General features: G+C 37.5%; 2 protein-coding genes, 1 long non-coding RNA gene and 1 pseudogene across 5 annotated transcripts; 3 read left to right on the top strand and 1 right to left on the bottom strand.

Annotated features, from left to right (window-relative positions):
- Positions 1 to 29,482: 29,482 nt before the first annotated feature.
- On the top strand, positions 29,483 to 30,642 carry LOC113049999 (uncharacterized). The gene is made up of 2 exons (XM_026212723.1): positions 29,483 to 29,764; positions 29,860 to 30,642. The coding sequence occupies exons 1-2, from the start codon at positions 29,504 to 29,506 to the stop codon at positions 30,640 to 30,642; spliced, it is 1,044 nt and encodes a 347-aa protein (XP_026068508.1). The 5' UTR covers positions 29,483 to 29,503.
- A 3,128-nt stretch (positions 30,643 to 33,770) lies between these two features.
- LOC113049934 (uncharacterized) lies at positions 33,771 to 44,882 on the top strand (annotated as a pseudogene).
- Positions 44,883 to 48,093: 3,211 nt separating this feature from the next.
- On the top strand, positions 48,094 to 58,563 carry LOC113049998 (uncharacterized). The gene is made up of 3 exons (XM_026212721.1): positions 48,094 to 48,261; positions 51,199 to 51,252; positions 57,152 to 58,563. Exon 3 carries the CDS (start codon positions 57,221 to 57,223, stop codon positions 58,133 to 58,135), a length of 915 nt encoding a protein of 304 aa, XP_026068506.1. The 5' UTR covers positions 48,094 to 48,261; positions 51,199 to 51,252; positions 57,152 to 57,220; the 3' UTR covers positions 58,136 to 58,563.
- Positions 58,564 to 60,161: 1,598 nt separating this feature from the next.
- On the bottom strand, positions 60,162 to 68,571 carry LOC113048956 (uncharacterized). 3 transcript variants are annotated; one of them, XR_003276557.1, is made up of 5 exons: positions 68,419 to 68,571; positions 66,704 to 66,865; positions 66,456 to 66,541; positions 64,433 to 65,194; positions 63,173 to 64,340 (listed from the first exon to the last, which is right to left on the bottom strand). It is a non-coding gene; the product is annotated as an uncharacterized LOC113048956 (long non-coding RNA). The 3 variants fall into 3 exon arrangements; XR_003276555.1 differs by lacking the exons at positions 63,173 to 64,340; positions 64,433 to 65,194 and adding an exon at positions 60,162 to 60,831 and having other exon boundaries at positions 68,419 to 68,568; XR_003276556.1 differs by lacking the exons at positions 63,173 to 64,340; positions 64,433 to 65,194 and adding an exon at positions 60,162 to 60,831 and having other exon boundaries at positions 66,704 to 66,833; positions 68,419 to 68,567.
- Positions 68,572 to 72,089: the final 3,518 nt, after the last annotated feature.

Below are 72,089 nucleotides of genomic sequence, written 5' to 3'. Positions count from 1 at the left end.
GCAGATTGCTGTACTTCCTACAGTTCCTCTCTTAAATGATGCTCAAGGCCTATCAAGCATCTGCTCAACTTCACTACCATCTCACATATAACACCTCCCTTCAGGGCAGGTGCCCAGTGGCGGTGACCCCCTGCCTTAGGTTGTCCCCTATTGGCCAGAAGAGGATCTTACCCGTTATTGAGAAATCACCTCATGCACACTGGTTACCACTCTTTCCCATTGCAACATCCTCGACAGTCTTCTTCCAGAATCCAGTATTTCCTGCAGCTTAGGAAAGGTGCACTCAAGAACCATGAGAGCCATTGACAGCACCTACTAGTGTTAAAACATTGAAAAGGGTTAATCAAACTAATATTTAATTGCTAAAATCAATTGGATACCTCCAAACTATCATGCTGAGATTACTCAGTGAATTTATTTTTCACACCCGTCCATTCATTGTAATTTTCTGTTGCTTCTGTAGCTGCAGCCATCAGGCCCTGTATGATGGTGGAGACTAAAAATAAGACAGATAAGTTACTGGTCATAGAAAAAATAGCAATACAACTGTTTAACTATTCAAAATTATTACATCTATAGCTCAGGGTCTGTATTATGATTTTAAAGACCTCATGTCTCTTCAACAATTGCTCCTAAATTGTTATTCATTATTTTATAATCTCTTATTTCTTACATGCATTGGGCAGTTGAACATTTAACTACCAATTTCCCTCTTAATGCATTAAATCTGAACTCTTTTATCATGTCCTTTAGCATCTCAGTGCCTATGATTTGACTGAAACACTGTGCTGTACTATAAATATCTTATCACTTAAACACAAGCTCAGATAACAGCATTTTAGCTTTCTTTGAATGAGAGAGAGAGAACTCTGAGGGATTCAGGACTCGTAACAATGCATTTTCATTCATTTTTAACATAATTTCATTGTACTATCATTTTACTCTAGCCCAGTTTAAAACTTGTCAGAAATTATATGCATTTTAAAAATAAACATCTTTATATTTGTATTTTTACTTTATTTTCGCAACTCAAATGTTTCTCAAAGTTCTTTGCAGTCATTGTCATTACTTTTACATCAACTTGTATTTATCCATTCACTTAATTCTGGCCATGGCTTCTGAATTTCAACATTGGTTTTAAATCTGTCAGAGGTTATCTGACCCAGGTATATTACTTTGGGTCTTGCTAGCATGCTGTCTTCAAAGTTACTTTGAAACCCCCGTTTATGTTACTTGTTTACAACTTTATCATCTCATAAACAAAAAATAATTTTCTTTTCTCTTCTTTTTTCTTTTTTTATGATGCTGCGTGACTACAATTTTGCAATCCAACAATAAAATTACTCTTTTGGCCAAACATTAGTAAATATAGGAATTACATTTTTTTTTTTTTTTTTTACTCAGAACATGTCTCTGGTACTTTCAAAGCTTAAGCCAGAGTCATGGTGGGGGCCAGCATGAGATAAAACAACGGCTTCATTGTAGTCAAGTAATTTTATCTTTTTTAACAAAACATAAGCTTCTAAGTTTTTCCAAAATGCCACTGCCAATTTGTGTGCCTACAGTTTTTTTTTTTTTCACTAACCCAGAATTCTGTTCAGTATTCCTTGTCAGGACTTTCAACAATTATATAGGAACTGGAACAGGTCTTATGATATCATTCTTTGTCATTTAAACCTTCTATGCACAGAGAATCAGATTAAATCATCACTCAGTTACTTATGGGATTATTTTTAATAAATCGGCACATACATTTATAAATGTTTATTTCTCAGGTTCTTTCTAAGTTTAAAGCCAATCAAGTTTTTGTTTTAACATTACAATCAGAATTAAAGCTCAGACTGATCATTCTTTAAATGAATTCAGAGAATATATATATATTTTTAAAGTCAGAGCTTCAGAGCCAAACTGTTTACAGCATTTGCTCTCTTCTGTTTCATTATTTCTATCAGGGCTGACCAGGTTACCTAATTTGTCAGTCATATTTCTATCATAAACCAAAAACATATTGAGGCGGCGATCTTACCAACAGCACTTGACTAACTGCGTGATGAAATTGCAAAGTATATTCCAGAATTTCCATATACTGGTCCAATCCAATCAGGGTCATGAAAACTACATTTTAGCTCTTTTGGGGTTGTTCCTGAGGCATCCCAGATCAATCAATACTTTCCCTTTGCATATATCCCTATATTTTTATAGGTGCACATATGAATTATCACTATTTATTTTTAAACACTAATTTTGGATACTCTTTTCCCTAACCACTGACCTGGCCTATTTCTAAGCTCGGGGCGCCCCTGTCTGTAATGGTGGGTGATCGAGAGTTGGAAGAGCGAGATACGACTAGAACCCCCGTCTAGCGTCTTACATTCTTCTCGTGATTTCCCATACCCCTACTTTGGCTTACCCGGCCGTAAATGCACTGCCCTTTATGGCCTCTCGTGCTTTTTGGCTCTCTGTGCTTGACCCAGCACTGCCTATTTACGGCCCTATGTGTCCCTTGTCCCTCGGTGCTTGACCCAGCACTGCCCTTTACGGGTTCACATGCCTGTTAAGAATGCGTTTTTGTCCCCCCCTGGACTGTGCACACCTAGAAACAAATTTTTACGTCTCACTCTAAGACCTATAGGTGTGCACCTGTTCCCTCTGTAACTGTACACATCTCTAAATATCTTATATCAAGACCTACCGATGTGTACTTGTACCCCTTATACTCACAAGGTTACTTATTTACAGGTATATTGTGACACCAATTTACCTACTCCACCCTGGAGCTGGTGTCTACCCCCTCACGTCTGAGTGAGTCTATCGTTCCTCCTTCTCTCGACCCCCTCCACTTACAGACAGTTCCTAACCAATAATATTAAATCTAAAATCTTTCCTACCTTGGTTTGATGATTGATCAGGGATGTCAACAAAGAACTATTGCCCGCCGATCCTCCACCATTAACTGTAGGGGAATATACAGTTAAAACCCAAGGACCAGATATGTCGCAATGAAGACCAGGACTCAGAGATGAGTTCAATTAATAATAATAATTTTACTTGAAGAAAATAGTTTGCAATTTCATCAGCAGAAGTCAGCTTCAACACTCTCGAAGGAGTTCGCAGGCCGCCCCCCAGTACAATACAAAATCAACCACAGTTATACCCTGACAGAGGATACTAATTGCGTCAATACATAGTCAACAAAATTCTGATTGGTTCCAAAACCTAGATAAACTCTCCAAAGACGTAGATCTGATATGCTGGACACTGGCAGTTGATTGTTTGTCCTGGGACTGTCTGAGCTTCTCCCTGTACAGACAGATACTAACACACGTACACAGAGAACTTATCTAGAATTCAAGGCTTTCTAGCACTGGCAAGTGTCTTATCATTACGATTGGATACACACACATAATATGTGGACATTAATCTTGAGGAAAAGAAATACAGCAGACATAAGGTTACACATTTCACTCTTGCTATAACTTGATTAATAGTCAAACAAGAAATCATGTAATAATATAATATAATATCAGTATGAAGGATATGGCAACTCGGCATCCACTCCTTCAGTACTTATGGGTCAAAATTCATACAGAGTACGAAAAATGCGTACATGTTGGCAGGTCTGTAATTTCCAACTGGATTCGTCTGAAAGAAGAAAGTCATATACACCTAGGATGACTTCAGGGTGAGTAATTTATGTGCTCATTTTCATTTTTGGGTGAACTAACCCTTTAAATGGTAAAACTTGTTTCTGTAATCAGGCTCTCAAAGTGTATTAATATTTGGATTTAGATTTATCAAGCCAATTTATTATCGGCTTCCAAATGTAAAGAATTAACGGCTATCAGTATCGGCCAAAATTTTCATTTTTGTGCTTCCCTTAGATTTTATGAATACATAGTCCATCGTGGTGGTTTTGTTTTGAACTACATTTTACTGGGAGGTGGTTTTAACACCAAGTCTAAATCTAAACTTTAAATCTTACCCTCATCGGCCTCTCTACTTCTCTTCGCTCGTCCTTTTTTTGTTTGTCTCTGTAAACCAGAAGCTGATGTGGGACTTTCACCTATAAAATCAAATATTATTGCTTGATTGCCCTAAAGTCATAAGTACATTCTTTTGATTAAAAGAGCTATAAATGTAAATGTACTGACAAAATAAAGTCAATGGTGTTCTCTTAAAAATGAGTCCAGTAGCTAAAGCCAATACTTAAAATATACACAATACAACTGCATTGGTGATAAAACATACATAACATACCGCATACTGATGGATGAATCGTGTTAAGGTTCTTTCCTCGAAAGCTCTCAGTGCCTTGCTCCATTCCGAACAGAAGCTTCCTTATCTTGGCAATTTGAAATGTTTTGTCAGTCTGTCTGTAAAAGTCCCGGTGTACTCTGATGTCATGACCCATGAACCGTGCAACTTGCTCCAGCTCTTGTTCAGTAAGGTCCAAGAGTTGGCAGAGTGTGACAACCTGTTTTCTTAATTTAGTTGACCTTAGGAGTTCGGGGTTTTCTGCTTTGTCTGCGTAAATATATTCAGAAGAAAGCAATCACATCCACGTATGTTTGTCATCACACCAGGTCTTGAAAAGAGATAGGGATTTTGAGCAAGTACACCAGCTTCTTCTCTCCTTTTGGCCAACAAATCGATTGACTCTTTCATTCTCTCTGTCAAGAAAACTGGAACCTTCTTTCCTCTTTTCCCCCAAATTTCGATGCGAGTTAATATCTTACTCAGCTCCTTTTCTAACGGTGACAAGGTTTCATAGATGTCCTCATTAATGGCACTTGTGCTTGCTTTCTTGTAGATCTCAAGAGTCAAGCGTGATGCTTCCCCTTCCCGCCGCTTGTTGAAAATAATGACCTGCACCAGAACAGTCTCATTTAATGCCTTGTATGCTCTTAAACTCATTTGCGGAGTCAGTTCCTCTCTTGCTTTGTCTTCTACCAGCCTGAGATGATCTCTTAGAGCAATCACATTTCTGGTGAGGGGGATGTCATCTTCTTTATTCCATTTGTTTTCTTGTATGTTTTGGTGAGCCGAGATAGAAACACTGTTCCTCCAATTTTTTTCCAAGAGTTCATATAATTTTTTTGTTTTCTTCTCTGCCAGATCGTCATCATTCATAAGAGCCTGTCCAATCATGACCTCCACAGCCCCTTTAAGGCAGAATCCAATTTTGACTGCTGTTGAAGGTTTTCCATATTCATTTTTGCCTGGACTGAACTGTGTAAGACGCTTAGCAATATTGACAACAAGCTGAAATCTGGATGGTACACACAAATCTTCTAGAGCGTTGACAGTCTTGTCCATATCTTTAGCAACTAACATGAACCGGCCAAGCTCATGCATTCTTTGAGCAATGTACTGGTGCCTGGACTTCACGCGGCCATGTTTTGCATATAACGATTCACCATACTTGCAAATCAGGGAATCCCTTCTGATGTGAAATGACACATCGTCCTGTCGCATGTTGTTGATGATCGACTGACATCCATCGGGGGAGGCTGATATTGGAAGCAGGCATGCAGCACGACTCTGTACTCTCCCTCGTGTACTTTTTGTCTCACTTTTCATGCATGACTTCTTGGTTTTGCATGAGGACTGATGTCTCCACAGGTCCTTTTTCCTGAACATGCCGAAACAATATGGGCAAGGCAAGTAATCCTTTACAGAAGCTTTTTCAGAGGGCTGCTTCCATGTAACTATTTGTCCTCTGCCTTTCTCCAGAACTTCTGTGTTATGTTTAAAGTCTCCTTTATTGCGCAGCTGTTCTAGAAGTGTCTTTCTTTCTTTCGATCTTAATGGAACGCTGAAGGCAAATGCCACATCTTTGACTTCTATATGCTTTCTCTCCAAATGCCTTGAAATCTTTGATTGTGCCTGGCTACATTAAAGGCAATAATGTTTTTTGTCCCATGCTCGTTTACAGTTTTCCCTTTTAGTACACGCTTTTAGAGTCACAGCTGATTTGTCTTTATTTGCTTTGATTTTCTTGTGTCTTTTCACATAAGTTATGGGTTTGTTTTGTTCTTTAATGGTGCATTTACCTCTTATCTGATCTTCCTCACTCAGACTTCTGTCTGGTCCTTCAAGTTCCTCTTCACTGGACAGACTCTTATATGATGCATCTTTGACTGGACTCGAATCTTCACTGCATGATGATGCAATCTTGGAATCTGGATCTAATCCAGAACAGCTGGACACTTCAGATTCAAAGGAATCACTCTCTGGCTCCTCATCTTCCATATCTTTTGACTGCAAGTAAAAAAAAAAAAAAACATAAATCATTATGAGATACAGTTTAACTTTATAGAGACAGTTTACCATAACTAATATACAATAATTTTGAAGATGGACTATATGAATTACTGACACTAAATGATGTCAACTGTAAATGTGTATTATAACAGTACATAACCAAATTGACAAAAGGGTTAGCAGGCATATGACATTTTTGTTTCTTTCTTTTGCTGAAATATTTCAGTTGCAAACTCAGCTACAAACTTGCAAAATTGCAAAGTCTGTAAAACGACACTCCAGTCTAAAGGAATTCGCTTGTTAAGTCTGACGTCACGTAGCAGCGCTTCCGTGTCCAAACGCTCTATCAGTTACCACGAGAAAACAACAAAAGGTGCTAATATAAACTCACAATGTGATTGAATACTAGCGAAAAAGTTATAATCTCAACCTTTAACTCCATACCGAAGTCCCAGATAGCCAGACAATGAAAACATAAAAAATACAAATAAAAAGTATTTGTGTTTGGGATGCTGTGAGCACGGAGACTGTAGTGTATAACGTAAGTTTGAAAGTGTTTAGCTTAAATGATTAATATGAATAAACAGTGCTCATAAACTGCTGCTGAGGTCATATTCTCAAGTGAAGCCTGGACCCGGAAACAGCACTTCTTACGTCATCACTTAACAACCGAATAGTTTTAATGAACTGTGAAATAAAATACTTAAGGTCAGGAATTTGATACTTGTTATACACTTCCAATTTTGATTCCTCTTATTGATTCCTTTGTCTGCATTTTAATGTGAATTTAAATCATTCCCGTGCAAAAAGACTCACGCTGCGCACAGATCCAAGGCCACTTCTCAAACCGTATAATGTGCAATACGTTCTCTATACTAACCCTAACCATTGCTTGACATTTATATTAGTTACATCCCTCTACAGACACCTTGGCAATTGAATTGCCATTGGCTTGTTAATATTTTAGTTTACTCACCAGACTGATTGATATATATATATATATATATATATATATATATATTAGTGCTGTCAATCGATTAAAAAAAATTAACTAATTAATCGCACAATTTTTAAAAATTAATCGCAATTAAAAGACTGAAACTTTTTGGATATGTAAATGTAAAATGTAAATAATTAATGTAAACTCAAGACATTTAAATTTAAATTCAAAATATTTAAATTCAAAATATGATTGTTTATTGGAATTTTTGTTTAACTTGTAACACAGATTTTCTCATGTAAACAACATACCTGCAATAAACCATCAATATCCTCCAAATTAACTGTTGGCTTGAAAGCCATATTTATTACAGAAATAAAAACACAGGCATGTAAGTACCATTTGAATTTCAAAACAATCAATGCCAATGAAAAACAAAAATGATTTCCATGTTGAATTCTAAGTGGACTGCAAAAAAATTCCAAAGTATAGTCATTGCCAGTGCTTTAAGTGGGCCAGTACGCACCAGTACTCAGTACCGCCACCTCTCAGTGCGCCCAGAACGTGCTTGTAGCGTACCGGTACGCTCATTTGGACATCTGTTTTAATAGAGGTTTTAATCTTTTACCTGCACCGCCGATTTTCAGAGCGCCCTTCACAATGCAAGCTTCCTAATTCATCCCACCCAGAGCAGAAACTACATTACCCATTCACCCTTAAGTTATACAAGTGAAGCATCTTATTTCTAAGTTCTAAAAAAATACCGTAGACGGCAAGGCACAAATTTAGATATTTATTTATCTAATTAATCTATAGCCTATGCACAAAGACAATATGATCTTTTTGTCCCCTTTTTGTTTTAAAGCTTGATGAAGAGAGAGAGCGCAAGTTGCTGCAGCTGCGAGGAGGACAGTGATGCACGCGCACAGGAGTGATTGACAGTTCGCGGCACTGTGTACAAAAAATACTCCGCTACAAAATTATTTCGTTTAAGCTTATTAACGTTAGCGTTACAGAAAGGTCTGATTTACGCACTGTTACAGTCATTGTTTTTTTTTTTTTTTTTTTAAACAATGACATTTGAGTTCATGATTTTAATGTTGCTGTTTCTTGTGGCAGACTAAATGAAGAGTAATGTTTCTTGTGGCAGACTGAAGAGTAATCCGGCAGAGTTTTATACTGAAACTTTCCATCTAAAAGTCCTTCCTTGGTCTTATCCATATTTCTTTGCACGTTGAACACACATAGGCCACAACTGGAAATAAAAAAAACTGCAACCGCGTTAATTGCGTTATTTTTTTTTAACGCGTTAAATATTTCAAATTAATCAAATGCGTTAACGCGCTAATTTTGACAGCACTAATATATATATATATATATATATATATATATATATATATATATATATATATATATATATATATATATATATATATATATATATTTGTAAAATGGCATACACTTCTAACATCAGTCAGTCAAGCTTTATAATAATCAAGTATTATTTACAGGGTTCCTACAGGTTTCTTCAAGTTAAATTAAAGTCTTTTTAAGACCCTTTTAAGACCATTTGTATAAAAAATTATACCTATTTCACATCCCCACCAGCAAAGGAAAACAAAATCATTGAACTTGTTTTCATTTATTTTTCAAATTTGGAATGGGTTAAAAATAAGCCAAGCAGGTGTGAAAAATAAAAACATTTCAGTAGGCCACAAGACAGTTTGCCGAACAATGTTAAGTTGTTTTTTTTAACATTAGCTATCTACTTAATTCCATGTTGGGATTATGGGGAACTGAGAGACCCCTGAACAATAAACATAGAAAACTAGAACTCAACAATACATTAAATTAAGAAACACAGTCAACTCCTTAGCTCTTCACTCAGGGCAGCAATCTCTTTATCAGGAACAGCCAGTTCCATCAACTTCTCCTTAAACGTGACCGCAAGTAAACATTTTAGCGACGTCGGAGTCAGGGAACATGCATTTGAAAACCTCTGAGATACCCTCATTTCCATTGTAGGACTGATGTTTAGCGATTGTGTTAAGAGCCCACAACACCTTGGCTTTCATTGTTGGTGTGGACCCAAAAGCTGTGTGCAGATCCACTCTAGTTGCGGTCATAGCTGAAGGGTCTGCAGCGCTAGCAGCAAGCTGGCTATAAGGGGCCGTTCACATATCGCTTTTTTTACGCGCTCAAGTTCGTTATTTCCAATGTAAGCGCGCGGTATGCACGCTCATAATGGAAAGATACAAAGGCTCTTCAGTGACTTGTCAGTTATTACTGCAGTTCAAGTTTACTCATCCTTAGTAATGATGCAATTCATTACTTTTCCATTCGATTTTAATTTGTTCTTAAAACTTACTATAGCCAAGCTATTCTTTTGCTGGCAAATTATATGTACAAGGCAAGCAGCGCGATGTCTAACACCCCCCTCCCCCACCACTAACCTTCACGAGGCCTGAGTTCAGAAACTCATACCTGTGCTCTAAACCCCTCCCCCTCCCCCCACCAGTGCGATCTCTAACACCCCCCCCTCCCCCACCACTAACCTTCACGAGGCCTGAGATCAGAAACTCATACCTGTGCTCTAAACCTCTCACCCCTCCCCCCACCAAAGTTCTGAAGACAATCAATGCCAGGGATCATAAAATCATACCTGTGAGGTAAAAGTGTGTGATAATTTTATATATATATATATATATATATATATATATATACGCAATTCGTCGCTCCCCATCAGATCAATCTCTACCAACCCCCACCCTCACCCCAATCATAAAAAGTTTAAAAAAATGCTAGAGACCTTAAAGATGATAAAGTGTTACCTGCACTGTAAAGGCTGCGCATCGATTATGATGAGCTCTCAGTCGCTCCAGTCTTCTCTTGGAGCGCTCCAGGACACTGCTCCGCTCACTCATCTTGAACACAATCACGCGCTGAGTGCAGCTGGAGGTCAGGGGGCGGGGCCATCAATTAAGAACGATACTTTTGAGCCTGAGGGCTGCTCAGAGATGTTGCTGTTGTAGTTTTTCATTTATTGATTTATAAGGCAGCTCAAAGGGTAACACAATATTCCCCAATATATATATTTTTATATTAATAATTAAATAATTCATTGAATTAAATATGAACAATATTAAATTTATATTTATTACTGCAGTTATCTGTAAATGAATGAACATACTACGATTCATCTTAAAAGTACAATAACAATGCACCTAAATTTCATTGTATGTACGTCAGTATAGCACAATTCAGAATAAGGAAATTGTTGGATTATATTTTTTGATGCATTAATGAAAATCCTTTTTCAAGTGTGGATTGTAAAGGTGTAGCTCATTTGAATTATGCTTTATTGATATACTATTACTTTCTGCAACTAATGTATATATTATGTAAATATCACATGAGAGGCCAAATATTTGTATCCATGGTAGTACACTTACCATGAATAAAACATGTGTCCATGGTGAGGATAGAAAGGTTCATAATATACGCTCACTGAGTTACTAGTTTGTAGCCTTATATAAAACCAGCAGAAATACAAAGTAATATGGATGTACACTTAGGCGTTACAAGTACTGTGTATCCCTGCCAGCACCGAGACTCAAACTGCGAGTCCGGCTCTCTTACCATTAGGCCATGACTTACCCTTCCCCTTTAAACTGCTATATATTAGTTTCAGATAAAAATGTTCAGCGTGCCAGAAAAGGGGGTATAGTTAATCCAATTACAGCAGTATTTAAAATAAAAATGTCATCATGTACCATGTATTTAGGCCGCACATAATAAATTACAAATGGACAAAAGGACTAACCCTAACACTAAACCCTAAACCCTAATTTGACTTGGTTCATTAAAGTGTGTGTGTGTGTAAGGCACAGAGGCCTATGTGAGGGATTCACCTCCACTGTCTCACACAAACTCAGATCCACTGGCACAACTTTACTCAAGTTACTCTAGTAAACCCTGCACAATGGTATTGCTGTTCACAACATAAAGATAATTGATCTTTAATATGATTATCCTTTCACTTGACTACGTTATCAAACAGCCAATGTGTTCACAATTTCAGTCTGCCTTCTAAAAATCAGCTTCCTCAGAAATGCATTGCACATCATAGACGTTAGTGGAGAAAGGTGTATAGTCCATCATAACATGATAATATACATCAATAACATAATTCATCTGATATATTGCTAAAAGTACACAACTGTTTTATATCAACAGAACAATATCCTGGGATAACCTCGCTTATCTGAGACTCTCTCACTTCAGAGCGCTCAAGTTAATGATATGCAAACATCAGTGATTTCAGACTGTCTTTAGATCACTGAAGTTTTAATAAGGAGAAAATACTCAGCAATGGTGTTGTCTTATGAATTTGCACATGGTTTGTGTTTAAAACACCACATAGACATATAAATAAGATTAAAAACGTGATTTTCCCCAGACTTTAAGAGTGAGTCAGGTAACAGAGACATGTCTAAATGCTGATCAGCGAGCTGTTGCAGTGCTGTGCTCACACAGACTTGAGGAGGCATGTTCATGAACAAAGAAAACTCACAGTGAAGTTAATGAAGTGGGCTTCTAATTTAGAACAGCACATCTCTTTATTCTGTCTCTATTTGTTATTTGGTTCTTTCTATGAACAAGAGAGACGGAATTAATTACATTTATGTGATATTCCAATGGTATCTGTAATTGTGTGATGTACTCTGTTTATGTGAAAAAAAAATCAAAATAAAGTGAAAAAAAAAGAACAGCACATATTTTGTATTGTGTGTAAAAGTGCATTATAAGCTTGTAAAAGTGCATTATAATAAGCTTGTATGACACTTTTTAGATGTCTGTTTAAAATCAGAGTTGTTAAGACATTGATAATGATCTGTAGGCTAATCCTTATTAATAAATTATAAATTTTTGAAAAATTACCATGCATTTACTGTAGTAATATTGTAATTAGTAACCATGACTATCGTAAACACAACTATACTAATCATATTAGTGCCCTATTAAGCAGAAACCAAGTTTTTACAATTAACCAATGTTTTACTACATCATTACTGTAGTATCCAGTATAACTTGGTTTTAGTTGTAGTAACCATTAAATATTGTATATTGTATGGGCAAGCATATTTGGGAATAAAGCTCTTTCTGATTCTAATATTATCTAAATAATATCGTCTCGGTTACGTACGTAACCCTCGTTCCCTGATGGAGGGAACGGAGACGTTATGTCGACCGACAAATGGGGTCTCACTTGGGAGGCCAATCATCTCTGATTTTAAGAGAAAACGCCAATGAAATTGGCAAGTGGATTAACACACCTGAGCCACTCCGCGTGCCAACGGGTATAAATAGGGCGACAGGTGCATCCACTCATTAGGTTTTACGCTGAGGAGCCGAGAACGTGTCCCGGCAACATCAAATGGTTCAAGGTTGTGGCATGGGGACATAAAGTCTCCGTTCCCTCCATCAGGGAACGAGGGTTACGTACGTAACCGAGACGTTCCCTATCTGTCGGTCACTACGAGTTATGTCGACCGACAAATGGGGTCCTATGGAAAACGCCATAACCTGAACCTCGTCACAACCCTGAGGCGCTGCAATTGTTGACAAGCCTTGGCGTGCCACAAAAGCTACGCTTAAGGTTGTAACCTTCCCAAAGCCCCAGCGCAAATTCACTGACCTTGGTACCGAAGGGGCCAAAGGGTGAGTACATCGCTGCTGGAGAAGGCCATGCTTCTGTTCCGCCCACATAAAGTAAATGGAAGGGATTTCAACCTTCAGTGAAAGATTGCTTCAAACCTTCCCTATTTGTTCTTTCAGCTGGCAAGACAATGGGGAAGCGAACCTTTAGGAAAGGTCGCTAGGTAGACCACATCCTACCCGTAGGGAGGTGACATGTGGATATACCGATATGGACTGACCCAGGGGGCAGTACTACATATGGAAGGGGTCTCTGAGGCAGGTCCTACCTTGGAGTAGGGATGGAACGGCTGCCAGAAGAGACTGACAGAGCGATCTGTCAAGGGAAGACATGGGTTTGCCAAGAGGGAAACCTTACCGTGGAAGAATACACATATGGGATTACCCGTAGGGAACCCAGCCATATGGACACCTAGCCCAGTACAGGGGCTGACCGGCTCCGGGCATGCTAACGCCAGTACTGGGCCTGGCGACAGACTGCTCCGCCAAGTCTGACGCCGAGGGTGCTGGAGGATGCTCGACCAGGGTACGCCAACCGGGGAACTCTACTGGGAGAAGAAGGCGCTCACATCCCCGTGCTAGGGGGAATGGCGCAGCAAGCGAGACACCCAGCCAGCCCTTCCCGCCAATTACCTGTTACCCAACACACGGGAAGAAACTGGCTCTACACGGAGGTTGTAAAACCTCGCAAAGGTGTTAGGTGTCGCCCAGCCCGCAGCTCGACAGATGTCTGCCAGAGAGGCGCCGTGCGCCAACGCACAGGAGGAGGCCACACTCAGTGTGGAGTGGGCCATCACCCCCAGGGGGCACGGCTCGCCTTGGGAATGGTAAGCCAAGGCGATGGCGTCCACTATCCAGTGGGCCAACCTCTGCTTAGAGACAGCCTTCCCCTTCTGCTGACCTCCAAAGCAGACCAGGAGCTGCTCAGAGCTTCTGAAGCTCTGGGTGCGGTCCACGTATATGCAAAGCGCTCTTACGGGACACAGCAACGACAAGGCTGGATCTGCCTCCTCCAGGGGCAGCGCTTGCAGGTTCACCACCTGGTCTCGGAAGGGAGTGGTGGGAACCTTGGGCACGTATCCAGGCCGGGGTCTCAGGACAACGTGAGAGTAGGCCGGCCCGAACACAAGGCACTCTTCACTTACCGAAAATGCTTGGAGGTCCCCGACCCTCTTGATGGAAGTGAGCGCGATCAGGAGCGCTGTCTTGAGAGACAGGAACCTCAGCTCAACCGAATCCAGCGGCTCAAAGGGACCCCTCTGAAGTCCCGCCAGGACAATAGAGGTCCCAGGAGGGAATCAGGGGTGTCCTAGGAGGATGTAACCTTCTGGCACCCCTCAGGAACCTAACGATCAGGTCATGCCTCCCCAGGGACCGGCCGTCCACTGCATCGTGATGGGCTGCAATGGCAGCCACGTACACCTTCAGGGTGGAGGGTGACAGCCCACGCTCCAGCCTTTCTTGCAGGAAAGAAAGCACGACTCTGACCGGGCATCTCCGGGGGTCTTCTCGGTGAGAAGAACACCAATTCGTGAACAGACTCCACTTCAGAGCATAGGCCTGCCTCGTAGAAGGGGCTCTAGCCTGAGTGATAGTGTCCACCACCGCTGGGGGCAGATCACTTAGGTCTGCCGCGTCCCGTCTAGAAGCCACACGTGGAGGTTCCAGAGATCTGGACGCAGGTGCCAAATGGTGCCAAGCCCCTGAGAGAGAAGGTCTCTCCTCAGGGGGATGCGCCAGGGAGGGGCTGTCACGAGGAGCATGAGTTCCGAAAACCAGGTCCGGGTGGGCCAGTAAGGCGCAACCAACAGGACCTGTTCCTCGTCCTCCCTGACCTTGCACAGAGTCTGTGTGAGCAGGCTCACTGGGGGAAACGCATACTTGCGTAAAGCCCGAGGCCAGCTGTGTGCCAGTGCATCTGTGCCCAGGGGGGCCTGGGACAGGGAATAGTACAGCTGGCAGTGGGAGGACTCGTGGGAAGCAAACAGGTCTACCTGGGCTTCCCCGAATCAACTCCAGATCAGCTGGACCGTCTGGGGATGGAGTCGCCATTCCCCGGGGAAAGTGAGCTGTCATGAGAGTGCGTCGGCTGCACGATTGAGCTCCCCCGGGATGTGGACAGCGCGCAGCGACTTGAGCCACGTCTGACTCCAGAGGAGGAGATGGCGGGCGAGTTGAGACATGCGACGTGATCGTAGACCGCCCTGTCGGTTGATGTACAAAACAGCCGCAGTGTTGTCCGTGCGGACCAACACGTGCTTGTCCAGCACTAGCAGACGAAACCGTCGCAAAGCTAGATGCACTGTCAGCAACTCCAGGCAGTTGATGTGCCAAAGCAGTCGAGGTCCTGTCCAGGACCCTGAATCTGCCTGCCCGTTGCATGTCGCGCCCCAGCCCGAGTTGGAGGCATCTGTTGTGACAACAGCGTGCCGGGACACTTGTTCTAAGGGCACGCCGGCCCGTAGAAAAGCAAGGTCCGACCAGGGGCTGAATAGGCGGCGACACATCAGTGTGATGGTGACACGATGTGTACCGCGGCGCCATGCCCATCTCGGGACTCGGGAGTGTAACCAGTGCTGAAGTGGTCTCATATGAAGCAACCCGAGCGGCGTGACTGCGGCTGCGGATGCCATATGCCCCAGGAGCCTCTGAAAGTGTTTCAGTGGTACCACTGTCCTGCCTAGGAAGGAACTCAGGCAGTTCAGCACTGACTGGGCACGCTCGCTGGTGAGACGTGCCGTCATACTCACCGAGTCTAACTCCATACCGAGATAAGAGATTCTCTGCACAGGGGAGAGCTTGCTCTTCTCCCGGTTGACCTGAAGCCCCAACTGACTGAGGTGCCGAAGCACGAAGTCCCTGTGATTGCACAACTCTTCTCGGGACCGGGCCATAATGAGCCAGTCGTCAAGATAGTTGAGGATCCTGATGCCCACTTCCCAGAGTGGGGCAAGGGCGCCCTCCGCGACCTCCGTGAAGACACGGGGGGACAGGGAGAGCCCGAAGGGGAGGACCTTGTACTGCCATGCCTGACCCTCGAAAGCAAAGCGCAGGAACGGTCTGTGATGAGGGAGGATAGAGACATGAAAGTACGCGTCTTTCAGGTCGATCGCTGCAAACCAGTCCTGGGGCTGGACGCATTTGATAATGCGTTTCTGCGTCAACATCCTGAACGGGAGCTTGTGTAGGGCCTGATTCAAGACTCGCAGATCCAGGATAGGTCGAAGGCCACCGCTTTTCTTGGGCACGATGAATTAAGGGCTGTAAAACCCCGTCCTCATCTCGGCTGGAGGGACCGGCTCGATTGCATCCTTCGCCAGCAGGACAGCAATCTCCTCGCGCAAGACAGGGGCGTCCTGGACTGCCACCGAAGTCTCGAGCACGCCATTGAACTTGGGGGGTCTTCGCCATCTCCTGAAGAGCAGTTCTCCGCATCTCCGAGTTGCCCGTGTCAGGGCCGCTTGGTCGACTTCCTCGAGGACTTCACAGCCGGGAGTGACATGGGGGGCGCCGCTCTCCTGCGTGGGGCTCGACGCGCCGGCCTCGAAAAAAGACGAGCAGGCTGAGGCGCTACCCGCGACGGAACGGTGGCAGCCGGAGAGACACGTCTGGGCAGGATGTGCTGGATGGCCTCAGTCTGCTTCTGTACTGCCGAGAACTGCTGGGCAAAGTCCTCGACAGTGTCGCCGAACAGGCCTGCCTGGGAGATGGGAGCGTCGAGAAAGCGAGCTTTGTCGATGTCCCTCATCTCAGCCAGGTTCAGCCAGAGATGCCGCTCCTGGACCACCAGCGTGGACATCGCCTTCCCGAGGGACCGCGCCGTGACTTTCGTCGCCCGTAAGGTGAAGTCAGTCGCCGTGCGCAGCTCCTGCATCAACCCCGGGTTGGTACCACCCTCGTGCATTGCTTTGAGTGCCTTGGCCTGGTGTACCTGCAGGATGGCCATGGCATGCAGGGCAGAGGCAGCTTGGCCCGCAGCACTGTAAGCCTTGGCAGCGAGTGCGGCCGACAGCTTACAGGCCTTGGACGGGAGACGCGGACGATTCCTCCAAGTTGCGCCGTTTTGCGGGCACAGGTGCACCGCAACCTCCCTCTCCACCTGGGGAACCTCTACGGACCCCCTGGCTGCCCCGCCGTCGAGGGTGGTGAGGATGGAAGAGGGAGAGGAGCGGCTTCTGGCCGTGAAAGGGGCCGTCCACGACTTCGTCACCTCTTCATGCACCTCCGGGAAGAAAAGCACCGGAGCAGAACGAGGTTGTGAGCCGCGTCCCGCGCCGAGAAACCAATCATCCAGCCGCGAGGGCTCGGGACTGGGCGGTGTAGACACCTCCAGCCCCGATACTCACGGCTGCCCGGGCAAGCATGGCCGACAACTCCAAGTCCGATTCGGCAGCAGCGACAACACCCGAGGGGGGCAGCCCCACCGAACCTTAATCCTCAGAGGTCGATAACCCATCCCCCGATGCAGCAATCGACATCTGGTCTTTGGGCGGTGCACCGAAAGACACGCTGGGACCGCTGTGAGACGGCCCAGCAGAATCAATCAGCAGCTGCACGGGACAGTCGCTGCGTGAGGAGTGAGAGGTCCGTGGGGCGTGGCCCGGCGGAGAAGCTCTCACTGTGATCCTCAGATCTCCCAGAGCGCCAGCCGGCGGCCCTCTGCTCGAGCCAGAGAGACCGGGACTGGTGGCGACAGAGGGGTCTGCTGCACTCCCCTTGAGGAGTGAGAGACACGATCGCAGCGCTGCCATGTTCCTACGCCCACAGTAGACACATGAATCATCCACGAGCGCAGCCTCAGCGTGTTGGATGCCCAGACACTGCAGACAACGCTCGTGACCGTCAACCGAAGACAGGAAACGACCGCATCCAGAAGGACACGGACGAAACGGCATCTTGAAAAAGACGCGAATCGTCCGTGATTTGATCTTTTAGAAACTGTCTCTTTTAGCCGAAGCGCCCAGGGGAATCGCCGTCTCGCAGGGACAGCGCTGTAATGCGCCATCACCGACCAGGAACAGCTTCAAACAAAACAAAGATGATGGCTTTGTAGCGGCTTCTTGTCATCAACTACTCTGCTCCGAAGCAAAAATCTAATGAGTGGATGCACCTGTCGCCCTATTTATACCCGTTGGCACGGGGAGTGGCTCAGGTGTGTTAATCCACTTGCCAATTTCATTGGCGTTTTCTCTTAAAATCAGAGATGATTGGCCTCCCAAGTGAGACCCCATTTGTCGGTCGACATAACTCGTAGTGACCGACAGATAGGGAACCATGGTTAACTCATAACATATAGTTTTTTATGTGGTTTATGTAATCATTTCTAAAGGGCAATCAAAGAAAATGCTTAATATGTTTTTGCAGATCATTGCAATGTCACTTCATAGATAATACATTTTTGTAAAATTTTGCCATAATTATCAAATAAAAAGAATTTTGTGACGTCACCTTTGACATTTGACCACAAATTCTAATCCTTTCATGCCAATTGGACATTGGTCTAAATTAAATAAAATTCCCTCCAGGTATTCCTGATATAATACATTCACAAAATGGGAAGAATGTGAGCAGTGCTTCCCACACATAGACTTTACTGGGGTGGGCGCCTTGTATATTAATGGCAGCCCAAGTATATGGAGAAACATTTCGCTTTTATTATTGTATTTTTATAATGAAACCATCTGCGATCGATTAACTATAGTGTTAAATCTCCCCTCGTTCTGTGTGCGCGGGAACAGTTTCTCCCGCTGCACGCACGCGCAGATATTACACACAGATAAAGACAGCACACGCGCGCTCCTGTGGCTGATAAAAACAGATGTGCGCAAAATGTAAAATGTATTTATGGAGCACATGTGCAAATAAAGCAATATCCCCCCGGATGAGTTTTCTTAAATGTACTGTCATGAAAAGTCTTCAATACATGAAATGGGTTTTACGTCTTAATGATAATTTTAAGTCGTCTTATATTTTGGTAATGGAAAAACATAAATCGTGATACAGCCTATAGATTATTAAACGTAAAAATGATTTAATTAATGATTTAATGTGCTTCAGACTACGTCAAAGTGATTTTCAATCAATTAATAGTGCACATTTATGCCAAACGATTGCTTATGAACCCGAGTTGATGAATTATGACAATGTCTACTTTATGACCTTTATATAATATGTTTTAGACGGTTGCAAGAATGCATATTTTGTCTGACATCTGAAGGATCGGTCCGCATTAGTATAGATATTTCAAAATAATAGTCCTTGGGTATTTCGGGCTTGTTTATGATTAAAAGTTAAGGTTAAGTTGTTGTTGTTGTTGGGGAATTATAGAGCTTGGCAACCGACGTCACTGCGCAGTGTATTTTGGGATGTAAACAATAGGGCGCTGCCATACTGTGAGGCCACCACACAAGCCGGTAACCAAAGAAACCATACACAATAGCGCAGTACACAATGTAAGTATATATAAGAATGCTTAAAACTAGTTTAAAACAAGGTGGATTGTACAGAGACAAACTCCTACCGGACGCCAAGAAGCGCTATATTGAAAAAATCAACTTTATTGGAAATGTCGATCCTTATGAAGTCCCAACAGACCAGTGGATCCGCGACCCTGACGCCTTACCTCCCATCACGTTTCCTGATATTTTTACGTATTTTGTTTGTGGTGTCAGTGCTTATACTGCTGAGCAATTTCATAACTATAAGTCTCTGGAAGCCCACGTTCAGTTTACTAATGGTTGGGTACATGACCTGGAGAGTTTTAAGCCTGTCAGCGGTGAAAACACTGTCGTCCGAACGAAGGTAAGTTACCAGCTTTCTTTGAGCATTTTTCTATTACAGTGTTTTTTGTTTTTTTTTGCGTACAATGTAGTTTATGTGTCATTTGTACAGCGCAAACTTGTATAACGATAAAAATTAATAAATATAGCCTTAAACAACAGACAAAGTGTAACGTTAGCGAAGTTTGAAGGAGCTAGCGGCTGCTGCTTGTACATGCGCATACACACAAACACAGGGTTCAGTCAGTCTCTCTCTCTCTCTCTCTCTCTCTCTCTCAAATAGCTTTATTGACATGGCGAAATAAATATTTACATTGCCAAAGCATTAATAACCCTATACAATATATACAATAAAAAATATATATATATAACTAAAGACATACATGAAAATAAACAGCAATAAAATCCTCTATTCTTTCTATCTCACACACACACAGTTGCAAAAGCAAACATAGAAGGTTTACGTAGAAAATACATAAACATTACAATATTCATTACAGTATTAACTTTTTTTGTCTCTGTTAAGGTCATGCACTCTCAGCGACTGAATGAACCACCTTTAAAGCCATGGGTGATCATCAGCAACAGTGGGAAGGTGGAGTGTGCACACTGCACGTGTATGGCAGGAGTAGCGGAGACATGTACCCATGTAGGGGGGCTGTTATTTAAAGTTGAGGCTACTTTTCGGATTCGTGGGAAAAAAACTGTCACAGATGTACCGGCATACTGGGTTTTGCCCAGCAATTTGAGCAAGATTACAGCTGAAGTGGGATACAAAATTGACTACACCTCATCTGCTAGGCAAAAAAAAATGCTTGACCAGCGCATAACTGCACCCTCCACTGCGCCAGGCATAAGGAGTCGTGCCAAAAAAAGAAAAATTCCCCAAGCTAAACTTGCTTGACACACTGCTGCAGCATAGCAAGGCTGTTGGTTTGTCAGGGATGAATAAGTATTACACAATGTACACAGACACCGTACAGCCCTCTGCAGTGCCCGAATGCCTTGCCACATCTCTGTGTGATAAAATAATAGATTCAAATTCCCTTTCAGCTCTTCATCTAAATTGTGAGAAATACAGAGATGCTGCAAATGTGACTGATGAGCAGGCATCATCTATTGAGATGTGCACAAGACAACAGCATCAATCTTCTGCTTGGTATGCAAGTCGGACTGGAAGAATTACTGCCTCAAACATGCATGCAGTCTTTGCCACCAGTATAGAAAAGCCAGCCCTGACTGTTATTAAAAAGGTGTGCAACCCACAACACACAGTGTCAACTGTACAAACCAGATGGGGTATAGAGCATGAGATGGATGCTCAAAAGACCTACCTTCACACCAGAGCCCCACATCACACTAACCTAAAAGTCGAAAAGTGTGGTTTTATAATTAACCCCAGGTTTCCTGAAGTTGGAGCCTCTCCTGATGGACTTACAATGTGCGATTGCTGTGGGAAAGGCTGCCTTGAAGTTAAGTGTCCCTTCAAATATAGATCAAGCACCATCCAACAGGCCTTAGAAACAAAGGACAAAAACTTCTGTCTTGAGTTGTCCTATGAAAAGCTTCAGCTTAAGAAAACACACAGTTATTACACACAGATGCAGATGCAAATCTTTGTCACTGGATCCAACCACTGTGACCTTGCTGTTTGGACTCTGAAGGACTTTGTAGTCGTACGGGTCTTTCCGGACCAGGAATTCTGGGATCTACGTCTACAGAAAGCACAAAAATTCTTTGAGAAAGTTTGCCTTCCAGAGCTTATAGCAAAATATTACTCAAAGAATACACCAAAGGTACTATAAGCTCACTTGCACAGCCAATGTAGTCTGGGTTTTACACTGTATATATTTATATATGAAATTTGTTCTCAACATGATTGCACTATATAATATATATATATTTGCCGTTTCTGAAGATGTTTACAGAGACATGTTTACATTTATCGCTGGAAAAATTAATCAGTTTGTTCTCAACATGATTGCACTGTATACGAGATATGTGTTAAGTTTGTTCTCAACATGATTGCACTATATAATATATATATGTATATATATATATATATATATATATATATATATATATATATATATATATATATTTGCCAATTCTGAAGATGTTTACAGACATGTTTACATTTATCGCTGGAAAATTTAATCAGTTTGTTCTCAACATGATTGCACTGTATACAAGATATATATGAAGTTTGTTCTCAACATGATTGCACTGTATACGAGATATGAAGTTTGTTCTCAACATGATTGCACTGTATACAAGATATATATGAAGTTTGTTCTCAACATGATTGCACTGTATACGAGATATGAAGTTTGTTCTCAACATGATTGCACTGTATATGATATAAGTTTGATCTCAACATGATTGCACTTTATATAATAGATATATATTTCCAGTTTCTGAAGATGTTTACATTTATTGCTGAAAAAATTCAAGTTGTTTTTGTACTTGCAAATTTCATTTTTATTAAACCAGTTTATTTCTAAAATTCATATTGCGTCATCTGTTTTTAATAGTAGAATTTAAGTATACACATGTCATCAAAACTAATATGTCTACAACAGTATTAAACATATTTACAACATTAGAATTAAACACTTTTAACATGCAAATTTTTCTAGAAATTCTTATTGTGTCATCTGTTTTCAATAGAACTATTTAAGTATACAAACATGTCATCAAAATGAATATATGTCTACAACAGTAATATACATATTTACAACATTACAATGAAACTGTTTTAACATGCACATCTTTCATTTTCATCTGGTTTCGCAACCACACTGGGACACATGTTAAGAAGTATACAGCAAACATTCACTATCTTGTCAAGAAGTGTCATCTCCTCCCCCTCACATGGCAGTAACAAACTAATTGGTATTCTCTTATGTAACATTGTGTACTTGTTGCGCAAACTGCCAATCACCCTTTCAACGTGAATCCTCAGGTGTGCTATTGCACGTGTATTTTCCACATCCTTAGCGTCAAGTTGACATCTTCCTTTAGTGAACGCAGGAACTTTGACCTCTGCACACATCATCCCCACACTATCCTTGATATCAAAGCCCCGATCAGCTAGCACTAAGTCACCAGGTAACAGTTTGTTGAGAAGGCCACAGTTCTCAGTCATGTGCTTGTCAGAGGCACGCCCACCCCATCCCTTGGAAATAAATGATATGGCACCTTGTGGTGTAATACCAATGAGGTATTTCATGGTGTGTGTACCTTTGTAATGAGAAAAGGCCTGTGCCCGTGCTTTTAGATTTGATGGCCTTTCTGTGCGTATTTCAAAGCAGTCGACTATAATAGCAACACGTTTCCCAAAAGCTTCCAAAAATTGATGCGGCATTGTAGCTTGTAAGCAATGCCTCTCTGGCCAGCACACCAATGGATTAAGCCGTGCATTTAAAACATCTATGGTGTCAGTAAAGGCAGTAGAAAGAGTATTACGTGACACATGGAAGAGATGGGCAAGGTGCTGTACAGGAAGATCAAGCCTCAGACGTATGAGTGTCAACAAAAGCATTTGAAAGGATGACAACTTTTTGGTAACTGGCAGGAAAGCCTTAACAGTGGTGAACAAAGACAATAAAATTGCAAAGCATGGAATTCCTGTGTAGTACCTGACCTTATTTGTGTCACCCTTTAAGAAGTCCTCATCCATCTTTCTCTTGTTCAGCTCACACCTAAGCTCCCTGTTCTCCTGCAACAGACGGTTAACTTCTGCACTGTTGCGCTCACAGAACTGACATTCTCTTCTTTGTCTCTTAACTGGCATGTCAACTTCTGCCTGGTTTCCACCTTCCTCATCCTCTGCGGCTTCCACATCTGCCCATTCTCCACACTCATCTTATACAGCTCCCACCTCTGCCTGGTCACCACCTGCAGCATCTGCTGCCACTTCTGCCTCTGCCTGGTCACCACCTTCCTTTTCATGTGCTGATCCCACCGGTTCTGCAGTGGTTTCTCTCTGCATTTGGGATTCACCGTCGTCTCCTGCTACTGGCACGGTCATTTGTTGTCGTTGTAATTGACGAGAATACCGGTCTGACTCGGTAGCACGCACTTCAGAGTGTCCCAGGTGCATTGTGGTGGTATATACACACCATTATGTGTTTTTAAAATATCTTATGTTAAAGTAGTTTCACAGCTATATAAGTGCCTGGTAGTTATTCTGGACTTTTCATTTACTACATTTCACCTAAACATTGTTTATATTTCTCATAGAAATTATAATACCATGTTGGATAAAAAGTGTCTTCCATACCACTCAATGCTCAGATTAAAGAATAAGATCTATTTTTCTGCAAGATATTTAGAAGTGTCTCTAATTCTTTGACACTCACCTGAATAAAAATGTCTGGAACACACTTTTAACAATCTTGGGATGCTTGAAAAGTTGATGTCTTTTCGTCTTACGGCTGAAATCCACGACAGCCGGCGTCTTTTTGTAACATCCGACACATAGCTTCCTTGATTCTTCCTCCAGACAGGAAAGCTAAAGAAAGACAATGCGTTGTCTAATTTTGTACCTTGTCGGTCGTGTGAACGGACACTGCAACCGACTACACAGCATGTTCGCCCCATAACTTAAAAATTAATGGAAAAATATATCATTTATATATTAGCGGACCCCTGGCCTGACAGATTTGCGGAACGGCGACGGCCTCACAATATGGCGGCGCTACCCATAAGCCACCGCGACGCTAGAGGCGTTACGTCACGCTGCCAAGCTCTACTGAGCTGAAGTGAAATCGTAACGTTACCTCAGAGCCACAGATGTCGCTGGGATTATCCTCTTCTCTCTCTTTGGGTGGCTAAGAGACGAATACTGGGCACGCGCACACAGAGAAGCGCGGCATCGGCCCGCGGTCGTGAACCAACTCAGGGCCGACGATTGATGAGCTGGAGAACAGAGCACTGACCAAATTATATCGGCCTCCGCCAGGCCGATGTTTTATAGATGTTTTAGGTATAGAGGGCGACGTTTCGATATTGGGCCGACGTCGGCCAGACGTACATGTGCTGTCTGGGTACACAGAGCCGTTGTTAATAGAGATTCTGTGTAGTAACAGCTGCTCTATGTGAAACCACGCACCTGATGCAATTAACCGCTGATTAGAAAACCAGCTTTACTGACGAGATGCGCATTAACGATCGGCCGATCGTGATCGGAGCACCCCTAAACATAAACAAACGTTACTGCGCATGCGCGCTTTTGTGGACCTAACCTAACCGGTAGACTTCCAAATAGAATCAATAACAACAGCCAAGTCCCTCTAGAGTAGATATTTTTTGATAACAAACAAAATATGTTTGCTGCGTGGATCAGGCAGACTTAATGAAAATGCAAATTCATTCTTTGCCAGCAGGAGATGTTTTAAAGCATAGACATAAAGTGCGAGAAATAGAGGTTTCCCCAGTAACAGCTGTAAACAAAGCAGAGCTACGCTCACGCTGCTTTATCAGGCATATAACATGCAAGTCTTTCTTCAGAAATACAGCGATATAAAAACACCTGTGCCTCGTTTTGATATTTAAACATATAAATGTTAGGAATTATTAAACGTGCAGTACGTAACGTTACTCATGTTTATTCAACGAAGCCTTTTTGAAAATCGATCAGTTTTAAAATTGTGGCGAGTCTCCAAAAATAAATAAATGTATGGGAAACACATCCCACAGCACTACCACCTGAGCCCAACTTCAGTTTACTCATCACCTTGCCTTTAACTGCGTTTGTAGAAGGCACCGCAGCCAGACAGATATACACCACATTGACCGGAAGTTAACTTAGGTCCAGGTGCGTGCGCCCGATGAAACTGTCTAATATATATTTATATGTATATATATATATATATATATATATATAATCAGTTTGAGACCAAAGGTTTGGACACACCTTCTCATTCAAAGAGTTTTCTTTATTTTCATGACTATGAAAATTGTAGATTCACACTGAAGGCATCAAAACTATGAATTAACACATGTGGAATTATATATGGAATTATATACATAACAAAAAAGTGTGAAACAACTGAAAATATGTCATATTCTAGGTTTTTCAAAGTAGCCACCTTTTGCTTTGATTACTGCTTTGCACACTCTTGGCTTTCTCTTGATGAGCTTCAAGAGGTAGTCACCTGAAATGGTCTTCCAACAGTCTTGAAGGAGTTCCCTGAGAGATGCTTAGCACTTGTTGGCCCTTTTGCCTTCTGTCTGCGGTCAAGCTCACCCCTAAACCATCTGGATTGGGTTCAGGTCCGGTGACTGTGGAGGCCAGGTCATCTGGCGCAGCACCCCATCACTCTCCTTCTTGGTCAAATAGCCCTTGATGCCTTCAGTGTGACTCTACAATTTTCATAATCATGAAAATAAAGAAAACTCTTTGAATGAGAAGGTGTGTCCAAACTTTTGGTCCTTACTGTAAAATATATATTTTACAGTTTTTTATATATATATATATATATATATATATATATATATATATATATATATATATATATACACACACACACACACACACACACACACACACACACACACACACACACACACTTTTGCACATCCTGTCATACCAGTGACTGGATGTTACTGCAATAGATTTTGCCGCATTAAGGTTAACGATTAATCGATTATTTGATCATTAATTTAAACGACGATCAATCATGGAAATGATTGAAAATTGACATCCCTACACAGAAGTATAGAAAAATCTACATTGATTTAAAAATTTTTTTGCAAAATACGACACTTGATATCGGATCAGAATTACTGTCTCTTCTCATAGTGACAGCCAATCACATTAGTTTTCTGGTATTGCATGCACTTGATTGGCTTGCGTCTGCGCTTGGGTATTTGCATAAGATGTTCTGACTGGAGGACGGCTGCATTGGCGCTTGAGAAGTCTTCAACTTCTATTTAGAATTAATTTCACCATCCTTGACGTCACTTCATTTAAAAGTAAACGAGAGGCGTTGACGCCCTGTGTGATGGGGCGTTATATGTCTGGATACCGCTGCACAAATCTTTCAACAACGAGAAATGTAGTTCCTGCACGGACTTACATCCAGGACAGCAGAATGGTCAGGATGACCTGAAACACATAACCAACTGAAATCAATTTAAAAGTATTTAGTCTTGCCTGAGTGATGCTGAAACAACCAGGTTTAGTTTTTCACCCAGGAGAAACTGCTTCCTGTGGAACAGTCTCCATGAAGAATGATCTCTTGATCCTTGCTGCCATCCACGCAGAGATGATTTGGAGGAAATGTGGTTGTGTCTAAAGGGTAATGAATCAATGTTACAAGAATACTGATAGCAGCACTATTGATCCTGTACCTTATGTAAATGTTTTCAGTACCGAACAAGTCAGGAACCAAATTAGTACCAGTTCTTGAAACCCATCTCTACTTGTAATAGTTGTCTTGTTGATGCTGCCCAGACTGTCTCTTCCCCTGATGATAAATATATGTGTTCATTTTACAGCAATAAATAATACATTTAAATTACTAGGTGGTAACAAATATATTTCCTTATAAGGAACTCACTGAATCATGGACTCAACTGGTGGTTGTCAGGGACTAAGAAAGTGAACAATTTGTTTACTTTTTGTGAAACGAAAGTATCAGATCAATTTGAGAATTAAACTAGCATTAAAAAGCATGCATGTGAAAAACACCATCAACACCAATAATGAACAGATGACAGAATTTACAAGCCTGCCACTTGAGGGAGAAAAGGGAAAATTATTAATCCCACATAACGTTACACTGAACATGATTTCGGCAGCCTCGGTCTAATTAACGTTAAACTTTATATTTAACGTTATATCGGATTATATTCAAGTTCACAGCATGGCTAGCATGAGCATCATCAAGCTCGAGCAGCAGGCATTCAAACAAACTAATTAACGTTACTACGGTTAAAAATTTAATTATTAGAAAGTTAATACTGTATAGTTTATAGTGATAAATTTCAAATAATTTAAAACAGGTAAGGTTATATTCGATTTTAACAGTTACCGTTACCTTAGACCACCTCTGAGACTGCTTTTGAGCTAATTAACCAAACAGAGCATTTATTTATTAAATTGAAAGAGAAAACCTACAAAAATACAAAACACTACTCCTCTTTGATGGATTTTAACGTTATATCAGTTAAAATCTATGAATAAAAGTAGATTTATAGGACTTACCTTTCCTCCGTGTCCGTCTGCTGGAAGTTGACCATTACAAAATGACGGGCACGCGCACGTCGCGCACTTCACTCAGAAAGTGACGTGCGCTGCTAGTTTAAGGTTTAAATGTTAATTTGTCCCGTACTCTCTTTCATTAACAAACATTATCACCATTTGCTAAGTAAATTGTTTATTTTATTGTTCTTAAACTGATGGCATATATATATATATATATATATATATAATTATTTTAACATGCTTGATTAATTTTTTTGTATATTTCCCAAAGAATATGCTGTTCAAATGGTATCTTAATAATAATAATAATACATCTAGTGCAATAATATTAAAAGTTATCTGAAGACCAGCTGACCACGTTGCTACAACGTCCCCAATGGGACTAACTAGCGACGTCTTTTGAGTACGTGCCCACGAAGTTTCTGGGAAGTTAGCCAAGATTTAAAAAATTAAAAAATTTAAAAAAACTTTACCACGACGTCCTCACAACGTTGCCATAAAGTAATGTCGCGCTGACCAAATGACGACTAACTGGCAACGTCCTCACAACGTTCTGTGTTTGCTGGGGGCACGTTTTGATGTTCGGTAGATCAATCAGCGGAAACACTTGTCATTCGGCGCAGACACGGAGGCTATGATTATCGAATAATGTTAATTTTATACCCCTAAATGTATTTTTATTATTATTATTATTATTATTATTATTATTAAATTTGATTTTCTATTACTTTAGCAGCCATTTTGAGAATGATTTTAGCATGTCGCCTAAATAGACATTTGACAAAGCAATTTAAGCTATTTATTTTGTACGTAGCCTATTACACATTTAAGCATTAGATTTGTAATTGCAATTTATTAGACACTTAGCCTATAAAAGTTTGCAATTTTGAAAGGGCAGATTATTTCTTTAACACAGGCCTCAAATCTAACTTTAGGCTATATAGGTTTAAAATCTGACATCAAAGCGACTGGAACTAGACATAACAAGTCTGCACGTTCTGCAATAAGAGCCTACATTTAATGCCAAATACTTCAACATTCACAGGTGTCAGAGCTAAGACGATGTTTGGGTCTTGGTCGGAGCTTTGTTATTTAGGTAAAATAAAAACATTGCTTTGATATCATGCAAGTTCAAAGTAATTTAGTAATAATACATGGTCATATACACGTCATCGGCTCTGGATTTCTTACCATTGCTGCACGGACGCCGGAGAAGCAAATTGACCATGGCCAGCCCCGCAAAAGCGCGCAAAGTGGAGGATTCTGCCGTAGAAGGCTATCTTCATAGCGTGTCTCCAGCAAAAAGCTCTAAAAAAAACAGCAAGTATTTTACTGCTGTGATACAGAGCGGAAGACACGAATTTCATAAAGTTGTTAGTTTTTCGTTGGAGAAATTAACCGCGTTTTCGCAAGCCTCTAAAAACGGGACGGCAGTGAAGCTGAAGAATGTTCGCCGCAGCCTCAGTAAGTGTCACAGCCTAGAACATGTCTAAAGAAAAAAACACATTATTGACTACTGTATTAAGGATTTTTTCGTATCTATTTTATAATTGTTGTGTACAGTTAAAGTGTTAAAGTTTAGACTTTATGAAAATGTGTAAAAGTAGACTCCAATGCACAGTAAAAATGATGGTGCTTTTCAATTTGGATGTTCAAGTCATTCAATTTAATTATAAACTTAACCAGATATTTCGTCCTGCAGGTTTCTCCGATCCAGACGGATTCGACGTGATCTGTTCTAAAACAACAAGCCTTGACGTAGTGACCGTACCGTTCTCCCGGATAGCACCTTCGGGCAGCAGGAGGATGGATGTAGCGGCCGTCAAAGCGCTAGGACCGAGACAAAATGTGAGTACACTATAGCATATCTTATATTTAAAAAAAAGTCTACGTTAGGCTATTAGATCTACTCAGCAGCTAAATTATAATTTTTATGCTTACAGGTAGGCGAGCTGGAAGCTAAGGTCCTGTCCCGTGCTGCACTTAGTAAAATCGTCTTGGTTAACCGGGAGGAATGTGAGCTGAAGGAGATATGGGTCGCTGACACTACGGGGGAAATCAAGCTTACCTTGTGGGATAGCCTAATATCCCAGGTCGACGTCTCCAAATCCTACTGCTTTTCCAACCTGGCAACGAGAGAGATGCAAGGGGTTATTCGTTTAACCACAACTCCATCTACTCGAGTCGTGGAGATAACCCAACTGGACGTACCTGATGAGGGCAGGGATGATCCCGATGACGGCGCTGCTTCTACGACTTTGCGCGGTGTGGTCTCCGGGGTTCAAATCCGAGCCAGACATCGTTGTCCGAGGTGCCACGGTCTTCAAAATCAAATTTCTGCCAACTCCATTACTCACAGGTGTGATGCCTGCAACCTGCTGCAGCGGTCATCGGTCTACGGCTTAACATACAGAGGAACGATAGTTCTCACCGCTGACCAGCAGGAACATTCGCTGACGGTGACCGATTCCTGCATCAACGCTTACCTGGCCAGATACCGCGTCGCCTATTCAGAAAACGACGTGGAAACCATTGAGGAGCATTTCCTTAATTTGCCAGAGGTAGAAATCTGCGTTAATAACGATTCCTTAATTACCTCGTTAATTCAGCCCCTTTCACAAAATCGTGTGGACCAATCCTTGGTCGCTGCTAACGACGACAACACAGTGACGGATGGTGAAGCTGCGCAAGTTGTGGAAGATTGGGAAGCTGCCGCTCTTGTTTAGCACGTTCAGCGAGGCAACTGGTAATATGCACAAAAAATTACTGTTTCTAGTACAAATTATTTCATAGTGCACTGTTAGTGTTAGTCTTTGTTCTCAGTATTTGTTTTGTTTGAAACGCTACCGTACTGATGTTAATGGTTTTCATTGAATGTTCCATGTGCCAAAGCTGTATGTGAACTGCCAATAAGTACTCATTTAAAGTTTGTAATAAATGAGGTTTCATCTAACGTTATTTCTGTATTCTGTGGATTTATACGTTTTCAGTTTAATCTGACAGTTGTTTATGAATTGTATAAATAAAATATTAATGGTAACTTTAATAGGTAGATATAATTTAAATACAAAATTAGTTAAGCGTTGCAGTAAGTTAATATTGTGATTATTTTTTCAATCTAAAGTATGGTACAGCGCTTAAAGTAGACGTAATTTAAAATATAAATTGAAAATGAACTTGGTATATTAAAGTATTATTTTTAAAAAAAAAAGAAATCAAGATTGGCTACATGGCTAGTAGTAGCATGAAGGTGTAAGGCCTATTGGGTTTATGTGTATACAGATATACATTATACTTATTTTATGTTTCATGAACTAACTAAAACATAGCGGAGGTTAAAATATTGAACGGTGTGGGTCTTACGCTGAACATCTTGCACGCTTTCAGATATCTGCCGTTTCTAACATTTGCAATGTACTCTGCGACCTTTGCGACAGGTCAAATTCAGCTTACGGCAGTTCAATGACGTCAAAGCTGTAATGTGATTTGTTATTAATGCACATGTGATCCAAGTTGATCATGCATTTCGGAACATACCATAAACCAGAAGTTGTTTACCCGAATGCTTTTTAAGGTAGCAATATGTTCATATTTTGGGCTCTTGTCTGTATGTATGTTTTATCAATAAGGTGTGCACTGTATTTGGTCATCTGATCAAACAGGGTTGCCAGAGAAAAGCTTTGACGCTGTGTCTCAGGCTTTGACGTTGCCCGTGTAAATTTCACGCGAAAATGGCAACTCTGCTTGTGATACGAAACAAAGTGTAAGCTTTCAGTTTCTGTAAGTTTTAATTCAAATTTCAAACAATAAATAAGCAGTTGTAAGCAATGTAAATGACTGTAAATTAACATAAAAAGCTACTTTTATGTCTTTCTCGTAAGGTCTTGCCAGATAGCAAAGGCTAGTATTATTAAGCAAACTTAAAGATGATACGTTTTAAAAAGTACTATAGTCAGATTATTAAAAAACCGCATGGGGATATACCATTTTATTGTTATTAATGTGTTTTCTTTTACTATCACAGAGGAATTTGTGGACAAATCTAGTTCATAGCACATTAGTGAAAGGTGTTCCTAAGTAACAAACATGGATTTTAGTTGTCCATCGTTGTATTTGTTTTCTTTTAAGCTGAAGTGAAATTAAACTTGGAATAACACTTTGTAATAACAGATACCAGTTGAGATAGTATATGATGCAGGTGTTACCAATCCTAATCTTATAGGTATACCTTCTTGCAAAGTTCAGCTCCATACTCAAAGCAGGTAATAAACATTTTTAGGAGCAGCTGATAATTATACAGGAGTGTGTTGAATTAGAGTTAGACATAGGCTCTACTGGGAGGTAGATCTTTAGAAACAGGATTGGGCAGCTTTGTTATATTGGTTATGTACCATGGAATTTAAATTGTACTATTTTTATTGCAGGTTTTATGAGATCCCCAGTTGAAGACATTGGTGCATTGGGATGTTGGCTTCCCAGCTTCATGTTGATGAACTCTGTTCTTATGTTTTCCATATAGGGTTCAGGTCTGTGGACAGGAATGGCTATGGCAAATCCATTATTTTGTGCTTAGTTATCCTTTTTTTTTTGTATGTGTGTGTGTGTATTGATTATGATTTTTGCTTTGGTTCATTGATATAAGAGGTAATACTGGCCTGTTATAACATTTCTAACAGCATTTAAGTTTAGATTTTTTACTGACTGTAGACTGTAGAACCCAGTTGCATTTGAGGTTCCAGTAGTCTGGCAACTAGATATGGTAGAGTTTACATTTGGATGAGAGCAGTTGATTTTTTTTTTTCTTGAAATGCTGCTATATAAATTGTCGAAGACAGTTTTTTTTTTTTTTGGAATGGAAGTTGAAAGGGTAAAGTAGCTTTTTTCCCACAGAATTCTGTTATATGATTGTGTCATTAAACAACCTAACACCAAGTTTTGAAATTATATTGTAATGTAGAACCATGATTATTATAATCAGTATAATCAGTATTATAATCAGTTATAATCAAATATAATAAAAAAAAAATCAATACTTAACAGCCATTTTCTCACGTCTATTTTTAATGTTTATAAAAGACCTATATGTTTCTGAAATCACTGATGTGGACTAAATGGTGTAGATGATTCATAGAAGTATACATAAGGAATGTGCATGATTGACCAAGTTTAAATCATGTCCAGGAAATAATAAAAAAAAAAATATATATATATATATATATATATATATATATATATGTGTGTGTGTGTGTGTGTTTTATTTAGACTACTTGAGTGTGATGTAATGGGTTTGCAGTGTATTTTCTGAAAAGTCAGTAGAGGGAGTTGAGTTACTGTGACGTCTGCAGCACATCGTTTAAATAACGAGTTCTGTGAAAGCAACTATTAACTTTTACTTGTATCTCATTTATTGCCAAGGCTAGTTTAATTAATTAAGTCATATCAAACTATGATTTACATGCTTTAATGTAAACATAATTTATGCAATATCTGTGGAAATTGCATTCATACTCGGCGTACTGAACAAAGTCAAAACGCTAAAGCTAAAAACATTCCACAAATTTCTTTACAGATAAGTATTTATGTCATATTAAAACTAAATTTTTGCATAAAAATCCGAGAAAATATTTAGATTTAAACAGATTGTAGATTGTATTAGGTTTATTTTCTCCGCATATTACAAGAGTCACCAACCGATAAGAACTGTTATTCAATAAAATTGACGCTACAGATTCGTTTAATTGATTAACGAATAATAAATAGGTGGCGGTAATGCACCACCAAGCTGTATGCCAACCGCCATTAAAATACATAGACGAAGAAGAAGAAGAAGGAAGTGACGTCGCTTTTAGGGGCCGCCATTTTGTGTTGTACCTTCGAAGGTAAGAAATGTGCTCTCGTGGTTTGATTTTAATCTGGTTAATTAGTTCTTTATTTTTGGTCATCCATAATATTAATGCTAATGTTTTAAGTAATTTGATGTTTGTTTGTCCGTTTGTATGGTTATTTTTGTTAATTAGGCATTATTTTTTGATTGAATAAGAGATGTACAGTTTCTGAGGCAGCTATCGCTGTATGGCCTCGTTGTATTAAAAACGTGTTATCGTAAAATTATCCTATGTGGCGTGTGTTATGTACTTCAGACGTAGTGAAAGTATCCGATCGGATTCGGCGAAGTACAGAAACTAATGTTATGTATTTTATTACTAACTGAAAGTATTAATCTTGTTTTTTGTAATCCTGTGCTAGTTTAATTGTATGGATGGCTGATTATGACTATGTCGAGCAGCACGGTGACAAAATGTGTCATTTATATTTGGGCCATTTTTAGAAGTCATAATATAATAGCTTAGAAATATGGATAGCTTTTGTTGTTGTATTTCGGTTATCAATGACATTAGGATATTGTAACGTTAGCCTGTGTTTAATGTTGCTTTGTAAACCACGTCGGTTTTTTTGCTCTGTCAGTTTCGTATAGAGGATTTTATACAGTTGTATCTTGATTACTTTTAGAAACTATCGAACTATATCCACCTCCTTTTTTGGCGTAAATGGGCGGTATACAGAAACTGACCGGTTCCTCGGTTTTTTGTGTGTGCAGACGTCACAGTTACGTCACAGCGCTAGCTGAAGGCAAAACTAATGAAAAAGTGGAGGCGGCCATATTCAAAGTAGCACAGATGCGACTGCATGAGGAGCTTAAAATATTATTTTATTGTGTTGCTGTGTGCCAGAATCTACGTAGTGCAGGCTCAAATGTGATATTTTAACACGTGCTGCCACTGGCAGACAAAAACCCCGACGACAGCTATACAATGCGCAGACTAGACAGAAATTATCGTCAAAACTGCTCGCGTTTGCATAAATAAAGTATTGTTTATGTTATGAATTATGGTTTGTGTTATGCATCTATTTTTTTTTATACATCTCACGACTATGACGTGCATGAAATGTCTATGTGCATGTGTGTAAACAACAAACTGACAATTAATATAACGTTAATCATCTGTAATTATAGCTAGCGTTAGAGAAGCGGTCAGAGGAATCTTTCCGCCGCCAGAAAAACGTCATCGTGTTTACTAATAGAGAAAAGGAACAGTCAGTTCAGTTTAGTCAGTTGTTTCCGGACGGTTCGTTTTCACTGCTGTACACCAATTGAGGACTGGTGAGATTTAGCTATTTGTAATACGTGCAAATTTGTATGTATTTATCACATTGCGGGTGATACTTTTGATGTTTGTAAAGTATAAAGCAATCGCGGTTGTTGCAATGCTGCATTTTAATTTAAGTACAATTAATTTGTATTGCATTACGGCAAGGTTTATAATATTATTTGTAATTCTGTATTTGTTTATTCAAACAATATGTCACAGATATATGTTACAATGTCCCTGTTAATTAAACGAGGCTGATTTTGGACAATGACTATGAATGTGCTTGATAAAATAAATGCTAAAGATTATAGAAGTTAAATTAGATTGGTTAAGGGAATATGAGATGTATTTAATTGAATGATTTAATGGAATGTAGCACTGTTGGCTAATTTATGTTTGTTGTCTTTTTATGTGAAATGGGGAACGAATGGAGCAGTTCTGAGGTAAGTTAAATTATACATGCAACAGACTAAGTACGTACAATATTGGTCAGATTGAGTTGAAATGTCTCATATAATATGACTAAAAGATTTGCACAGTAGTGTAGTAAATTTTAAAAGTTAGGCTTTAGTTCAATTAAGGTAAAATGTAAGCTTTCTAAAAAAACAACTATATATTATACAGGTAGACAACTATTTAGATACATTTATTGACAGAAAACAAATGATTGTTAGTTTAACATGGTTAGTCTTACTGTCTAGTTATCGTGATTTATTGTGCATAACATGTTTGTGCAATGCTTCAGACATAACAATACAATATCAAGTGGCTAACATAGCATATTCAGAAATAGGTTTGTTTGTAGTAACTGTAATACATTTTCTTTACCATACAATGTTTGAAAAATTAATTTAATGTCATTTAGCAACAGAAATCACAGCTTTTAATCTAATGTTATATGTTAATATGATAATCTGATATCAGTCTAACATATTGCAATGTGTGAAAAGTAACATAATGGATTGCAATTTATGATGGAATGCAGCAGTATTGACTAATTTATGTTTGTTGTCTTTTATGTGAAATGGGGAATGAATGGAGCAGTGCTGAGGTAAGTGAAATCTGACATGCGGTGTACTGTTTAGTGTCAATGCAACTTGTCACAAAGTTGAAATGTATGTTTTGTAGGATGGAATTTTGTGTGTTAAAATTAGTTTATTTTGTATTTATTTATCTCTCATTGTTAAATATAAAAATTAATAAAAACAAATGTAACATTTTTAGATTAAAATATCCTAAACCAGTAGATTTTAACATACATGATTACATGATTCCAAATGTTTCCCAGAATATTTAAATCTATATAAATCAGCATTTTAACCAGTGTTATTGTATTGTGTGTTAATCATGTCATACCTTGATTTCTCTGGTGTAGAATGCATAGAAACATGTCAGATATTTTATGCTATGCTTTGTTTCAAAGATAAGGGCTAAGTTGGTACTACAGTAAAATTTATGTGCGAGTGGTTTTAAGTGAAAGCAGTTTAGACCGTAATATATGGTGAGCTACATAAAAATTAGATTAGGCCTTACTTCAGTTAATGCAAACTGTAAGGCTTCTCTGTGAAATTAAGCCTATGTGTTGTATTAGATATATGAGCAAGTGTTTAGACATGTTTACCTGACGAAAGTGTCAGGTTTTGTTTTTTTTTGTTTTTTTTTTTGGTGAGTAATAGGTTTGTGTCATGCTTCAGAGACTGTATTGCCAACTAGTTAAAACAGCATAAACAGAAATAGGTTTACTTGTAGTAACAATAATATGTTCTCCAACATGCATTGCATTTACAAAATTAATTGCATGTAATTTAGCACATTTCACAGTTTTTAATGTGATATTTTAATATCAATTTAGCTTATTGCAATATGTCTCATAGTAGCCATCAATGCAACACACAGAGTAATGGTGTGTAATAATATAATAATATTCTCTGTTGTGTTTTTATGTCATTGCAGATGCCACGTGGAAAGGGTTTCCGTCGCTCCCAGGCAGCCAAGAAGAGGAATGCTGAGCGTCACACGCTCAGCTCCTTCATAGACTTGGTAGAGGATATCTGTCCTCTACCAAAAAAGGCACCTACTGAAAACTCTGATGCAAATACTTGTGAAAATTCCCCTGAGAAAACTTGTGAAAATTCCTCTGAGAAAACTTGTGAAAATTCCTCTGAGAAAACTTGTGAAAATTCCTCTGAGAAAACTTGTGAAAATTCCTATGATGCAAATACTTGTCCAAATTACTGCCGTAAGGCTCCCAAAACTTGTGAAAATTCCTCTGAGAAAACTTCTAAGAAACGCTGGAGTGATGTTACTAGAGCTTCACTTGTGACCAACTCTGATTATTTCCCTCAGAAAGTCGTACGTGGTTCCTTCCATCAGGGTGATGCTCGGTTTGGCTGGAACAGAAACCGTCAGTGTGCAGTGAACAGTATCACAGCAGTCATGGTGAGTGTGCTGAAGGATGTGCTGACGTGGACAACAGAGGACCTGAATGCTGTGCTGTTCCATGGAGATGAGCTGTACACATCAATGCGACTGCAGGGCCAGATCAACGATCGAACAGGGCTGGGTCATATTTCTGTTGCGGAACTGCCACGACTACACACACTTGATAACACAACATTTTTAATAAAGCATGGAGAATCTTTCTCAGGTGTTTTTGGTGTTGATTTTTATGATGAATCATTGCGAGATGTGTCCATGACTATAGAAGAAGCTCTACAGAGGGCTCTGCTTCAGTGTGGTGCATGTTTGTTAAACATTAAAGAGTACATCTGTGCAGTGATAAAGGCAGGGTCAACATTTGCTGTAGTCGATCCCCATTCACGTAACCGTAAAGGTATGCCTGAAGGTAATGGAAGAAGCATTTTAGTCTATTGTTATGACATATACATGTTGTTTAATCATGTTACTAATCTTGCCATGTCACTGAATGCCCAGGGAACAGATTTTGAAGTGACGTCTGTGAAAGCAACGGTAATTGGTAAGACCACAACTATTGAGACAAGTTCTGAGTCTGATCAGGAAGCCAGTGCCACAGTGGAGGATCGCGAGTGTGTGCGAGAACATGGTAAACAAAAAGAGAAAGTAGGTGTCGCGCATGATTTAGCTACAAGCACAGCGGAGCACAGTAAGTGTATCAAAGACCACGGTAAACGCAGACGTGTAGACAAGCAAGCAAGTGCGCACAAACTGGATCAGACATACTTGGATTCAAGTAAGAAAAAGAGACGAGTGCAAACTGAGTCAAAACTTGCAAATGTTAGCACGTTGAATGATGTCATTATTGCAGACCCAGTGAATACCGAGTTGAGTTTAAACTCTGCAGATCAGGAAGCGAATTTATCATTGGATGATGTCATCATCATCGGAGATACAGTGAATGCTGAATTCAGTTTCAAACCATTAAATAAAGCAGATAAGGACGCTCTGTGTGCACGTTTACGACTGACTAATGAAAGCGTTGGTGTTCTAGATACACATTCTTCTTCTTTAGGAGTACCGTGCAAAACAAAGTGTATTAAAGGAGATGGTAATTGCTTGTTTAGGTCAATAGCCGAAGCTGTTTGCGGAAACCAAGAGAAACACCTGACAATTAGACGCGCAGTTGTCAAACATCTGGAAGCTAACAGTTCTAGATTCGTGAGATATCTATCAGAAGAATACAGATCAGTGAAAGATTATGTGACTCAGTCTAAAATGTATTTTTCTGGAACGTGGGGCAGTCATGTTGAAATATTTTGTGCAGCTGACCTTTTAAAAATAAATATAATGACCTTTAATGATGACAGATGGAATACACACATACCTACCGAACATTTATTTACAGATAACGCAATCTATTTGAAGCACTGCAATGGAAATCACTATGAAGTTGTTACGTGTGTTAAACATAAAAATCAAGAAAATGTCTGTGCAGAAGCATGTAATACTGAAGTGGATGATCAGAGCAAAAGTCGCAATTTGCGAAAAAGAAAATTAGATGACACTGCAGACTATTCTAAGAGTAAAAGACAACGGGACCGATACCACACCGACTCCGACTTCAGACAGAAAAAAATAGGCAGCTTAAGATCAAAATACTGTGAAGACAGTCATTACAGGAATAAAAAGATTGAGAACATTAGAAAGAAATACTGTGAAGACAGCGATTACCGGCAGAAAAAGAATGAGAACATTAGAAAGAAATACTGTGAAGATAGTGATTTTAAGCAGAAAAAAATTGATAATCTTCGAGATAAATATAAGAAAAATACTAATGTACAGCAGTCAAAACGTGAAAAATCAAAGAATAAATATTGCAAAAACCCAACCTTTAAAGCAAATGTACGTGAATACTCTAAAACGAAATACCACGGCAATGCAAACTTTCGAATGAGTGTCATACAAAAAAGATCTGAAATTTCTGCAAAACAGAGGGAAAGACAGAAAGATATCGATTTCACTATTAATCAGTTCCATCAAGAAGTCAGTACAGGTCCAGAATTTGTTTGCTCTGTTTGTCATCGTTTGTTGTTTAGAAAACAGGTTATTGAATGTAAAAGGGATTGCTATAAAATCAGAGGTCAACAAATCACAGATTTGGCTGAAAGATGCATCACAGAAAAGTATTTACACACATGCAATAATGAATGTGAGAATAGATGCCATTTATCAGGTAATGAAGCTCGTAAATTGTGGATTTGCTACACATGCCATCGTAAAATTCTTGGTGGAAAATTGCCTGAAGAGAGTGCCGCAAACAACATGCATTTGGTGGACATTCCCAAAGAGCTAAAAGGTCTAAACTCATTGGAGGAACATCTTATCGCACGCAATATTCCTTTTATGAAGCTGCTTTGTCTTCCTCGTGGAAATCAGAAAGGCTGCCAGATGTCTCAAATATTCTTCCACGTAATGAATGTGATGACCACATGATAAGAATAAAACTGAAACGAAAATTAACGTATAAGGGCCACTATGAATATAAATGTGTCAGCACTGATCGTGTCAGACATGCGCTGTCTTATTTGGTGAGACATAATAAGTGGTATAATGATGTGGAGTTTAATGAGCAGTGGGTAAACTCTTTAAATGCAGACGGTGAAGTAGAGAATGAGGCTGATGATTTTGAAATGGAGAAACAAGATTTAACAGATAAAAATGAAGATGAGGAAGAAGCTGCAGATGATCCAGAGGAAGATATAACATATATTAAAGAACAAAGTGGTCTTTTGTCAGACACATCACTGCAACCTGTTGACATTGGTTCAGAAATAATTGATCAACATTTTCAAGATGTACTAAACGTAGCTCCAGCTGAAGGTAACAGTCCTATTAGGCTGCTGTCTGATAAATCCAATGAGGCAAAGTGTTTCCCTGTCCTCTATCCTACTGGTGCTCCAACATTTCATGATGAAAGACAGGAAAAAATCACATTGACACGATACTTAAAAGCAAGAATACTAAATGCAGATGGACGTTTTGCACAGAGCACAGACTTTCTTTTTTATGCACAATATATGTCAGAAGTTGATCAATTATATCAAATGTCTCAAATGCACTGAGGAAAGGTTCAGAGAAAAACTGTCTAAAGATCACACCAGATATGCTAACAAACTCAGACTCTTTGCAAAGAATACTCAATTATGATGAAGGATATAAGTTCTTAAGACCAGTAAGAGGGACGCCTCCCTATTGGATGTCTACGCAAAAAGATCTGTTTGCTCTTATCAGACAACTAGGCATACCGACATTTTTTGCATCTTTCAGTTCTGCTGATATGAGATGGCCTGAAATCCTCAACACCATCATTAAACAAGAGGGTAAACAAATAAATGTTGATGAGCTCGACTGGTCTGAAAAATGTGGACTCATAAGACGAAATCCTGTCACTGCAGCAAGGATGTTTGATCACAGATGGCATTGTTTTCTAAAAGATGTCATAATGTCACCAGCCAAGCCTATTGGCGAGATAAAAGACTACTTTTATCGTGTTGAATTCCAACAACGTGGTTGTCCTCATGTTCACTGTCTGTTTTGGGTGGAAGATGCTCCGAAGCTCAATGATCATGATGCAGATAATGATGCAGTGGTTGCTGATTTTATTGACACCTACATCACTTGTGAGACACCACCAGAAAATGACACTGTACTTTATGAGACAGTGAACAGTGTTCAGAAGCACAGTACAAGACATTCAAAAACATGCCGGAAGAAAAATACAGTTTGTAGATTTAATTTTCCAAGACCGCCATCTAGTCGGACCTTCATTACAAGAGAAAGAAATGCAGATGACTCGAAAGGCAAGGGTGAAGATACCACAGCCAGTGAAATTATAAAGAAAGTCAAAGCTGCTTTAAATTCTGATGTGAATTTTGATTCTGTTGATGCCTTTTTTTCATCTATTGGGATTAATCAAACTATGTTTGAAAAAGCATACAATGAATGTTCCAAAAAGAAAAGCATTGCCTTGAAAAGAAACCCAAAAGATGTTTGGGTAAATCAATACAACAGAGATTTGCTGCGTGCTTGGCAAGGAAATATGGACATTCAGTATGTCACAGATGCCTTTTCTGTAGTGGTCTATATACTTAGTTATATCACAAAAGCAGAACAAGAAATGGGACTTCTGCTTCAGCGTGCACAAAATGAAGCAATGAATGGAAATCTTGAAGCTAAAGCATCATTAAAACAGTTGGGAAGCATGTATCTGCACAACAGAGAAATTTCTGCTCAAGAGGCGGTGTACAGGCTGACAGGCATGCATTTGAAGGAATGTTCCCGCAAAGTACAGTTTATTCCAATAGGACAAAATCCTGTAAAGATGAGTTTGCCTTTGCATGTGCTTTAAAATAAAGTGGAAAATGACCAGTGTGATGATGAAAGCAATTTTTGGATGACAAGTATCACTGACAGATATAAGAACAGACCAGAGAAAGAACCACTAGAAAATCTATGTCTCGCCAGTTTTTGTTCTGAGTACAGAGTTCTGGCAAAATCAGAGGTTTCCTCACAAAACAAAACAGCAGAAAATGAAATAATTAAACTGAATAACAACAATGGCCATATCAAACGAAGGACACGAACTGAACCTGCCATAGTAAGGTACCCAAGGTTTTCACCCACTAAAGATACAGAAACATATTATCATTCATTGTTGCAGCTTTTCTTACCATATTACGATGACTCTGATCTGAAGCCGAGCACCTATACCACATATGAGGAATTCTACAACAGTGGTGTCATAAAAATTGGTTGTGAAGTGAAACAAGTGAAATCAGTTGTTGATGGCAACAGAGCATTATTTGAAAAGGAAAGTGACAAAATAGATGAAGCTAAACAGCTTTTGGAGCAAAATCTTGATTTAGAAGATGCCTGGGCTGAGATATGTCCTGAAACTGAGAAACAGCGTGATGAATGCATAGACCTGATGAAGGATAAACTACTGCTTGATGAAGATGACAGTCAAGAACTTATTCCAGATCTTACAGCAAACCCTCAAACTGTGTGCACCATTGAAACGAATCACACTACAATGCCTAGAGATGAGGCGTTGCATTTACTAAGGTCGTTAAACGAGGAACAATCTGCTGTGTTCTACAAAGTGCAGAAGTGGTGTCTACAGAAAATACTTGGACAAAACCCAGAACCATTTCGATTATTTCTTACTGGTGGAGCAGGCACAGGAAAAAGTCATCTAATTAAAGCAATACAATATGAATCTACTAGACTGTTGTCTCAGCTTTCTGAGAATCCTGATGATATTACTGTATTTTTGACCGCATCGACGGGTGTTGCCAGCTTTGGAATCGGAGGCGGAACTGTTCATAATAATTTCGCAATTGGTGCAAATGTCAGACTGCCATATCAACCTCTTAGCGATAATAAAATAAACTCATTACGTACAAAATTGGGTTCGTTGCATATTTTGATTATTGATGAAGTGTCTATGGTTGACCATCGTCTTTTGTCATACATTCATGGAAGACTACGACAGATAAAACAAACTGGTGACTACTCTCTCTTTGGAAAAGTCAGTATTCTTTGTGTTGGGGATTTCTATCAACTTCCTCCAGTAAAAGGAACTGCTCTGTATGCTGATACAAAAGGAGTGAACCTCTGGGAGAATAACTTTCAAGTTACAGAATTAACTAAAGTTGTTAGACAACAAGATCCGAGTTTTGCTGAAATGTTAAATCGACTGAGAGTACACAAGAAAGGGGAATCCCTTTTGTCTAATGACATTGCTATGTTGAAAAAATGTGAAACAGGGAAGAAGTGTAATGATATTCACATATTTGCTACAAATGCTGAAGTTGATAAATATAACATCGAAAGACTACATGAATGTTGCCCAGAGGCAATCAGTATACATGCTCAAGATTATGTCAAAAACTCAAAAACTGGACGAATGGAACGTAAAGTTGGATTTCATACTAAAGTTTTCAACTCGTGTTTGTCTAAATCTGTTTCGCTGGGTATTGGAGCAAGGGTTATGTTAAAAAAAAATATTGATGTTGCTGATGGTCTTGTCAATGGAGCGTTTGGTACAGTTGTCCACGTAAGTGAAAGTCAAAATGATAATGATGATTTCCCATCAGCTATACATGTGGAGTTTGATAATGCAAACGTTGGTAAAATTCAAAGATCTAAAACAAGAAAGAGATTTTCCCAAAATTCAACAGTTATTGAAGTACAAGAAGACCATGTCACAAACGATGGTGGTATAAGACGTCAGTTTCCTCTCAGATTGGCTTGGGCATGTACAGTTCACAAAGTGCAAGGACTCACAGTAGACAGAGCTGTTGTATCACTTAAGAAAATCTTTACAGCAGGGCAAGCATATGTTGCTTTGAGCCGAGTAAGATCTCTTAGTGGATTAATCATTGAGGACTTTAAAGAGTCTGCTATATTTTGTAATGACAAAATTGAGTTGGCTATGAAAGATATGACAAAATTTCTGTTGGAAAAGGACAGTTCCACTGAGTCCCATGGTACATTCAAAATAGCCCTGCTTAATGTACAAAGTCTGAAAGCTCACTTTCAAGATGTTCTTGCGCATACAGTTCTGATGAACACTGACTGTATTTGTTTGACAGAAACATGGCTAAATGCTGACGAGAAAGCACAGGAACCACAAATACCAGAATTTGTGTTCAAGCACAACCCAAGAGCTAAGTGTTATGACAACAGTACAGCTCTTTTTACCCAATTAAAACATCAGAAAGGTGGTGGAGTTGGAATGTATTGTTCTGAGAAAGTCGAGTGTAATGTTTTCACTCCTGAGTGCTGGAACTTAGAATGTTTATACTTTATAGTTCCACATGTCAATTTGACTGCTGCGCTTTTGTATAGGCCCAGTTCATATAAAACTGACATGTTTCGACAGCAGCTAATACATGTTATTGAAGAGATGGAAAAGCATCCGGGACAGAAAATAATCATGGGAGACTTTAACGAAGACATTTTTACTTCATCTACAGTTCTGAAATTCATGGAAGAACATGGATACAATCAACACGTTCAAAGTCCAACCACAGAGAAGGGAACATTAATAGACCATGTTTATACGAAAGATATGGAAGGTATAAGTGTCAATGTTGTGCAAACGTACTATAGTTTTCATGAGGCAATACTTGTTTCACTGTTGTGATGTTGAAAATCAAACCATAGAAAAGGGAACATAATAAGGAAGGTATAAGTGTCAATGTTGTGCAAACTTTCTGGCAAAATTTTCGTCAGGAAATACTCATTTCACTGTTGTAATCAAAGTCATGTATGAGGATATGTGTGTGAAGATTCCGCCTGCCACTGCCAATGTTGCTGAAATTGATGAATGACATCATGTTAATAAGTGCAAATAATATTTATAGAAATAGATATATACAGACTTTACCAAGCTAATTAATTATGAATTATAAGTCTGCACTTAAAGGCAATTATCAAAACTGTCCAGCACTTCCAATGTTCCAAAACTGCAATGAATTATTGTCCATTTCACAATTTTTATTTTTGTGACTTTTGTTGTTAAACCCTAACAATGGGTAATTTTTCTATTCTATTCTTACCAGTAAACGATAACATAATGCTGTAGGTTATTTATTTTCCCCCATCTTTTGACTGTTATTTTTTATTTATTGACTTATTTATTTTGTGTGATTACGTTTTTTTTTTTTTTTTTGAGTCAGCCAACCCAGGTCTCATTTTTGTTTCTTTTTTTTTTTTTAAAGCTTGAATCTGCAAGTTTTGGTTATTATGCAAAACCACACCCATTAGTGCAATGACTTTATAGCATGGCCATAGCTTGACATTTGAATGGTACCAGACTATTATATTGGGTCGTCAGATTCTAGGTTTAGGTAGGTCAAATTGAATACATTTATTTACTTGACATTTTTAAATAACAGTCTACTATATATATATATATATATATATATATATATATATATATATATATATATATATATATATAGTATATTTATATATATGGTGACCCACAAGCTAAATTCATGCTGTAAAGTAGTTGCATTTGGTGAAAATTATGTCAGTGTGTAAGTAGAACCATCTTTTAAAATTAATGTTTTCTTAGATGAATTTACATAAAAAATAACTGTATTGTAAAGTAGGAACATTATACTTTGATTTTCCTGAATTTGCTAAAGTCTGGTTTCTTTATTCAAAATTGCCATTGTACAGAACATTTAATGCTTAATACTTTGCAGCTATGTAGTTCTACTTACAGCACTGTTTTAATTATCTACGATGTAATGTCTTTATTAATTTTATGTAGTGCTGATTTTATTTATACATTTCAGTAAATTTTAAAAACAAAATGTAAGATGCCTAAAAAGTGTGGATTTACTTTCACATTTCCCAGCAGAAATCTTTCTCAAGCCACAAAATCTGGAGTTTACGGAAAACTGAACTTCTCAATCTTTGTAAAAAATATTTAAGCATCTGATCCTTTGTCTGCTTAAGTGATCTTCTCCTGTTTAAAAAAAAAAAAAAAAAAAAAAATGATATTGCATTTACAATTGTATATGCCATTTGGTTTTTTATGTGTACATTACAGTTATATCTAACCACATAATGTCAACTCCCATTGTTGTGGTTTTGCATAATAACCAAAGTTCAAGTGCTGGATTGAAAACTTGGTGGTTCAAGATTCTTTATTTCAGTTTATCTTTATCTCAGTGTATTCCAGCTCATTAGTTTCTTTAGTTTATTACTATTGTCTCAGTTTGCTAAGATGTTTAGTTGTGTTTCATTGTCATTGGCGACCATGGCTTCTTCTTTCTCTGGCTCTACTGTGACCAGTCATGCCTCTGTTTCACCGGACTCCCTCATCCTTCTGACTCCACCCTGGTTTGTCATCCACTGGGTTCACAATAGACTTCCAGGCCTATGGATATAACTGCAGCCTCAGATCCTTCAGTTCCACTGACATCCTTCATCTCTCTTGCTCCACCATGATCCTCATTCCCATCGGCTCCACATCGGTCTGCACATTTTCTGACTCCACCTTGGCCCTGTGGTTCAACAGCATCCTTGTTGTTTTCTAGCCCTCTATCTCCATGTTAGTGCCCAGCCTTTCTGACTCTGACTTGGTCTTCTGTCTCTCTGGCTCCACCACGGCACCTCATCTGTTTGGCTCCAGTACCATTACGCTGGTTCTCAAGCACTTTGTCAATATCTTGAACTTCAGCCTTCCTGATTTTGCCTTGGTCTTCCACCTACCCAGCTACGTCCTGGTTTGCATCATCTAAGGCTCTACAGTGGGTCTCCATCTCTCCGGCTTGATCAAAGAAGCTTCCAGTATTGCCAAGCAAGATATCTTTATAGAAATATGCTGTAAGTATGCTACTGAAAAATAATGTTTTGCACATGCATATTATTTCTTAATTATCTTAACAATGCATAAATGTGCAATAAAGAAATATGTATTGTGTTTTTGGACTATAGCGCAGTACATATTATGCAACAACTTCTACTTTAAAACAAATGACTTCGCCTGCACTCTCCAATCATTTGGATCTGCTGTACTCCATGTCTTCAGCTGCAGCATCTTCATCACTCCCTCTGGCTCTACCTTGGTCTGTAGATCATCTACGTCAACCTTGGCCCTTCAGTCCCGCTGCATCACCGTGGATCTTCATCCGCCTGCCTCCATTCATTTTGGTATACAGCCTTTCTGAGTCTGCACAGTCTGACGCTCCACAATGCAGTATCATAGTTAATAAAGATCAGTCATAATCATCAGTAATAGCCTTTTGGAAGGGTACTGTAATGTTCTGTTTCTGCTGTAGGACTGTTATTGGATTCTTTTTTGTGCCTATATATGTATTTATACTGTGTTCTGATTTGTTTAATCAGTTATCCATTATGCTGACCTGTGTTTGGTTAATTTATGGTTATTTCTGTGTATTTATACTATTTTTTGCAGTTCAATATTAGTGTCTTAGCTTTCCTAAGCTATTTAGTTCTTGTTGGTTTTTTGTTTGTTTGGTTGGTTGGTTTCTATTGCCTGGGCTTTCATTCATCTTCTATATACTGGATTAATAAAAGAAGTGTTTACCAAACCTATGCTTCCCTAGCTGACATAAATATTACAATATGCTTGAGCAAAGCATTTAAGAAGGGCTGCATACAGGTGTTTTGTACCTTAAACTTTGTATTATTTAATAATTTTACTTTAAAACATAAACTTACAGTTTATACAATGTGAAGTTTTAAAAATATAAAACTTTTTTTATTTGTTTTGTTTTTAGAAACACTTTACCTAATGCCAAATTAATCATTGCAGATTAATTATAAAATTGTATGTATGTTCTTTATTATTCTGATTTAATTATTTTAACATTTCTTTAATAAAAAAATACTACTTGATGTCAATAAATTCCAAAAAACTTATTTTTTATATAATTTATAAAAAGGTTTGTATTTACTGTTGTTTTGCCATTGATCTTTTGATTTCAAAATCAATTTGTTGTAAAACAATGTTGTAACAACAACAGAAGTATTAAATGAAATTAAATGTAAAACGGTTGGGAATTGGTTATTGGTTACTGCATGATGATTGAAATCTCGCAAATGCCTTTTAAAGAAACTGTCAAAAGGATAAAACGAGGGAAATGAGTGCCGAGAGCACTATACCGGCTCGCGGCGCCACCTGCAGGTTGAAATGGTTCAAAGCACCACAGGACAGAATCAGCGCTGAAGGTAACTTTTTTATAAATACTTCAGAGAATATGAGATTGCTTACTACTGTAATGAAATACACAATGGTTGTAATGTAATTATATAAATGCAGGCTATAGTCTGACGCGATTCTTGTTTGCTATAATAGTGCTATGTTTTCAGAGTCGACTAACTGTAAATGCTAGCTGCGGCACAGTTGCTTTAATTTACATTTGGAAACGCAACATTTGTTTTCAAAAAGAAATTTCAGTGATCCATGATGCTTCAGAAATCATTCTAATAGGCTGATTTACTGCTTAACATTTACCATTTATTATCAATGTTAAAAATATTTTTTACTGCTTAACATTTTTGTTGAGACAAAAATGAAGACATTTTTTTCTCAAATATTTCTATTAAATAAATGCTTTAACAATTTTAATAAATATATTTGGTAAATGGAAAAAAATGCTGTTTATTAAACTTTTTTATTTATCAAAGAATTCTGAATAATAAAATATGAAGCAGCACGACTCTTTTCAACATTTATAATAATCAGAATTGTTTCTTGAGCATCAAATTATTGTAATGATGTCTGTAAGATCAAGTGATATATTTTATGACACTTTAATATATATATATATATTTTTTTAATATATGTAATAATATTATAGCTTTTACTTTATTTTGATCTAATAAATACAGCCTTAATGACCAAAAGAGATCAACATCATTAATAACTAATGTTTTCAAACTTAGCATGAACTTTAATTACCACAATTCTATTAGTTTAACAGGACAATAGTATTATTACAATATAAGATGCATATTTAAATGTGTTAATTTTTAACAATAAGAGCTTCGGAGTGTCATTTGGGTGTAGTCAGATTTTTCTGTGTTTTTCTCTCTAGCTGATGACATACCTGTTTCTCATTTAAAAAGCAAGTGTATGGCAATAGTATAACACTATAGTATATCACTCAGAATGTTTTCAACAGATTGCTAATGACTTTCAAATAATTATCTTCTGCTAACCAAGCCTGCATTAACTGCATTTAACAGCAAAAGCAATAATATTGTAAAATAATATTACTATACTTTAAAATGTAATTAATTCCTGTGAGTTTAAGGCTGTTTTTTTTAATCATTACTCCAGTCATATGATGTTTCAGAAATCATTCTAATATTCTTATTTGCTGCTTTAAAATCATTTAAAGTGTTTCCACAACCCAATGTTGTGGCCAATTTCTTTCAAAATACTAGTCGAACATGCCCACAGAGTTTCGTTCCGATCGACTTCCATTAACCTTGTCAAATAGGTGCTTAAAGTTGTTTGGCCAATGGCGGCCATGTTTTTTAAGATAAGTGAAATTCCTCATAGAGCACTTGTGCCACATTGGGCCATATCAATTTTCAAGTTGATTGGATCAGCGGTTGCTTAGTTATTGCCATTTTAGTTTTTTTTTCATCCTGTAGCGCCACCAAGTGGCAGATATTGAAAAAAAAATAATTTGACTAAAGTTTTTGTTCATGCATATGAGTTCTGAGTTTGGTGAAGATATCTCATTTTGTTCCCGAGTTATAGCCTTTTTCATAAAATTGGTCCACGAATTTGAATGTTTTGGGTCACCTGGTTTTTTGTTCAGTCTTGATCAAACCACTGCAATAATATTCTCTGGACTCTCTAGATCAATAATTTTCAAAAATATGTTGCATTTTGTCCTTTGGTTAGATAACATTTAAACAGGCCTAAAAAACAAAAGATTTCTGTTGTGAATGGCATTAAACTGCAAAAAAAAAAAAAAGGGGTAATATAATCACACATGCATTAGATCTGTATTTTTTCTAAACAATCATGCAAAATTTAACAGAGATTAGGTAAAAAAGAACACTGTAATATTTATAAAGCTTCAAAACCCAGTGTTGAATAAAAAAATTGCAATTATAACCACTAGATGTCACCGGAAGACCACTAATGAGCTCAGTAAAGACTAAAACATTACAGTTTATGGGCTTGTTGAGGGATTCATCTAGAAAAAATGTATATTACTATTATTTAATATTACTGTTCAAGCATTTCAGATCACATTGAGTCAAAGTTTACCAATTTATTTTACTCTACCCTGTCAAACGCTTTTTCCGTGTCAAGTGATAGGATACATGTGTCATGGGCTTCCCTTTTTTCATACAGAATGTTTAAAACGCGCCTTATATTATGAGTAGCCTGACCATTTTTTATAAATCCATTTTGGTCTAAACCTATTACAGATGGAAGACATTTTTCCAATCTTGACGCCAAGATCATTTATTTATTCTACTATTAATACATTTTGTATTAGAATTGACAACTATCTAATAAAATATTCTGCTATTTGCAAATTACATTAGTAAAAATATTTAAATCTGTATAATTATGAAAATTGTTTAAGGTCATTTGTTAAGCATGTTTTACTTGTTAGAATATGCCATGAAATCTTTTTGTTTAATAAAAAATTATTAAAGGATGTGACTTACTAACAGTTTTTATTTAATGTAATTTACTGTAATATGAACCTTGAAGTATTTTAAATATCAAAAAGGAAAAGGCTTTTATATGTAATGTATTTTGTTCAAAATGATTAACTAAATTAAAGTTTAATGGTAGGTGTGTTTAAGGGGACTGGGACATAAGTTTGCAGTTTACTAAATAAAATACTTTTTCCAAATCATGTATAACCTATACACCACATAGGTCTTAATGTGAAGTTTGTTTTATAGCAATGGTCAAAATGTTTTTGTATTTTCTATATTTTGTGTATGTTTGTGTACAGTCAGTTTTGTGATAGACCTGTATTTGAGTACTGTATGTAAATTTTTATTGACATACTATTTTATACAAGGAAATTTATAGATGTGTTGTAGAAATGTAATATTTTGTAGGTGAACCATTTGTTAGGTTTATATAGTAAAATTTTGTGTAAATATATTGTTTTTCTTCAGAACTCCAGTTAAACTGTGTGATGTCGCCTTTTCTCCTTCACGACAAAAAAAAAGGTGAGTTTGTGTAGCAGTTCAGGGTTGTAGAATGTCACTGCAATGTCACTAGACAGTGAATGGCGAACAAAATGAAACCGGTATGAAACTGCTTTATTTGTTTTGCTTTATGGACTGTTTATTATTATTTTTTTTTACAAATAATAGATAGGGAAGTACTGTGTCTTTTCCAGGTTTCTCTTGATTATGCGACACTGTTACTACGTAGTACAAGGAAATACAGCAAAGAATTCTATGGAATTTGCTAGAGAATTAATTATGTCACTGTGACGTCTAGTGAGAAATATTCATAGTTGACCCAGAGCTATCATAGATATCAGATTGAACCAGGGAAAACATGGTGCTGTGAATAAACAAGTTATAGAAAGATTTTAGTCTAGACATCTCTTATATTGATAATGGATTTGATGTAGTTACACTAATTGTAATTACACACTTTTTTGTAAAAGTTTAATATTATCATTTTAATTTTTATGTGATAACCAAAACATTTTTACATAAGATTACTTTTTAATTCTAAAAGTTTCAAATCATAGGAAGTCACACAAAAATAAAAAATAAATAAGAAGTTATCATTGTAAACAGCAGATAACTGCAGTTTTTTTTTTCACTTTTTTTGGTTATGAATAAATATTAAGACTTTATAAATGATAATTAAGTTAGTAGGCTCAGTGTTATTGTCAGCCACGCATTACTGTCATTTCTCTGTGGCTTTGGTGCTGCTGCTGTGCAATATTAGTCTGGAGTCCTGTGAAGTTTTTGTATATTAAGTTTATTTATTATCAAAACATTTGTTAGTAATACAGATATATTGGGGAAAAATGTGAATACTTGCATTTAGGGTGGAAAATTTACTTTTTTGCCCATCAGTCACTGTAGCTGGTGGATGTTCTGCAAATCAATGAAAAAATTAAAGATAGTGTATTAATATGTTGAAGCGTGTACAATTTGTACATAGCTACTGCTGATTCCGGAGTGAGTCTCTTAACATGGGGATGTTTCTGTATACATTTTAAGGAATCATGTTTTTTTCTTTATCTCATCTTTGCTACATGTGTCATGGTCCATTCAACTATGTGACATGTGGAGCAACGTTGTCCTTGACACACAGCGCTGAAAACCAATCAAATGAGTTATTCGACAGAAGTGCTTTATTGTTACTTGGCAACCGCATTGTTTGATAAAACATGTTTAATTTGTTACAAGAAATGTTTTAAGTAGGAACCAATAAAAATGTTTTACAATCTACTTGTCACTGTGGCTAATATACAAGGCCAAATCATCCTGCTCCTGGTAAATAAAAGTTAGTTTGGAGCTCTGAAGTTTGTATAGTTTAAATTATATGCAATTAAGAATTTAAGAAATTGTCTGATTGTGATTAAACATATGTTCAACATTTATTATTATAGGGCCTGAATATTATGGATGATGCGGGTGAATATTTATTTTAAATAATAAAAGTTAGTCTTTAATTATGAATGAGTAGGTGATTGTACATTGTTACTGACTAGTTTGATTTCATGAGGTTATTGATAATTATTTCATGTAGCACATTAATTTGATTATGCAGGTGTATTGTTAATCAAAAGGTGGGGTTAAGTAGTTTTGTATAAAAAATAAAATAAAAATCATGTTATGTACTAGAGCTGTGCAATATGGGGGAAATATTTAATTTTCAATTTCGGACTAAAGACTAAATAGACTAAAAAATATATTGTTTAGATTTTGCATCCCTGCTGTACTGAATTGGGACTTCAAAACTGATTTTTGTACTGGATTGTTAGTTTTGTGTATTACTTCAATAGTTAATATATATCTTGAATGTGAAATTATAAAACAGAGAAGCCAAAGGTGTGTATTAAAAGTTAAAATTTTTTGGCTTCTAATTAAAAGTAGCAGATAAATGCTGTTGGATTTACTCTCGGTAGTATCAAAGGGTAAGATATTAGTGTTTGTAAATGGTTTGGATAATGAAAATTATGTGAAAGGTGCTGGCAAAAGTTTGTACTTATTTGCTTACTTTCGTGGGAGGAAAAAAAAAATTGTGAGGGTATCTACCAAATGTGTATGAAGACAATTGTACTGTAGTATTGTTATTAGGCATTTTAGTTATTGCATAATGAAATGAATGGCATAAGGAGTTATTTTAATTTGTAGAATTTAGGGTTGTGCCAATAGACGATAGTATCGTGTATCGACTATAGTTAGATATCGACGTAAGCAGATTTTTCTGTAGTAATGTATTTGATTATAGTAATAACAATAACTTTATTTTTATTAGGCTGCTTTTTATAAACTGGATTTCAAAAAAATATTTTCACACAAATTACAGATCTGCGTTCATTTTTAGCTACAGAGATTGAATAATCAAATGTAAAACAGCATTGCATATTTGACTGTATAAATTAAAGATTGTTCTTTATTAAAGTTACAAAAGCTTTTTAATCAAGAGCAGTGATTTCTTAGTTGTTGCTGTTTAATTAATATAAAGACTGTTACTTTAAGAGAATGCACTGATCCAGTAGACTACGTTCAGCTGGTTATGTCTGTTAGGATACTTACCAATACAGGCATTTTGACATGATTTTTGTCTGAATTTGTCCATTTAAACACAATACTTTTGAAAAAGCTTATTTTTGTGTGCGTACCGAGGTGTGGTTTTGTGCGGTTCGAATGAGTGCACGCACAAATCTTCACACTGAATGTGTGTGTTCTTGTCCTCTGGTTCTTAAATGTTTGAACTGATAAAGCTTAAATGAGTTTAGTTTAAACACAGATATGAGCACCCAGGTAATGATGGATTAAATTAATGCTCATATACAGCTAGGGCTGAAACGATTCCTCGAGTAACTCAATTACAAAAAATGATCGAAGTAAATTCCTTTGCCTCGAAGCCTCTTTTAATTTATATTTAATCTCACGTCAGGTTCTTTTGCAATGATTTTTTTCATGTGACAAAATGCATTTACGTCACTCAGAAAAGCGGAAGGAGAAACAAGGACTCAGCAGTGTTTTGATTTGAGGGCGTAGGCAAACGTAGTGGCGTGTGTCCATTGGAAGATATAGAGCTGGCATACCACAACTAGAGCCCTATGATTTTCGCGATGCAGAAAACGCGGACGGAATCGTGGAATCCAGTCATAAAAACGGAATTTACAGTTTAGCGCAGAATGGCACAGAATTTGCTAAATTTTGAATTAATCAAAAATAGGTCATTGCAGTTACATCAAATCATGATATGGACTAATATCTGTAAGTATTGAGCCGGAACAATCTGTTTAAATATGAATCCTGCATGTTCTGCATGTCTCTGTTTATGAATGTCGCAGAAGCTCGACTTCCTCTTTTATTATACACACTGAAGCACGTGTGATGCTCGCAGTGATTGCAGTGTCTGCTGTCTCACTAAATGAGGATGAGAACACATGAACAACATCTCCAGAACTGCTCTGACAGTCAGTTCATGAGCATTTGACCGTTTGATTTGAGCAAAACTAGTGTCACATCACATACACAGAACTGTAAAGGTACATCAACTTTTCTAAATAAAAGTCAGTTTTGGACAAGTATTTGCCAGAGATGTATCTCTATTGTTCAGCAGAATGTACATTGCCTACTACACAAAAAAAAAAAAAAAAAAAAAAAAAATCAAACATTATTTTTTTTAAGGTTTTATCACACATATATTCCATGTGTTATTTTTAATAGTAAATCCCCTTTGTTTACCAAAAAGTTATTAATTGTTAATTAAAAGATAAATTAAATTAATGTTTTATGTGTTTTATGTGCATCTCAGAAAATGCTTTAAAACCCCAAGTGAATGGCAATTAAATGCATTTAATTAATCTGTCAACTTTATTGTCATTGTTCACAGTACAAGTACATACAGAGAAACAATGGATAATAATTAAATGTTTATTTTTTTATGTATGCATTGGATTCTATGCGTTTAAAAAATAAAAAAATTATTTGTTTTCTAAAGAATGAAACTTAGTTGTTCAATTTAAGAGACCCTGGAATCTTATTTTCTCTTGCATAATTAATATTGCACTTTAATTAAGTGAAAACACATTTTATTCGGTTAATTAGTGGATTTTTTGGTAGAATACTCGATTACTAAAATATTAAATAGCTATAGCCCTAAATACAGCATTAGTATTGAACAAGAGTGAATTAATTTTCCAGGTTTTTTTTTTTCCTCATGTTTTTATAATATCTGGGAAGCCAGAATGCACATGCATCAACAGAAACATTTATTAGCTGAACCCTGTTTTTTACGTGCAATTTATAACAAGCCATATTATAGATGATATTACAGATGCTTTGTCATATTTAAGTTGAAGCGCGTGCCAAAGTGTGTGTGGTTTCAGCTAACCATGCCACCCCTATTACCTCAATAATCAATCAATTATAGGCCTAAAACAATCTTGCCAAGCAGACGGATATTAGTACACCTCATCACATTGGCACCCCTGTCTAAATCAGTTGTATGGTATGGTTTTCAGTCTAAAACAGTTGTCAATTATAAATGTCTGGTATATTTTGGGAGGTGTGCGCTCAGTCAGCGTGCTGCGGTGCCAGGCGAAAGTATAAAGAAAGCGATTGTGTTACTGACATTATATGTAAACTATGGACAGATATATCCCTCCCCTAGATACCATTTACTACACACAATAGGCTCACACATGGTGCATTTGAAATTAATCAATAATAATGAATAAAAATAATTTTTTTTCTCCGATTTTGCAAAATGTTTGTGATTGATTTAAAATGCTTCCAAGATCGACTTGTCGATCACGATCAACAGGTTAGTGACTCCGGATTTAGACTGGTAACTTTTGTGCGAGGTGTGGCAGATTTGTCACAGGACACACAATAAGACAGTTGCGTCAGACTATATATGAACTAGCCATTTTAAATGCAATATTTTTATATTTAACGTTCTTTTATCAGTATGTTAAGTATTTTTTATTATTATTGGGGATTCATTCCATAGGCTGTCTCTCGCGCACCTGTTTAAAACACTAAATAGTTCTGCTATGACAAGAACAAAGTGTTTTGCTCCACCCATGAATGATAAGATTGTGTATCGTCGATTTCATGGGCTGACAATATGATGATTTGCAAAATGACCATATCACCCAACACTAGTAAAATTGCGAACATGGATCAATTTTATTGCTAACACTGATAATGCAAATCAATTTGTGTGAAAAATATGAGGGTTGTAAGGGTGGGGGATATAGTGTCAAAATTGTATAATGACATTTCAAGAGTATTTGCAATAATATGAATAAGTTAAATAGACACCAATGTCATTAAACAATGACTAAATAAACATGTAAACTCATTGACAAAAGACAAGTCTAGATGTAGTTAAAAAAATTATTGAGTGCACAATCAGAGCTTTTTTTTTTAATGTTTTCCCCACATTTTACTTAATATTTGCAATTTGGCAACCATGTGCAATTTTTGTCTTCACTGCTGAAGAAATGCACGTAATTTGAAAACATGATTCAGGTTATCTGCAGTTTTTCTTCCCCAAAATATGAAAATAGGTAGTAGTTAAAATCTGGTAATTGCTATAGAAATAAAACTGTATTAAGAAATATATAGGGTCGTAGTCTTACTGATTGTTAATAATTTGTGATATGTAAACAAAAAAAAAATTAAGAATGATGTTGTTTACAAACAGCCAGTAATAAAGTAAATATAATTTTATATATTTATATATATTTCATAAAGTAGGGTATGTGTGTCCTATACAAAGAAGTAACTCGTTTGTCACAAAATGAGTAATCGTAATTTGGCTTTGTTTGGCAGTAAAATTGTATTGATGTGTAAGTGTGTTGTTGTCACATTGAAGTAAGTAGTTTGTTGTTTGTTTTGGAATTTTTAGGTTAACGTCTCAGTGAAGATTCTTCAACTGACTGAAGACCAAGTGTGTGTCACAAGATCCCATCAGAAAATGAAGAAAAGATCTTATGATGTGGCAGACAAAACACATGGTATCGCTTTGTGTGTATGGGGCGTCGAAACTTTTCAAATTGGAAAGTGCTATTACTTGACAAATGTGTCTGTGAGGCAGTTTGGTGGAGAAACATCTATCAGCACTACTGCACAGTCAAAAGTAACACTGCTAGATGTTGATATGGAAGTACATGGCGTTGCAAACAACTTGAAAGTCTTTGAAGGGCAGCTCATCACCGCAGAGGTGAAAGTAGAGTACCTGTGTCCAAAGCAACATGTTTTGCTAAATGTCAACCTTGACACTGCAATAACAAGATGTCAACAGTGTGGGGCCTACTGCAAAACTGCAGCTGTTGCTGCACTTTTGCGTACAAGAGTGACCATTGAAGATTTGACTGGCAAAATGACGGAATTTGTGCTGCGCCAACTTCTAAATTTGGGCACTGAAAGGTTCTTTGAAACAGATCTTCTGGTATCCAAGTTGCTAGCGGAGGACAGAATCCAGTTAACAGGCAGAGGTAATCGCATTACTGCAGCAGCATTTTTGCCTCCAAGTAACCTGTCTACTAACGAGATGGATCGGGCAACAGATTCTGGCCCAACTGCAAGTTGCAGCACCACAGTTTTGCCTCCAAGTAACCTGTCTACTAACGAGATGGATCAGGCAACAGATTCAGATGATCTCATGCTTGAGGAGTTTTTTAGGAGTGAAATTGGTGAAGAGTTGGATAGTGTGAATCAAAAGGAGACTGAGGAGGTTGAAGTGGATGGAAAGGGCAACATTACTGATTGTAAGCGAAAAGAAGAGTGTGTTGAAGGAACCTTAGAAGAAAAGGTGAAAGTAACAGCTTGTCCAAAGCCTGGCAAATTTGACCGAACTTTGAAATATCCAGGGAAGACTGGGAAGAAGTAAAAAATTTTGAATCTCAAAAAAAAAAAAAAAAAAAAAGTTGTTTATATTGCAACTTATTTGTTCTTTAATGTTTAGAGTGGTGGTAAATATTTAGGAAAATTTAGATTTAGTTAAATGTTTTGTTCAGTGAGATTAGTGTTGTAAATCAAAGTAGTTGAAGTTTGTTAAAGATAGATAGTAGTTTAGAGATACAATTCGTATAAATGTTTAAAATGTAGGAATTTATTTTATATTAATGATAATGTGAAGTTTAAGTTTTAAAAATTAATCGTAGTAGATTTTAATTTATTGCAGTTGAATGTGAAGTTGTATTTTTTATTTTAATGTTCAAATGGATGTTTATTTTTGATTGGTACATTTATAAAGGATGTTCAATAGTTGGATTTGCTATTTAAATATATACAAATGTGTGTAGGTTTTTTGTTTGTTAAGTATTTATTTTAAACTTGTGAAAATTGGTATTTTTTTTTTTATAAAAGTTTGTACCTTTGCTATGATGTTTCATGTTTTTTTTTCAAATACAGTAAGTTATCCTACTAATTGTACTATTTGTATGTTAAACAATTGTGCAACATGAAAGATTTAGTGGATAATATTAGGAAATGTTTGGCTAATATTAAATGTTTTTAAAGGGTTTCACAATAAGATGTTTCTGCAAACATTTATCTTTTTTATTTTGTATAATTTCTGTCAGGGTTGTTTAAGTGGTAATTTTATAAAAAAATATTTACATTTTTAGAGTAATTGAAATAATGAAGTAATTATTTGATGATCAATATATCTACAGGATTTAATTTAAAATGTATGCATTTATAGTTTGCATATATTAAATTATGATTATCATATTTTGCAAACAAATATACAAATTATTAAAACTCAATATAAAATAATTTTTCATAAGTGTATAAATTAAATGTATTTGTATTTATTAGTACCGTATTTTTCTGACTATAAGTCGCACATGAGTATAAGTCCCATTAGTCAAAAAATACGTCATGATGAGGAAAAAAACATATATAAGTCGTATTGGACTATAAGTCGCGGGACCAGCCAAACTATGAAAAAAAATGTGCAACTTATAGTCCTGATTATTGGATTATATATGGTTTAAACCTGGCATAAGTATGAAGTTTATATGTAATTGTAGTTTCAGATTTCCGAATGGAAGTTGCCTATTAACTGCCTATGTGGTTGACAGGACAAAATGTATTATGCAATCACATTTAAGACCTTTTTTTAATTTAATATAATGATCTAAATGTTTTTCAAATAATGTTACAAAAGAAAATGTATTTATGAAAACATGGTGACTAAATATGAATTATCTATCATGTTTACAGTGTAATATCATAAAGGTATAAATATTTTTTTATTTGAGTTTTACATTTGTTCACTACATATTTAATTGATGTAAATAAAGATATACATATATATATATATATATATATATATATATATATATATATATATATATATATATATATATATATATATATATTCTTCAATGTATTACTGGAGCTGACATTTAGCCAACTGTTAAATGATTATAGTAAATGCAAAGTAAGCAAAGTGGCCTAACCCAGATAGCACAGGTACGTCGCGGAGACGTCTATGAAAGATCGTAGCATCTGGTGAACATCGCATTCGCTCGAATGTTTTTAGCTGTTAATGAGCCGTCTTCTTTACCTCTATACAACGTCTATACGATGAATCTTCAACATTTCAAATTACGTGCTGCCACGCAGCGCCGATCGGAGCAAGCAGATAAATGAGGAAAACTAGTTTTTAAAGCACTACAATGTCACACAGACGCGACAGTTGTTGCAAAGAGCTATGCCAGAAATATAACGAGGAATATTTTTTTCTGACGGGGATTTGTCAATTCGCCCGCTTCCAGTGTGTGTAGGCGATATCAGAGATTATCTTATTGCGTTGCATCGCTCCGCTCGCGTCCAACTAGACACATTAATTTATAATAAAATACAAATACAACCATACCTATAAACACACATTAAACACAAACACAAACATTACAAGCTTGATAATTTGAGTAACACTTTAATTTATACAATGTCTGTGTGAAGGTCAAAGGTTTGTGTGGTTCTTTGATTCCATTCAATACATTGAAATCAAAGCCATTTTCATATTCTTATTTTCTTCCAAATACTGATGCTCATAATTTCCAATGAGAAAGTAAAAGGTGACAAAGGCATAGAAAACCCTTGATGTTTAACTGAATGAGGAAGAAGCCTTCGGATGAAAACCCTATACAAATATTAATTTGATTAATATTGCCTCATAGAATTAATGATACTGACAAAAGTCTCATACTTGATTATTACAGTTAATACTCCACTTTATTTTCTAGTGAAAAAAAATAAACTGAGCCTGTAATAAACTTTAAAACAATCTTTAAATAATAAAACATTAAGGACACACTTTAATGTATTAACTGCTGAAAGCATCGAGGTGGGGGGGGGGGCTGACTTTATTCACAACATAACAGAGTACATAATAACTGTCTCAAAAAAAATAATAGAAAGATCTCTATTAGAATAATCCATAACATTTGCAATGGACAAGGTGTAGACCGTGAACTGGTTATGGACTGCAGTTAATGAAACTGTTGCAAGATGGATGTGGGAATGATGGAGGGCTATAGGTGGATCTGTGCTAAGGATGTTGTCCTAGGGTGTCTGGTGGAGAAAAGAAGAGGAAAAAAATGTTAGAGCATTTTATAAGGAAATAATGTTACTGAAAACTTACTGTGTAAACAATAATACAATACTGGGCAGTGAACATCATGTACAGCCGCGTTTCCAGCGCAGGAACTTTACCCCAGAACTAGGGACTTTGGGCTGGTACTTGGTGTGTTTCCACCGCAGGAACTAGGAACTAAATAAAGTTCCAGGTAAAAATTTCACCCCAAAATAGTCCCTGCTGGCGAGGTGGTACTTTTTCAAAGTTCAGGAACTTTCGGGGGTGGGACTAGGCGCTGAACACGCTGATTGGTCGAAATCACGCTGCATTTCGAGTCCAGGCAGCAGTAAGTTCCATCCGCCATTTTCAAACATTTGTTGCGGTGCGAACATTCAACAATGGAATTTAATAAAAAATACGATCGTTGGACCGACGAGGAGGTGCAGGCTTTATTAAGCGTATTTTCAGAAGAGGACATCCAGCGGGAACTGGAAACGGCGACCCGCAATGAAAAGGTGTACTTGAGAATGTCGAGTCGGCTATGCGAGCTCGGGATAGTGCACACAGGAAAACAATGCCGAGAGAAGTTGAAAAAACTTAAGCAAGATTATAAGAAAATAAAGGATCACAACAACAGAAGTGGATCCGATCGGCGAACCAACAAGTGGTTTGACCGCCTAGACGCGTTACTAGGACACAGACCATCATTTTCTGGTGCAGCGGTGACTAAAGACTCCGCTACTGCATTGTTGGAAGCCATGCCGGAATCCGACGAACAGTGGGTTGAAGGTTAATAAATATATGTATATATCACATCTAAATTATATCGTCTTAAACTCGTTGTAGTGATAAACCAATCTAACTTTTTTTACACCATGTTTTTTCAGACGAATTGAGTGGGCCGAGTGAATTGCAGGCAACAGCGTGTTTTCCCCTGCTATCACCAGTAGCCCTCGTCTCAATTTTCCCGCTTAATCACACACACGCCAAGGTATTACCCACGTTTGTCCTTTGTCCAAAAACATAACTTTTCTTCAAAACTGACCTCATGGAAATGTTAATGGTTTTGTGACATTGTGTTTATTTGATATTTAAAACTAACATTGCCCATTATCAAACATTAAAATATGGAACATGATGGGCCACACAAATGGTTTAAAAGGAAGATTTTTCAGAAAAAAAATCCATTGAATAAATTTTGATGATTCCTTTTATGTCAGGGTGGACTGTGTGTTTATTACCACATGTTGACTATTTTCCTTTCACTTTAGGCAAGAGGAAAAGGGATAGTGACTTCCTCGATGCATTGAGAGAGATGGAAGATGCTAATCGAGCCGCCCTGCAGCGTGGACAAGAACAGCGAGATGAGTACATGAAGCTGTTACTCGAGAGCCAGGCTGAGGAGAGAGAGATGAGGAGGCAAGAGTTGGCATTCCTCCAGTCAGAAGCTCGAGAAAGCAGGCACCAACAGAGAGACTTTCAGGCTGGGTTTCTGTCTGTTCTTGGAGAGTTTGTGCAGTCTTTCAAAAAGTAGCCACTTGACTGAACAGATTCTCGTTTGCACTTTAAACCTTTGTCTTTGCACGCCTGCACACACATATATATATATAAAAAAAATATTATATTTATGTGTGTGTGTGTGTGTGTATAAATGTTTCTTTGCACTGTTGGGAGTTTATATATAGTAGCCAACATTTGTAGTGTATCAAAATCTGTAATGTAAGTGGTCCTAGAATCTTCTTATAAAGTCAACTCTGCACTTTTGATCCACGTCAAATGATGACTACTGTACTTTATATACCATTGGAATTACTGCGGATAAGTTTTTCTTTTTTGGCTGGGCTGCTGCCTGTTATTGGTCAGGTTCTAAAATACATTTGCACATTATTATTTAATTTTTCCAAAGTTTTATTTCTATTTGTAAATTTTATATTTTAATTTTGTCCCAATAACTAATGTAAAATAAAGTTTGAAGTGTGACTTTCTTGTTTTGCCGTCTTTTGTTTTCAATCATTTTTTTTTTTTCATTCAATTCATTCATTATTAATACTTTTTAAATGTTTTGGTTAGAAGTTAAAACATGTAACACATAATACATTACACATACAATATGTAAAAGGAGATACTACTTGAATTCCCCAATACTAGTAATACCCATAATGCTGTGAGGAAGTACTGACTTGCAGTTTATCCATTAAATTAATCCATTAAACACTAAAAAGCTGTGTATTTATAGTTACAATCAAACACACATTACAGACTCATATTACAATGATAATGCAGTTTACACTTTTAGTAAATTGTATTTATTTCAAGAAAGTTGTACACTGCTATTGTTGCAATGTTGTATAACAGGTTTATCAGCATTAACACAAGGCACATTACAGCTGTTCACATTACATTGCAGTGATACTGCAGCTTACTATGTTGTCGTCAAAAACTGCATTAGAGCTGTGCGTGCATCTAGTCCCTCAGCCTCTACAGTGGGCGACTGAGCACCATCAGGCTGCTTTAATGCACTTGTCACCCATTCTTCCCTAAACTCATCACCATTCATTTCACAAAGGTTATGCAGAACACAACATGCTATCACCAGGGATTTGACCTTGTGCGTACTGCAGTCATTTCTTTTTAGCAAACACCTCCATCTTCCTTTTAGTCTGCCAAAAGCATTCTCCACCACCACCCTGGCTCTGCTTGTTTTTTGATTGTACACAATTTTTTGGGGTGTCAGTTGTCCGTTGTCAGTAAAAGGTTTCATCAGCCAGCTCTTCAAAGGATAAGCTGCATCACCAAGGACAAAGTACCCCACGTCATGTCCACAAATGTTTTTTGTTACATCAGGTAGTAACAAACCCCTATCCACTAGTCCCCACAAACCTGACAAACGCAGCACTCTGGCATCATGCAGGCTGCCTGGTGCTCCAACAAAAACATTCCAAAAAAGACCCCTTCCATCCACAACAGCCTGCAGGATGATCGAATGCCAGCCCTTTCGGTGGAAGTACTCTGTGTGGTAGTCCTCAGGTCCAAGAATGGGGATATGTGACCCATCAATTGCACCTACACACTGTGGCAACCCCCATCTGCGTTCAAAATATGTAGCCATTTCTTTTAACTTTTCACTGTTTGGTAATTTAATGACTTCTGGCATGAGTACCTTCTCAACAGCGGAGCAAAAATCATGAACACATCGACACACAGTAGCAACTCCAATTCCAAATAAATGAGAGATGCTTCTGTACTCGGAGTTGGTTGCTAGTTTCTATAGTGCAATGGCAATTCTTTTTTCGATGGTTATACAAAGTCTGTAGTTTGTGTCTTGTCTCTCTAGTTGAGGTTGCAATCGACGACAGAGGTACATAAAAGTATCTTTAGACATCCGGAAATTCTTTATCCACTGGGCCTCGGTGAAAGTCGAAACCACGCTGTCCCACCACGCAGTTGTTCTATTGTGTACCCAAACTGATGGCGCAACGCGACGCATTCGATAGTACTCGCAAATCTAGAACACACAAAAGTGGCAAAAATAAGTTCACGTAATCTATAATAACATTAGTCACAACTCTGGATAAATTCAATTGAATTATTTCTTACCAATCTTGTTCTTTCTGCTCGATGTCGCGCGTTCGTCCCAGCCATCTCACGGTCGATGTCGGCAATTGCTGATAAGAAAGTTTGTCTCGTTTTGTATCGAGCATTACGAGCTTTCTGGATACGCTTTACAATCAGTGCTCGTCTTTTTTCTGCCGTTTGGTTCATCATTTCTTGAGTAAACCAATACAACATGAGCAGAAGCAGAACTCCTTGGATCTCATCCATTCTACCTTTTCTGTCGCATAAGAATGATTGCGGTCTGTACCTGACAAGAAGAAGCAGTCGCACGCAATACTACGTCACCGGCCAAATTATCATAATCTTCCCGGTACTTTAGACCGCGGTGGAAATGCAGAAGGCAACGGGTCTGGGGGGACAAAAAAGTTCCTGGGAGAAAAGTTCCAGGTAATGTTGGTGGAAACGCGGCATACAATGAACACAATACTGTCAACGACCTCTGTACTAGATACTACACAGCTGTGCCACTGAAATCAGATTCATGAACATGACTGTCTCAATATTTATTTGAATAATGTTTTTGGGTGAACCATCCCTTTAAGGTCCATGTTTGATAGAGATAATTGCTCATTAAGCAGTATTGCTGTGAAAGCTGACAGTAATGAATAAAACTGAACAAAGTTCTTCTGACTACCATACAATCAAACAGCACAGAGCAACAAACCCAAAGATGAACTGTGTATGTGTGCCCAAACTGTGGGCCCCTACATCCTTCCCGATTTTGTCCTCCAAACAATGTGAAAACTGAAGTCAAAGAAAACAAATATAGTGAATGTATTTATGTAAGTTGTGCTACACATTAGCCAAAAAAAGGGTTAAAATACAAACATGACATTGTAAAACAAAAAAAACTCTTTGCTTGCCATTTTAAAGCATAAAACATATAAAAAATCTGTTATGGGGAACATGTATTCACGTTAATATACCCGTATATTCTGAAAATAGTAAATTTAACATAGCAATTGTTTTACCTGTAGTAACTGTAGTAATTACATGTATACTCCTTTACATTTAATGCTCTCATAAATATAACATAGAATATTAAACCTACATTTAAAATAAATATTTTAGTACAACGTAAATTGTAGTCAGAATCATTGCACTCCTATTCTCTTCAATTATTTCCAAAATTAGACAAGGACTCTACCATCAAATGTAAGTTGTGTTCTGGAGAAACATGACTCAGGTCCACACACATCTGTCAAAGCATCTGTCAGAGCAAACTGCAAATAATATTTCTTTACTGAAGCATTTTCTCCGCTACTTTCAAGTTTTGTACTCTGTATGTGACCCAAATAATCCTATCTACTCCAAGTTATAAAAGATGCTGCTGGTTCAGATTTAACAGAAGACTTTTAATTGTATGGATGTCGCCATCTTTGATAATACTTTACTATACTACTTTCCTTTAATTAGAGCAGCGGTTCGCAGTTCCAGTCCCCGTGCCCACCAGCTCTACATATTTTTGTAAGTCTCTCTTTTTGATTCAGATAATCAGCTCGTTAGAAGAGAGCTCCGTGCATAACCTGTGTTCCCATTGACATGGTCCCTACAAAGTGTTCATTGCTCCCTACTCCCTTAGCAGGATATCTGTTGAAGTTTAACTCACTTCAGAACATTCATTCATGGATTTGCGCTGCACAACATCTTCACACACAGACAAGTGTGACTTCATATACCTCTGTAAATAAATACAATTGAAATACTGCTTGACTTTAGTTACTTGTTCATATAGTTACTTTTTCACACAGACAGCAATCGAAACACTATTGTAAGCAGTTGTGTGCAGAGAACATTGAGACTCACATCTGTAAGTAGATGCGGAAAATAAAAATAAAGAAAATAAAATGTGGCATTTTATCAAATTAATCTAGAACATTATTTGATTAAGATAATTGGTTGCAGCCTAAAAAATTACCCATTCAAATATAGACAACAGTGTGCTAAACAACGGTTTACATATAGGAAGAGGTTTGGTGGTGAACAGTGGGAGAAAGATCCTCACCCAAAGTTTGGCCTGTAATATCCACAGCTGGTGCACCCAGAGGTTCTGGTGAGCTGGCTGCAGAATGAAGGAGATCCGCTCAAAATCTGCTTTACAACATTAAATCTTGGTTATATGAGGTAATTCTTCTTGAGTGGTCTAATGGTACTCAATGGAAGTTTGTTGACACCCCCAAGTTGTTTTGGTATACAAAAATACAGTCAACATTGTTGAAACAACAACAAACAACAACAACAAATAATATATACCTGAAAGAGGAGTTTGTGGGAGAAGAGACAACTAGATCTGTATAGATTAGATCATGGTGGTCTCCATAAATAGACCGGTTGCAAAAGACTGGATGATGGAAGGACTACAGCCAAACATCAGGACAGAAGTCTGCATGAGTCGGGTAAGCAGAATAGATTGCACTGTAAATACACATCATTAAAACAAATGGTAAAGTCACTAAATTAAATCCCTATAAATCAAAGCAATTTTGAACTAACTATATGACATTATCACACACACAGGTTTTTTTAAGAGCTATAACTTGAGTCTCTTTGTTTATATTTATGCGTGTTATGAGAAATCTGGCAATCAGAGATGCAGGATGCTAGTTTTTATTTTTAAATTACCCCTTCAATGTCTTCATTAAGAAATGTTCAAGAAAATGTCACTTTTATAGCAAAAGGCAATAAATATCATTATTATTATGATTATTCTCTATATTGCACAAGGCTGAGCGAAAAACTTTGTGCATAATGTGCACATGCATGTCTTTAGGTCACAAGGTTTGGAATTTTATGGATTTATAATATTGCATACATTTACATTTCTAACAATTATAGAACATAAAATAATATTCTGTTTTTTTTTAATTTTGCTATGCGTTTAACGTGACGTATATCGCAGTTGATTTGGGATCAAATTTGTTTGTTGCTAACTGAACACGCACCGCGGTTGGTTCCAAAACGCGTTGCTTCAACATATGGTCGGGTAAAACTGTTTAAAATTAGTTCACTATTAAAAACCTTTCAACAATCTCACCAATGACAAACATACTATCATAAATCTATAATAGACAAACATACTAAAATCTAAAATATACAAACATACTATCATAAATCTATAATCTATAATAATATAATAATATCTTCTTGTTTGTCTACAGTAGCTACATACACCACAACGGCTCTTTTAAGAGCCACATCTTGAGAACGTCTTTGACTTTGTAAGTATATATTTTAAATGACCACTCAGTATTTGGGTTTAGATCAATTACAACAACATCATACAGCATGTTAGTAATGTCTTAATGAAGACATTAAAGGAATACATAAAGGAATAAAAATAAAAAAATTATTAAATGCATGTATGAATGAAATGGAAACAAAACTAGCATCTTGCATCTGATTTGCCAGATTCATCATAACATCCTAATTAATCAATAACCACTGATGAAAGTGAAAACGTTTTAATGTGTACAGACATATCTCACTCGTATGTGTTCTTCTTTTTTGTCTACAGCAGCTACATACACCACAACGGCTCTTTTAAGAGCCACATCTTGAGAACATCTTTTGACTTTGTAAGTATATATTTTAAATGACCACTCAGTATTTGGGTTTAGATCAATTACAACATCATGCAGCATGTTAGTAATGTCTTAATGAAGACATTAAAAAGATTCTTACATACATAAATACTAGCATCCTGCTAGACTCTGATCTCTGATTTGCCAGTTTCATCATAACAATTGATTTTTGATACCAGGAATTCACATTTTTAAAGGGATAGTTCACCCAAAAATTTTAAATCTGTCATTAATTACTCAACCTCCACGTCATTTCTATTTTCGAAACACAAATTAAGATTTTTCGATGAAACTCTCCAAAATGGCAGAAGACGTAACTCGGGAAGAATAGCAGTTGAAATAAATTGTTGTTTCTGTTATCTTTGTGCTCAAAAAGTATTCTCGTACCTTCATAAAACTGAAGTTGAGCCACTGATGTCACATGGTCTGTTTTATTGATGTCCTTACTACGTTTCTGGACCTGGGAACATTACAGTTGCATTGAAGTTGATATCAGGAATTGCCCATGCAACTAGTGAAAATAGAATTACTGGTATTCTAAATAATAGTTTAACTAAGAAGAGGTATGCTAATGAGTTAATGAATATTAAGTAGATCTGCTTTTCCCATAATCTTCTTTTTAGAGTCAATTTAGGCAAAAGATGGAGAAAGAACATTCATGGACAGAAATATTTTTTTAGTCAATAAAACAATTATATTATGGCTAGAATTTTTTTTTTTTTTACAAATATTTGTTAATTGTTTTAAAGTAGTTTTTATCCTGTTTCTATTTATTGTTATAAGTCCTTTGGATGATTAAAGAAAAACAAATGAACAAGGCACCACTGGATTCAAACTCCACCACTTAAACCATCATATCTTGGTAGCAGAAACAATACATATACATAACTATAAAAGATTATTTAATATTATTCTGGGTCAATCTTAAAAAATATCTTTAAAAATTTGTTCGGATGACACTCACTGTCTCATGACTAGACATGTGCCAGTATTCGGTAATGCAATATATCACGGTAATTAATATGCACAATATTGTTATCATGGGCACTTCTAAATACTGTGAATAATTATATTACAAATTATTCCGAATTCGGGATACATTTTAAGAATACTTTTCCCATCAACTGGTCAAAATGCACAACACCACTGTATGTGTGTGCTCTGATGTAAACAAGCACACATGAGAAGCTCATGAGGAACACTCGAACGAAAGCACATTCATGCTGACAGCAGATGGCGCTAAACTGCAGAAAATGCAGCACTTACACCCTGGAAACCCCAAAAATAAAGCAGCTGCACTACTTTCAAAAAACGTATTTAAGTAGATTTCAATAACTATTTATATTTGTGTATTCGCTGTGGTGCTCAACACAGCACCAAATACTTAAATATTTAGACTTAATAGGCCATTCATTTTAAAACTTTTTTTTTTTACATTTTAATCTGGACTGCAACATGCCCTAGATATTGTTTCAAAGTGTTTTGATTCTTTGTTGTTTGTTTACACTTTACATTAGGGCTTCATTAGGTAACAAACTGCCAATGAAAATTTCTTCTGAACATTCATTGATCTTAGGTATTCCAATATTTAATAACACAGTGTTAAAATCTAAAGTTGCAACTGTGTCATTTAATGAGCTAACATGAACTAAGACTTGTACTTTTTTAACAAAGATAAATAACTCCTGTAGCAAATGTAGCTATTGCTTATTGTGAATGTTAATGCAGTAACTAAGGTTAACTAATGAGGTCTTATTGTAAAGTAATACCAGTAGCACTTTATTTTACAGTCCTGTTCCTCATGTACATACTATGTACTTATTATAGTAATTACAATAACTATGTAATAACTAGGTACTAATCCTGAACCTACCCCTAAACCTAACCCTACCCCATGTAGTTACCTTGTATTACCAGCTTTACTAATTACTAACTTTCTTAGATAAATACAATTTAAGTACACTATAAGTACGTGTTAGTACACGTACTGTAAAATAAAGTGTAACCGGAATACCTATTGGTCTTTATAGTTCTTTTGCACTTTAATCTGTGTAAAACCTTAACTTTATATATTTTTCTGTATTGCTTTATTGTATTTTTATTTAAATATTCCGTTTTGTTTTTTCTTTTTACGAAAAAAGTTATTAAACCTGTTATACTTCATTATAACCATTTTTTTATACTAAATTTCAATATTGTGATAATACCGTATACTGTGATAAAGCATTAGTAATTAAATCGCAACATAAAAATCTGATACCGGTATATCCCTACTCATGTCATTAAATTTTGGTCAGATGAAATTTATATTTTTACATTCATATTGACATTTTAGCCATTCTTATGAGTTTAGTTCCAACCCTCATCCAACAATTATCATCTGGTTGGAATTAGAGAAAAAATTTCAACTAGTTGAATTAAATGGATAAACTATCTAAAATAAGTGACCACACATATTTATTAAGCTTTTGCTATTTCCAGGCAAACATTTAGATCCAGTACTTTAAACACAACGACAAAACTGACATTACCTGTTATATTGCTTCCCCAATTACAGAAAGTTCTCTACAGTCAACCACACTCACTCAACAACGTTATCCACAGTTCACACTTGATCAAAACCAAGGTATGTGTATTTATTGTGACAGAATTATTAGACATTACGCATTGTCACGCATATTAGACATTGGTTCTGAATTCCAATCTTGGGGACCTACAGTATTGTTCAAAATAATAGCAGTACAATGTGACTAACCAGAATAATCAAGGTTTTTAGTATGTTTTTTTATTGCTACGTGGCAAACAAGTTACCAGTAGGTTCAGTAGATTCTCAGAAAACAAATGAGACCCAGCATTCATGATATGCACGCTCTTAAGGCTGTGCAATTGGGCAATTAGTTGAATTAGTTGAAAGGGGTGTGTTCAAAAAAATAGCAGTGTGGCATTCAATCACTGAGGTCATCAATTTTGTGAAGAAACAGGTGTGAATCAGGTGGCCCCTATTTAAGGATGAAGCCAACACTTGTTGAACATGCATTTGAAAGCTGAGGAAAATGGGTCGTTCAAGACATTGTTCAGAAGAACAGCGTACTTTGATTAAAAAGTTGATTAGAGAGGGGAAAACCTATAAAGAGGTGCAAAAAATGATAGGCTGTTCAGCTAAAATGATCTCCAATGCCTTAAAATGGAGAGCAAAACCAGAGAGACGTGGAAGAAAACGGAAGACAACCATCAAAATGGATAGAAGAATAACCAGAATGGCAAAGGCTCAGCCAATGATCACCTCCAGGATGATCAAAGACAGTCTGGAGTTACCTGTAAGTACTGTGACAGTTAGAAGACGTCTGTGTGAAGCTAATCTATTTTCAAGAATCCCCCACAAAGTCCCTCTGTTAAAAAAAAGGCATGTGCAGAAGAGGTTACAATTTGCCAAAGAACACATCAACTGGCCTAAAGAGAAATGGAGGAAAATTTTGTGGACTGATGAGAGTAAAATTGTTCTTTTTGGGTCCAAGGGCCACAGGCAGTTTGTGAGACGACCCCCAAACTCTGAATTCAAGCCACAGTACACAGTGAAGACAGTGAAGCATGGAGGTGCAAGCATCATGATATGGGCATGTTTCTCCTACTATGGTGTTGGGCCTATTTATCGCATACCAGGGATCATGGATCAGTTTGCATATGTTAAAATACTTGAAGAGGTCATGTTGCCCTATGCTGAAGAGGACATGCCCTTGAAATGGTTGTTTCAACAAGACAATGACCCAAAACACACTAGTAAACGGGCAAAGTCTTGGTTCCAAACCAACAAAATTAATGTTATGGAGTGGCCAGCCCAATCTCCAGACCTTAATTCAATTGAGAACTTGTGGGGTGATATCAAAAATGCTGTTTCTGAAGCAAAACCAAGAAATGTGAATGAATTGTGGAATGTTGTTAAAGAATCATGGAGTGGAATAACAGCTGAGAGGTGCCACAAGTTGGTTGACTCCATGCCACACAGATGTCAAGCAGTTTTAAAAAACTGTGGTCATACAACTAAATATTAGTTTAGTGAT

This window comes from Carassius auratus, chromosome 30 (assembly GCF_003368295.1).
Source record: "Carassius auratus strain Wakin chromosome 30, ASM336829v1, whole genome shotgun sequence".
Classification (NCBI taxonomy): Eukaryota; Metazoa; Chordata; class Actinopteri; order Cypriniformes; family Cyprinidae; genus Carassius; species Carassius auratus.
The sequence above is the reverse complement of the archived record's forward strand: the minus strand, read 5'-3'. Positions and strand labels throughout refer to the sequence as shown.

Bases quoted from the DNA above. Each gene is read 5' to 3' on its own strand.
- LOC113049999 (XM_026212723.1), top strand. From the start codon at position 29,504: ATGAAAATGTGTAAAAGTAGACTCCAATGCACAGTAAAAATGATGGTG. The intron at 29,765-29,859 runs GTGAGTACACTA...TTATGCTTACAG, and splicing joins CGCTAGGACCGAGACAAAAT to GTAGGCGAGCTGGAAGCTAA.
- LOC113049998 (XM_026212721.1), top strand. From the start codon at position 57,221: ATGAAGAAAAGATCTTATGATGTGGCAGACAAAACACATGGTATCGCT.